The sequence below is a fragment of the Polypterus senegalus genome, chromosome 1 (assembly GCF_016835505.1).
Source record: "Polypterus senegalus isolate Bchr_013 chromosome 1, ASM1683550v1, whole genome shotgun sequence".
NCBI classification, from domain to species: domain Eukaryota; kingdom Metazoa; phylum Chordata; class Cladistia; order Polypteriformes; family Polypteridae; genus Polypterus; species Polypterus senegalus.
The window spans coordinates 70,062,196-70,134,284 of NC_053154.1; the positions used below are offsets into that span (position 1 = coordinate 70,062,196).

General features: G+C 38.2%; 1 protein-coding gene and 1 long non-coding RNA gene across 7 annotated transcripts; one reads left to right on the forward strand and one right to left on the reverse strand.

Moving 5' to 3' along the window:
* Nucleotides 1–5,588: 5,588 nt before the first annotated feature.
* Nucleotides 5,589–6,255, reverse strand: LOC120527304. The gene is made up of 2 exons (XR_005633315.1): nucleotides 6,055–6,255; nucleotides 5,589–5,691 (listed from the first exon to the last, which is right to left on the reverse strand). It is a non-coding gene; the product is annotated as an uncharacterized LOC120527304 (long non-coding RNA).
* Nucleotides 5,667–55,087, forward strand: gabpb2b (GA binding protein transcription factor subunit beta 2b). Of its 6 annotated transcripts, XM_039750522.1 has the most exons (10): nucleotides 5,668–5,830; nucleotides 8,974–9,161; nucleotides 13,216–13,323; nucleotides 15,666–15,833; nucleotides 19,148–19,342; nucleotides 19,562–19,715; nucleotides 24,023–24,112; nucleotides 24,390–24,554; nucleotides 30,746–30,861; nucleotides 53,291–55,087. In XM_039750522.1, the coding sequence occupies exons 3-10, from the start codon at nucleotides 13,216–13,218 to the stop codon at nucleotides 53,615–53,617; spliced, it is 1,323 nt and encodes a 440-aa protein (XP_039606456.1). In that variant the 5' UTR covers nucleotides 5,668–5,830; nucleotides 8,974–9,161; the 3' UTR covers nucleotides 53,618–55,087. The 6 variants fall into 6 exon arrangements, with proteins under 6 accessions (XP_039606483.1, XP_039606456.1, XP_039606448.1 ...); XM_039750514.1 differs by lacking the exon at nucleotides 8,974–9,161 and having other exon boundaries at nucleotides 5,669–5,830; XM_039750531.1 differs by lacking the exons at nucleotides 5,668–5,830; nucleotides 8,974–9,161 and adding an exon at nucleotides 6,271–6,368.
* The last annotated feature ends 17,002 nt before the right edge of the window (nucleotides 55,088–72,089 follow it).

Genomic DNA, 72,089 nt, shown 5'->3' on the forward strand with positions numbered 1-72,089 from the left:
TCCACCTAACCTACATGTCTTTGGATTGTGGGAGGAAACCGGAGCGCCCAGAGGAAAACCACGCAGACACGGGGAGAACATGCAAACTCCACGCAGGGAGGACCCGGGAAGCGAACCCGGGTCTCTTAACTGCGAGGCAGCAGCTCTACCACTGCGCCACCGTGCCGCCCAATGTCAACTTTAATCTTAAAAATTTCCACTTTAATCATGTAGGCTATTTTGTCATTAAAGTAGAACATCATAAACTTCATCTTAAAATCATTTAATTTACTAGTTTCTCAAATCCCATCGTAACTAAAGTATCATGTTTAATGCTTTGTTTTGTATTTGATCTTCTAAGTGCTCTATGTGTGTGAATCACTACGTGATTCCTAAATGGGCTTTCCCTTCATCCGTCAGGACACAGAATCCATTACAGTCATGAAATTATTACTCTCTGAATAACTAAAATACTGAGAAGTATACGTGATATCATTTTCATGATGATAGGAGTTAAAGCAGGTTATTAAACATGGGAACACGGTGGTGCAGTGATTGTTCATGTCTCAACGGAAGATACCTGCTACGCCATGCGTGAAATGCTGTTACAGAAATACTGTCTTTTTAAAACATACTAACCTCCAATTCCTGTCCTTCCTTTTCTTCCTCCAAATACCGAATCGCCACACAATCAGCTCTGTAATGGATGTTAAGCCATCTGTAAGCTTAGAATGCTGATTCTTCAAACCTTTTAAGGAACATTGAAATACCTTTGTAGTACGTTTAATTATTCTATCCATCTATCCTTCCAGTGTTGCGCCAGTCCAAGTAGGAATACAGTGCGAGGCAGGACAAAATCTGTAAACAGAGCGCAAGCTCCTCGCTAGCACTGTGGAACCGTGTCCTCACATGTTTAATTATTAACAATACAGATTATTTAAATTAAGTTAAAGTTTTACCTGTATAATAAACATTTTGCTGCATTTCATCTTAAAAATGATATTGTCATCATATGTAAATACGCGTTTTAAAGTGGCTCAGGTTGTGCAATATTATAACTGTATTGCAAGTTTACAGTGAGGTAATTGTACTTATAAGTACAAAGCATTATACAAGGAGCACTTGATGGACCGATTGAGTGCGTGTATAGTTCTTGGGATGAAACTGTTTTTGGACTGCGAGGTCCAAACAGGAAAGGCTCTGAAGCGTTGGTCGGATGAGACCAGTTCGAATAGCGAATGGCTGAGGCAGCGTGTGCTTGATGCTGTAAACCAATAATTCTCTTTCCGATCAGCTGCTGCTGCGATTCACACTCAGTTACAGTGATATAAATACTCCGAGTGGTGCAGTGAGAGTAATATGGAAAAAGATGATCCACTGTGGCAACTCCTAACAGGAGCAGCTGAAAGAAGAAGGTGCAGTGAGAGTAACAACGCTAAAGCAGCTATTGTATTTAGAATAGTTTGACCATTCTGTGGACCATTACAGTATATTGTTACAGGTTAATTACAATCAGATGCGGCCAGTGTGCAAAACCGAGTGGAGAACTTGCGTACGACAGGGTATGAGGTACCGTGGAAATGTGTGTAGCTTTACACCAAGTTTAGGTTTTATACATCGCGATTTGAACGTGGAAATGTTCTTACGTAACATTTATGTGCGTACGCACCGTTTATACATGAGGCCCCTGGATTCCTGAGCAAATGAAAATCAAAGAATGCTTGTGCAAACAGAAATGTCATAAATAAAAGTATATACAGGTATTCTCATTGTGCTTACTCTCAGGCATATATCTTGCTAAAAATAAAAAATAACTGTGATAGGCATATTCTGCATTGATATATGGAAACATGAAAACAGTATGTTCAGCTTAGAGTCCAAACACAGACAGGAGCTGCCTTCTTGTGAATACATTGGTTGGAAAGAAAACCAAAGGTACAATAGGTCTCCACAACTAAGCTTGAGAAAGGCAGGCCTGAAAATGAGATATAAATGAGGGGACCTGAAAAACATCTAGCACAGGGCCTTAAAAGAGATTTCACTTGAATAAGTGCCAGAAGGCAGGTCCCCTAAATAACAAAAATGGCCACCCTTGAGGTTGTAGTCTAAGTTAAAACAAAATTTAACTGTAGATGGGAGATTCTATACTTTTCTTTTTTCATAACTATGGGAACCACACTATTCAATACAGCATGGAATTGTGAAAGACCAGAACAATGCAATGGCTTCATTCCGACGAGTGAAATATGGAATTTTTACCAAAATAAAAGTATGAAAGTGACATGCTTTATTATTTATGCAGAAACTTAAAAATATTATACTGTTACCTCCTCATGCTATTTGTAGTCTGCTTGGAAGTATTATACCATTACTCACAAAGTGGGTTGATATTGGGTGGAATAAACAACTGGCTATTAGTTTAATCAATTATTATAAGCTCCAGCAGGGTTGCTAGGTACTGCCATTTAAAATCCCCCTATCAGTATGCCAATTTCCCAAAAACATCCCCACCACAAAGTCTGAAAAACTAAATCTTAAGTATCGTTCAGTAATTTACAAACTTAATAAAGCCTGGCTCAACAAAACTGAATACTGATCTATTTTAAATAAAGGTCTTGTCACTTGTAAAAATAAATAATATTGCTCGGCTCTTTAAAACAAATTAGTAAATTCTTAACTAACTAGCTCAGACAGGCAAAGTACTAAAACATTTAATATTACGCAGACAAAAAATTATATGCCACTTGCAAATGAATGCCATGTTTTTGCATTACATGGAGGATATTCACATTGGATGGGCACCATTTTCTATCCAAAACAAGTTAAAATATGTCACTTAATAAACAATCTTGCTAATGAAAAAAACTCAGTAAATGTATTCTTTAGTGCCTATAGATTTCTGATAGGACACAGGCCAAAGTCACGCAGATTAGGTGGATTGCTGTTGCTAAATTGGCCCTAGTGTGTGTGTTTTGTGTATTTTCAGCCTGTCATGGACTGGCACCTTGTCCAAGGATCGTTCCTGCCTTGCACCAAATGATTGCTGGGACAGGCTCCAGAAACCTCCACAACCCCACTCTGGATAAACAGGTTAGGAAGGTAAACAGATGGATAGATAGGTAGGTACAGCATTCTAAAAATTTAAAGGAAGTCTTCTGTGCCCTGATATGAACAGCTTAATTTTACAATGTATAACTCAAGACAGTGTTCATCCCAAAATATGACATGCAGTCACAGTTTCATTTTAAATCCAACAAATTTTAGAAAAGCAAAAGTAATCATTTAAATAAGAAACACTACCAATAAACTTTTGTTCTGAACTGTATTTACTGCTGAACCTCTCTAGCTTGATGCTTTGGGAGTTGTCATTTCAAATGGAAATTGTCATACTGAAATATAGTCAAAAGATTCAATTCTAATATTTTGAAGCTAAGATAATTTCACGAACTCTCTAAGCCCTAGATTTGCTTTCATGCTTAGCAGGAATTGTGAATGTGATTAATAAAGACAGAACAATGAAAACGTACAGAATGGGGCAGGACGAGAAAGCTATTGTTAGATGGCCATTAATCCCAAAGCTATGGAAGATTATTTGTATCAAAATTGAATTCAATCCACTGTGTTAAGTACACTGCAATTTAATTCATGTGATACATGTAATTTTTGCAGTTTTATCGTATTATAATTAAAAACATTACACAAATCATCAATAGCTGTTCTCTACAGCACACAATTTAAGTCAGCTTAAAATGCAATACAAAATTGTATCATCCATGGATTGCATGTCATAACTAAAAGCAAAGAAATTGTATTTTATTTCACTTTGCAGCTGCTCTGAGTGTACTGCATTTCAATTGAAAGCAACACATTCATCTATAATTTAAGAGTAAGCTTTTTCAGCAACACCTAAAACAAACTTCTCACCATTTTGATTAATAATTCCACATTGAGGAAATTTATGCTTACCACCAGAACATAGAAATGGTTAGAAGTGGAATGTCTTACCCTACCTGTTGCTGTTGATTGGTCATATGATTACATCTAGTTTTGGCATGACTAGTGGAGATTTCAGAGTTAAGGATGCTAAGATTTGAATTGGGTGTGACGAGGATGGTCAGGATTAGAAATGAGTACATTATAGGGTTAGCTCAGATTGGGAGACAACGTCAGAGAGGCGAGATTGCATTGGTTTGGACATGTACAGAGGAGAGATGCTGAGTATATTTGGAAAAGGATGCTAAAGATAAAGCTGCAAGGCAAGAGGAAAAAAGGAAGGCCCATGAGGAGGTTTATAGATGTGGTGAGAGAGGACATGCAGGTGATGGGTGTAACAGAACAAGATGCAGAGGACAAAGATATAGAAGATGATCCACTGTGGCAACCCCTAATGGGAGCAGCCGAAAGAAGAAGTGTGTGGTCTTGAATTGAAATGCAATAACCTTGGAACAACTCCTTAGTGAAATGTTTTGCTTTATTACCGCACGAGATCTATGGGCATTAAATAAAATACAATAAGCTTTTGCATTTTAAGCTGACATGTAAATTGTTTGCCACAGTGAAAAATCAATCGATCATTTTATTGACATGTTTTTAATTACGACAATAAATCCATACCAAAATTAAACACACCACATGCATATGCTTTGCAATGTACTTAACAAGCTGAATTGCATTAGCACAAATACACTTCCATAAAAAAAGTACTCTATCCTCTAACCAACTGTACATGCGCTTTGAGATGAGTGGACAGAACAGTGACAGGTGGCTGTTGCCAGGTTCAGTATGTTGGTCATTACTGACTAAACTACTATCATCAATCATTTTGGGGGAGAGGAAAGGTATGAAATCCTTTTTCCACAGAAATGTAATTCACATGAAAAAAATCATACTTTTAGAGGTATCCCTGCCATGTTACGTGTTTGTGCCCCTATAATTCCCACCATGGCCCATATATTCCCCCCAAAATGTGGGGGATTCCCGTGAACTCAAGGTCATGGCATGCATGAAAATGCTCAAATTTCTGGTTGCAAAAGGCACGGATACCAATACACTGCACCAGATCAAGTGAGTCAGCAAAGGACTCAGTTAGATTAAAAACACAAAAAACAATGTTACATCGTAATCGGTTAACGCAACATATGTGTTGTATACTTAACAGTTAAAATTACGTATCTTAATTTTACATTAATGTATACGTTAATAATTTGAACACCTGGTCCAATACATTATAATCTGCTTTGCGCCAATGCCCGTTCAGGGGAAAGACAGTTACAAATTTGTATTATTAAGCTGACAAAGACTTGTCCCCACTGATAAACCTGCCATACAGTCTTGTCGACTTACTAATGACATTTGACTATTTGCCGCCAAATCGTCCCCTTCATCGCACCGGAACTTCTATCCTCAGACTCGGCCAGATCGCTGCGCGTCATCGGGACCGCACACTGCTTTCATTAAATAAAAATACGCAATGATCGCATAGCGCTTTCCGTTTAAATATCGATAGAATTCCCACAATTGTCCGCAGTTTATAATAGCGACTACAAAAAACACACATTCTCATGACTTCACATCACCGTGACAGAACTGAAAACAAAGAGAACGCGATCTGATTGTATTTGTCCATTTATTCGTATCCCTCCGCCATACAGCGTGAGGCTTCGTCTCACTATCCACTTCCGGTGTCGTGTCGGCGCCATCTTTGGGCTTCTGCTGTAATAGAATAATAAATAAATAATAACAGTAAAACAAACAGAAACACAGAAAAGAGAAAAACGAAGTACCCTGGAAAAGCTGGATTACTACCACGGTCTGTTTTCAAGCTGAACGCGTTTTCTTCCATCACGGCACGGTAAGTACAACTTTGTACGCGGTGAAGAAACGGTTAAGTACTTAAAAGTATACTGTGGAAATTAGTTTAGGTTCATGTTTGGAATTGTTCAGTTATAGACAGTTCTTATAAACAAAGAAAACATTAACACGCGAGTTTTTTATTTATTTATAGGAAGACAGCTTAACCCTTTACGCCTTGAACTTTCTTGACAATCGTCTTGGAAACAAAGACAAAAGTTTCACCTTTCCGAAATTTCACTTATTCGTGCAAAGTTATTTCTTCCGAGCTGCCATACGTTCGCGACTTCCATTTTTGTGTGATTCGAGTTCTGTAACTTCTACCTTTGGGACGAAAGGCTGATCCATGTTATTAAAAAGTCGGACTTGGCGCAGTGTATTGGCTTTTTGGCTTAGCAGATAATTATTCCGCACCGGATGTGGAAGTAGTTTTTTTCTTACTGTTTAAATTGAAAATTCAGATCCGACTTCCTCCGGAACATAGGCTAAATAATAAAGGCCATTTCCTGTCATCTTTGAGTTTTAAAGGAGTTATTAAGGTATCGATTGCTGTTGGATCTTTGTTTGCCCACTTTTTGCATGTATAGTATATGTGTGTTTTAAATAAGTTGTACAAAGATGGCTGCTTGTGCCATGCTTCACTGAGAGAGAGATTCTGCTTCAAGGCGGGTTATTTCTCATGCATAAATACATGCAGGCATATTATGTATGCTTTCCAAAAAAAAAAGAAGACCAAAGATAAATCAGAATCTCATTCTGTTCACCTTTTTGTTACCCCTTACTAGGCAATGCCCTGGATTTTATCAATTCCAGCATTCATTAATACAGGCTTCAAGTAACGTCCAGAAGTAGTTTTAATAATACATTTGAGTAGTAATAATAATACAAAATATTTTTTATACCAGATTTGGGACAATAAGTTAGTTTTAAAACCTTTAGAGTGACAATTCCAACAGTTTAACCGCTGATTAAAAACCCTGTTAATACAGGAAATAAGATTTTCTTAAAAGTCTATTTTGTTATCCCGATCTTTTTATCTGTTACTAAGACAATATGCGCGAGTTAAGAATTCCAAAGCTACTTACAGGTGATAAAACTAAAAGGTGGCTTGGTAAACATTATGCGATAATGCAGTTATTTACCATTATTACTGTATGTATCGTTATAATTTTGTTTGGTGAATATAGTGAAATTATATTGAGTTTTTTTTTTCTTAAATTGCTTACTTTTAAACTTGTTTGCCATTACTGTATTATATATGAGTTCTTTATTAACCAAATAAAATTGTAAGAAAACAATTGCAGAATTCCATTTATTGCTTTTGAGTTTTTGGTGAAAATCTAAATGTCAACATTAGTGTTTGTTTAATTGAAACTGTACTTTTGCTATGAAAAGAAACTAGAAACACTTTTTGTCTCTTTTATTTAAAGGAATTATTTACTTACTTTTAAATGATAAACATTTTATCAGTTTTGTAAAGTTTAATTTTAAAGTGCCCTATTTGTCACATAGTGTAGAACCCACTGATAAGAAGATGTAGTGTCCGAAGCACCAGATCACAGAAATAATGACAGACCTAGTAATTTAACCCAATTATATATATTAAAAAATTGTGAATAATTTTATGGTTACTGTGTAAACATAATGCATCTAAAGGTTTTGTTTACTGTGGTAGGGAAATATATAAAATATATATTTTTTGCATTTTGAGGTTGATTGCTTTGTCATTTTCAATCATTCTTTCATCAAATTTCAATTAATTTCATTATTGACAAGATTATTCAATTGTAAACTGTTAATGTTAATAAAAATGAGCTGGTTTCTAATGTTTTAAACATTTTTACAAATAATAAACCACCCATTCACAGTTAAGAATGTATGACCCCATTTGGACTTTTAAAAGGGCTGACTTATGTTTTCACTATAGAGGTCTACTGTGCCTGTCCTTCTATTAACTTGAACTATTTCAAGTTAGTATGAAGTCACCATTTTGGCCAGTTCCTCTCCCTCACTCAAGCATACTGTTCATTTAATTACACTCTTGTTTATCATAGCTCTGGAGTGGCAACTTGCAAGGACAAATTGTACTGTACTCAACATATAATACTAGTATTATTTATAATATTAACTATTTTATCTCTGTGCTTTGATAACGTTTGCTTTTAAAGAAGACCATTTATGATCTTTTGAAAGGCTCAACTTCTTACAGAGTTTTAAAAAAAAAAAGCTAGAGCAATGCATATTCTGAATTTGGTACAAAAGGTAATTGTACACTGATGTGAACTTTCTGAGTCTGCTCAATGATGTCCAAGGCAAACCAATTAAATAAACAAGGAGTAAAGATAAATAAAGACATTGTCCACTGAATAAAGCATTACAATTGATGACATTACAAAGTTTTAGGAGTTCTGATTTCTTTAAATGATACAGTTATCTATACTAAGTACATTTTCTAAGTAAAACAAAATGCAAACCACTTTATTGAAATAAATCTAAATGGTATACTGCTTTGAACAATATATATATATATTAAACATTATCTTAAACAGATAATCGTAGTTTGATTCCTGAATATGTAGCTTGATTCTTGAGTATGTTTCGATGGTGTGTTCATTCATTTAATTTCCTAGCCCATTTATTTTAACCTACTGGCATTTGTGGCAAGGCATGAACCATCCATAGATACACCACCAGTTCTGTTAATTAATAACATGGAAATTTTTACTGTTCTAATACTTTTTGACAAAAGCAGTAATTAATGAAAGTACTATTGAGGTGTGTTTTCAGGAATACAACATGAATTGTCCAGAAAAGTGGTACTGTTTTTCACATAGCTGGTAGTGATTTTTCTTGGAACTATAGTCCCTTCACACTCAAGTCTGGTTATTGATGGGTACATAAACTGCTATAAAGTAGATATACTGGTGTTGATGGAAAAACCAATTTTAATATTAGCCTAGTCTTTTGCCAATAACCAGTACTCTTTTTATATGTATTACTTGAGTTTTAAATAATTTTGTATTTTCCATCATTGCAAGAATTCCTAGCCAGTGCAATTATAATATACCTTTATTTAACTTTCCTTGCGACAACATTTTAACTCTAGGTTTTATTTTTTTGCGCTAATTTTTTTTTCACTTCCAGGTAACATGCCCACCTGGCAAGTCACACATTGATATATTGTTACTTCCTACATTTCAAAATATAAGCAACAGAAAACAGCTAATTAAATATTGAACTAATATCAAAGTTTATGTGATAAGATCGTGCCAACACTCAATATAGTGGGACTGTTGCAGACATGGAATGGAGTGAAGTATATTTATGTAAAGGTATGTAAGAATGATTTTGTAATTGTGTAGATTTCAATGTGTAGTGAGTGGTAGCATAAACATAAAGGGTGAACTTCTCCTTTAACTAATCTAACAAATTTGGTTTTGCCAAAAGAAAAAAATCCTTATGTTTTGCATTTAACAATATATACGCTGGAATAGTCTAATTCTAGAATAAGTTAATTTAAACGTTTTTCAAATGCTGCTGACTCATAAATAAAAGCAAATTAGACTAGTGTTTATTAAACACTATTAAGACTAGTGTTTTATGCGCGGTTGTTTTGTCAAAATGTTAAAGACATTTTAATACTGCCACATATGTAAAGTTAATATACCAGCACAACAAGGTGACTAGGGAAGTTACTTAAGCTGATCACATTCATATACGAAACTATCAACCCAGTTGGAGGAGAAAGTTGTTGGAGGGGTGGATGGATTGAAAACGCATGGAAAAATCTGCATGTGAGAAGTGAATAATGTCATACCACAGTTCATTTGTCTTTTAAAGGTTGTTTTGAGTTCCAGAGTCATTTGGACTGTATCTGAATTGCTTAGAGGGGAAAATGCTATTAACAGATCATAACCAGTTGTATTTTGTTTGTTTCTATATATCATTTTGAGGATACTGCATATCTGAAAGTAACTGTTTTGGAAAGCAAGAGTATGCTTAACAGAGGCCAACTTCTGTTTGTTTTTTTTTAATTTAGTTAAAGGTACTGAAAAATTATCTTTAATATCCTGAGCCACACTGAAAACACAACTGGAAAATACATGTCAATATATTTAAATTTAAAACCTGGTCTTGAAATCCAGTCTTTGATATTAGTCTGAAAAAATGTACTTCTGATAAAATACTTATCACCATTGCATTAGTTTAGTTTTGTAACAAGTAAACATGGTTAAAACTAAACTTCATCATGGAACAAGAATGGTCTCCTCCTCTGGATGTGAAGCATGTTACTAAATACAAACTAATAGAATAAAGTTTCGAAATATTTATGGAGAGAAAATGGTGAAATAAAGTTAATATCCTTACTTGATCGTGTATAATACGAATGTGCCATATCAATTGCTGCATAACTGGTTGAGATTATATTGCTATGTAGCTAAAAATTGAAACATATGAGGGAAAGCTTAATTTACCTTTTCTGAAAAGGCCATTTAAGAATATGATAGAACTTAAAAAAATAATATACAGTACAGGCCAAAAGTTTGGACACACCTCCTCATTCAATGTGTTTTCTTTATTTTCATGTCCATTTACATTGGTAGATTCTCACTGAAGGCATCAAAACTATGAATGAACACATGTGGAGTTATGTACTTAACAAAAAAAGATGAAATAACTGAATTAAACCATTTCAGGTGACTACCTGTTGAAGCTCATCGAGAGAATGCCAAGAGTGTGCAAAGCAGTAATCAGAGCAAAGGGTGGCTATTTTGAAGAAACTAGAATATAAAACATGTTTTCAGTTATTTCACCTTTTTTTGTTAAGTACATAACTCCACATGTGTTCATTCATAGTTTTGATGCCTTCAGTGAGAATCTACCAATGTAAATGGTCATTAAAATAAAGAAAACACATTGAATGACGAGGTGTGTCCAAACTTTTGGCCTGTACTGTATATCGTACAATCTTAATCTCACTTGATTTTTTCATAATAAATAATGCATACTGTTTTATGTTTAAGTGTCATCACAGTCATCTAGCGCAGTGTTTCTTAAACTGTGTACTAGGTACCCTAGGGTTCTGTGAAGCCTTATAGCAGTTCCATGAGCCATTCACCCACACCAGGAAGCACAGGTTCCACTGTCTGTCAGAGTAGTTACTAAACATCTCTGTTGTTTGATGCATATGCAGTGTTGTATTTGTCACCTTTTATCTAGTTGTGTACATTAACTAAGCAAAAAATATTAATATTACTATGTTCTTTTTTTATTTATGTTTTGCCAGTTTGAGTAAACAATTCAAATGAGATTTTTTTAGTGTTATTACCTGTGAATGCTCTCTGGTTTTCCCAAGGTCAAATCATTGTGATTATCTGAGAAGAAGTAATTCTATTCCTATCAAACAAAAACTGTGACCTCATGCAGTTCTTCAGAGACATGGTACCTTGTAAACATATGATGGGGGACTCAGAAATTACTGGAATTATTAAAAAAAAAAAAGAAAAAGATCATGCAACTGACAGCAAATCATGGTTAAAATTCCCCATGAGATGCAATACAGTTGTGCCAGTGCTGCTTCCATTCCTGAAAGTATTTCATATACTCATCTTTTGTTACCGTGTTTTGAGTGTCCTTGGATTATTTTTTCCTGGATTTCTTACATGGCTGCAAATTTCAAATCCCCTCAGCCTCAGTTTTAAATTTGGGATCAAGAAGAAGTCACAGGAAGTGATATCTGGAGAATACAGGAAGTATGGAATAACCACATTTGTGCAGCAAAAACTCACAATGAGGTGTGTACATGTATGCTGTCATGGTGCAGTTCTGTTTGCTCCACTTCCCAAGACATTTTTTTTCTTCCAGATGCTTTCCTGCAGACGCCTCAGCGGTTTAGTCTAATGTTGCTTATTAACAAACCAGTCTTTTCATGTGGAAACTCTTTCCTTACAAGTCCTTTAATGACGAAAAACATGATCAGCATATTCTTGATGTTAGATATGATCCAACATGCTTTTTTTTGGGATTGTGGAAAAAATGCTAAAGTCAAGCACATGGTTGTGGAATAAATGTCAGAAATGGGTACTTGATCAACTGCAGCACAAGACTGTAGGCATGTGATATCTAGCAGTACACTCAACTCCTATGCTGTTGACCAGTTCTTTGGGTTACCCATCCAACTTTGGCTTTTGAAGAAAAAATGATCTAATCATATCAGGAATCGTATAAAAGAATATTTGAGAGTTCTAATAAAGTTGAAACCAAAGTTTAATTTATTTCTTTAGGCATTCTAAGAATTAAAAATTCTAGGATAACTTCAAATCTTAACTGACTAAATGGATGAGGCAGAAAAGACAGATGCAGAAGATACATGTTTAATCAACTAAAACTTATTTCGTCAGTCATTTTACAAAATCTTGTTGCTTAAATTTGTTGACTATTTTGTGGAAAGTCAGGACTGAAGAAAAGGTGTTTTTGTGGATTATAGATCCATTTAATTTCAGTGAACAAGTAAAGAATGACCTATCAACAAATAAAGAATATTTGTTCGATAGGTTAAACAAATCAATACTGATATATCACTATTTAATTCATAAATTTTCATAGGAGTTCTGTGGATCAGGCTTTATTGTGTAAGGTTCTGCAGTCCCAAACAGTTTAAGAAACACTGATCTAGTAGTAAAACACTGTTTTGATCAATCTCGCACATCACAAGAACTTACTGTAGTTTATTTAGGGATGGACCATTTAAAGGGCCTTATGCAAATAACAGTCATCATCTAGTGTTTAAAATTAGTCTTGCTCAGTCTTATGCATCACAAGAACTTGCTTTACATCCACAGATGGAACATTTAGATGGCCTTATGCAAGCACCAATTAAAATTCATTATTTGTTAATAGGAAGTTACAGTTACTTGCTTCTCAGCCTGTGTAGACTTTACAAATTCTTCCTGGGATTGCTTCAATTTTTTTAGTTGCTTTGGTTTCCTTACCATGCCTAACGATATCAATGGTAGCTTAACTACTCTATCTAAATTTGCAAGATTTGGGCAAGTGTGTATAATGTAGATTGTTATGTACTGTATTACATAGTTGCACCACAAGTTGCAGGAATAAACTATAGATTATCATAAGTCCATTCAGAAAATGAATTCATTCATCTATTTATGTTACATATTATAATCAAATTGCCTTTTGAGAAGTTGTTTGTACAGAGGTTTCATTTTTGAATGGTGAATTCTAAACATATTAATTACTTTTGGAACTCATTTTTATAATGTTAATTTGATATAAGAAATATAATGTTATGTACATCAACCACAATAGTGAAAATATAAATGCATATGCGATAAGAAGTGATGATTTTTTTTAAAATTTGATTTATAGATGTCATTAGTGGATCTGGGAAAACGGTTGTTGGAAGCAGCTCGGAAAGGTCAAGATGACGATGTAAGGACATTAATGGCAAATGGTGCACCTTTTACAACAGACTGGGTAGGTATTGATAAAAAAGTAAGTTAAATTAGTAGAGATAATTGCTATTAGAGCTAAGGTAATTGTTTTCACATAAAAGTGTGAGTGTAATAGTGGTTATTTGTGCTTTGCCATTTGCTTAGTTTCGGCAATAAAAAATGCTAAGAAACTCCTCAACATAAAATTGTGAAAATTGCATTTACAATATTTTATTACAGCTTTATTGTATTCTTAATCATTAATCAGTTTTCTTAGTTTTATGGTGGGTTTTCAGAGTTACACTATTTTCAGTATTACTTGTAAATCCAGGAGGTACACTAAAACATCTACATTGTTAAATGTAACCACTTCAGATAATGTGATTTTTGATAATTCCCTTCCCTAAGGAGATTGATGAAAAATTTTCTTAGATTCTTTCCACTTTGATGTACTATGCACTTGGAAAACCACTTAAATTATTTATATTTTTGTAGTGGAATGGGACTGGCAATAAAAATACTGTTAACATGATAATGTTTACCAATTAATGTTTAAGTTTAGTATAGTGGTTGAGGTTTTGGACTTCCCATCTCAAATCCAACTATTGAGACGCATCTGACCATGACCAAGTCACTTCACCTACCTATGCTTTAATTAGAAAAACAATAGGCATGCATGTAATTGTTGCTCTCAAATGTTGTAAATTGCCTTGGATAGAGTTGTCGGCCAAATAAGTAGTAATATTAATAATAAATCAAAATTTTCTTTCCTACACTGTTTATCCACAGGCACATGTGTTATGTGGAGACATAAAAATGTGGCCAACAAATAAAAATGCAGAAATACTCTCTCAGTCCACTTATTTGTTCCATTTTTACTTTCAAAGACAACCTTCTAGGTTACATACATAAAACTTGAATTTATTACTGCTAACATAAACATCTGATATGATCTTGGAAGTGGAAATGGGAGTAATAAACCTGCTGTTAAATTGTAATAATTTACAAAACACTTAAATATATTATCCCTCCTTCTTCTATTAGTATCACTGTATCATTGTGACCATGTCAGGCAATACACAATCAAAGTATTAAATATTAAAGCAGTACATAAAATTAAACTCTAATGCAGCTACATACATCTTATGCTGCTGGATAAACACTGGCTCTCTATGACCCTATATTGGATAATAGACTGGTCTAGAACAGTCTACTTTATGTGTAGTTTCTTCAAATATGTTGGCTGTTTCAAAAAAATTATTTTTTTTGTTTCAGCAGGAACAGCAAACAAGTTGTGTCATAGTTGTGAAAGGTGATTTAAAATGTAGTTGCTCAATTGCTACAATATAAAGGTTTAGTTTTAAGCCAGCAAATTGTAACTTCAGTTCTAAATTTAATACCGTGCCCTCCATAATGTTTGGGACGAAGATATTTTTTTCTTGATTTACCCCACTGCTCCACATATCAAATAATATAGAAAAACTGCTGTAATGTCTACATGGTGTGACCAAAATTTCCCCTAAATTAAAGTCTGCATGTACACTTTAATCGCATTTGAATTGTTTGATTTGTAATTTTAAACTGTGGAGCAGAGGCTGTAAATGTGTCTTTGTCCCAAACCTTATGGAGGGCACTGAATGTTAGGAAATTTGTTAAAGTGTAACCTGGACCTATTTTCTTATTTTCATTCTTTTTGTGCCAGGAGTAAAATTATTGGGTCACTTTTTAGTAGTAAACAGTGGCTTTTATGTTTAAATACTCACTCTGTTCCTTCAGCAGTTCAGTACGAGACATGAAATGTAATGCAATTGAATTTGAAAGTAGAATCCATCAGTTGGATAGTCCTTAACTATTAAGTGGATGGGAGGCCATTATTTTTCATAACTCATACTAAAAAAAATACAACATTATAACCTTGAGATGCAAACTAGTTTTAGGTTTTTTTTTTTGTGTTCCTTTCCGGAATAATTTCTGATGGTACATTTTGATCCAGAGTTTTATGTTTCAGCTTGACTGTCTAGAGGTTCCAGGTATCTGACATGTAGTTGACACCAAACAATGTAAAATAAAAAAAAGAATATTTAAAAAGATAATTAAGCATTTTCTTAAAACCAAATCAAATAAGGATCTTGTGAGCATTACTGATTCCTTGATAGGTTGTTTAATGTTCCACAATTGCGTTTTGCCATACAGCTATATATATTCAATTGAATTAAGTTTGAAAATGGTATTTATAATACATGAAATAAAGTTTACTTTTAAATAAATCTAGTTATAGAAAAACAAGGGTTGTGCTTCACTAATAACTTGTTCACTGTCCATGTGGAAAATGTTCTCTCTTTTTTTTTTTTTTTTTTGTTTGTTTGTTCCCGGAACCTTTTTCAGCTGGGAACATCGCCTCTTCATCTTGCAGCTCAATATGGCCATTTCTCCACGGCAGAAGTTCTTCTTAGAGCAGGTGTCAGTAGGGATGCCCGAACTAAAGTTGATAGAACCCCTCTTCACATGGCTTCAGCAGAAGGCCATACAGTCATTGTAGAGTTGCTAGTAAGGGTAGGTTTATGACTTTTCTTTGTATACTCGTATTACTCATTTTATATGTTTTATTTTGCTTATATTTTTTGTATAATGTACTATTAGAGATGTTTTGTTGATAACTAAATCTGGATGTACTGTCCAGTTCAAACAATAACATTTTCACAATTAATGTTTATTGTAAATTATAATTCAATTTTAAACAGATTTGTTTGTTCTTTATATGTCCTATTAAGAACAGAAGACAAAAGTATTAGAAGTCACTTCCAGATTTGTTTTTTCTAGTACATATCTCTTACCCAGATACTTTATCTAAAATTAACGTTTGTACAAACCTTAATTCAGATAAAGTGAAAAAAAATTGAGACGTACAATTACTTGGGTGGTTGCAGGTGGTTGTTTTCAAATAAAGGATGCCAGTTTAATATTTGTATATTTTCAAATCTAAGTTAAGTTTACCAGTTGTCAGCTTTACCCTCAACTGTTTTGCCACTACCACACAACTTGGCATACCTCTATACATTATACTTCACCTTTCACCTTTTTGGAATTTTTAATTAATGAGAAATTTGAATATTCTTTTTTAAATAAGGAATACAAATTTTATATAAGTATAGTGAAATTAGCACTCCTGGGTGACACGGTGGTCCTTATTCCTAGTGCATAGCTCCAGACATCTGGGTATTGTTTATGTCCCAAGCAGACATTGTGTGAAGATAGATAGAAGTGTGCATTCTCAGACTATTAATGTAACACCAGATCATGTCACTTGCAGAACTTCTTAGATGATTCTACACTTAACCGGGTGTATTGATAAAGTGGATGGGACTGAATGTAGGAGTTAGATGAATAACTTTGTTTCTTGGTGCAAAGAGAATTGTTTGCATCTTAATATCAGCAAAACAAATTGATTAGAAAACAATTATTGATTTTTGCTGCACCAATAAGCCTCTATGACTGGTCAATATGCAAGGAGTGGATGTAGAGGTGGTTCACTGCTATAAGTACTTGGGGGTACACATTAATGACAGATTGGATTGATCTCTGAACACAGGGGAATAATACAGGAAAGAGGAGAGCAGGCTCTTTTTCCGTAGGAGATTGCATTCCTTTAATGTGGAAAGTAACATCTTTCACATCTATAACTCTGTGATGGCCAGTGCAGTTTTGTACTCTGTAATGTGCTGGGCATGTAACATTGCTTCCTGAGAGGCCCACCGAATCAACAAGCTAATTAAAAGGGCAAACTATGTTATTGGATGCACTCCTGTCCCCCTGTAGGTAGCAGCAAAGAATTAAATCAATAATGAATACCATTTAAAAACAATGCTGCAAATCCTCTCTATGACACACTAACACTGACGACTTTCAGCCAATGAATCACTACTGAGAAACACTATTGAGGTGCCTTTATACCAGCAGCAATATGCCTCCATAATGTCACACTGTGATTGTGACAGATGTTTTTTTTTTTTTTTTTTTTCTTGCTTTTAGCCATTCTGTTGTGTGTTCAGTCCATAATGTGGGAGTTTTTGTTTATTTATATATTATTGAAAGACAAACCTCTCCCATTGGATAAATAAACTTCTCTCTCCCTCCCGCTCCCTCTGTAGCCCTTAGTATTGTTTTTAGATACATACTGCAGTTTCCTTCTGCATCCCTAAATTGTGTGTACTAGGTAAATTAGAAATGCTAAATTGCCCTAATGTAAGTTTGGGTATGTGTAAGAATTAAATGGCTTGTGAACGCTTGCTCTGGTATTTGGATAGATAGTACCATTATATCAGGCTGCACTCTGTTTATAGTAATTGCAGTATCACATTTGTATAATTGTTTTTTTTTATAAACTGACCACTCATACCAGTAACACTTACCTGCCTATTAGTATTTTAACCAAAAAAGTAAAAGTATGCATCAGTTCCAGTTTTGTTGGTGTCCTGTTAAAATCATTATGATGCCTCTTTTGTATGAGTTACAAGTGTGTCAAATTGAACAATAATTAACTGTGCTTTAAACTACTGTAGATCAGCATGGTTATTCTAAGTTTGAATATTTGTATGCTTTGCACATATGGAGCTGGAGTGAATACTGTGCATGGTTGCCTTCCCTTTTCTGAAGTATTGAGCAAGAGATCCTTTTCCTACTGTACTCTGGGATCTTTGAAAGGAAAGAACTTTAAAATGTTTTTATATATTATAGAAATGCTTTCTGAATCCTCAAGTAGGTGGGCGGTGAGAGAAATTGGGCAGATTTTGTTTAGCAAAGTTTCTGATTTGGAGGTTGTGGAAGAATTGTGTTGATGTAAAGTTAAATGTGGAGTGTAATTGTTCGTAGGATGCAAAGACGTTATATATGTACAAATCTCTAAGCGATTGAATCCTGTATGTTTTCCAAACAGTAAAAACTGCATACGTTTGAGAGGGTGCAAAAATGTGGTTATTGTGCAGAGAAAGTTTCTGTATCTTGAAGTACTTCGTACATTGGTTCCATATTCTGAATGAGTGAAGCATAATTGGGTTGTTAGTATATTGACGATTATTAGTATTTACTGGGGTACAAAGCAAGGAATATAAAGAAGTACTGTAGGATTTTATTTCTATTGTGGACCAAGCCTTTGTGTGTTTATCTACTGTATTTGTATCAATGTCCAGGTTTTTATAGCATGTATATTTGCCACCCAGTAATAAAATTGAAGGTTAGGTAGAGCCTTCTGCCTTAGTTCTTTGTTGAGTTGCCCTTTGGATGCATGGATATTTTGAATATATCCATAAATCATAAATGAGGTTATGATTGAATCTAACATCTTAAAAAATGATATGTTAATGTGTATGAGAATGCTTTGAAATAGAAAAAGAAGCTTAGGAAGGATAGTCATCTTGACAATGTTAATTGTTCCAGATAAAGTGAGATGAAGGGTAGACAATCTATGTAAGTCTTGTTTAAGTTTTTCCAAGCAGACAGCAAAATTTTGTTGATAAAGAGCTGTATGTTTACTTGTGATGTTTACCCCTAGGTATTTAAACTGATCTGCGATGATAAAAAGGAAGGTGTCTAATCTAATATTGTGTGCTATAGAGTTCACTGGAAAGAGCAGCATGGTTATTCTAACCTCTCCTAGTCAGAAAACCCAATAAACTTAAAAGAAGAGCTTTACATTTCGTAGAGTGAAAACATTTTATTTTATTCATTGTTGATTCTTGGCTGTCATTATATAATTTGCCACAATTCCTTTAAAATGCCATTTCTCAGTTTCAAAACACACTTAATGCATTATATGAATCTGAACTTTTTAGAAATAAGACCATTAAAAACATTTTTGCTTTATTCGACAGAGTGGTGCAGATATTAATGCCAAAGATATGTTGAAAATGACAGCTCTTCATTGGGCAGCAGAACATGGCCACCGAGATGTAGTAGAGTTGTTGGTGAAATATGGTGCTGATGTTCATGCACGGAGTAAATTTGATAAAACTGCTTTTGACATTGCAGTGGACAAACGCAACACAGAAATTATGTTATTACTGCAGGTTGGTACTTGCGTTTTAATTTTAAAATAGGTATTATGTAATGTTTAGTCATTCTGCAAATGTTTCAAGCACTGTGTCATTTATGTACATTATAATTTGAGCCAGCATCAACATTTTTTTTTGCTTTTTTTTATCTGTATGGTTTTATAAATTTACATGTGTTCTTTCTCTTGTATACTGTTTAAAGTCATTGGTGTGAATCTGCCTTCTTTTATTTAGGAAGGGATGCAGAATCAAGTCAACATGAACCCAGACCAGTCTAATTCTGTCAGCAATCCCGTTACCATTTCTTCTCCTCAGTTCATTTTCTCCTCTGGAGGTGTAGTGAACCTTTCTGAACTTGTCTCTACTTCGACCACAAAGACTACCTCTGGTAAGACAGCAAAGACAGTAACATAGTGTGAAAATAGCTAATGTAATAGACTGCTGTCAATGCACTCCTTTGAAAGATAATGGTCAAACAAGGTATTCAACACTTCTGGTTTACATTTAAGCTTGGATTTTTTTTTGTTTCATCCCTCCTTCCACACTGAACAGAGATTTTGACCGCCAGAAACAAATCATCTTAAAAATGCTTCAGAAAGTGACTAAAGTATAAATTTGAAAATACCATGTCCCGCGTGGGAGTGTACATAAAGAAAAAGACAACCTTTGATAATGCTGATGTATGGTTGTCATATGATCAGGCACAGACTTTGTTTTTTTTTTTTTATTATTTTTATAATGACCTTAGTCCTTTCCTTACGTCACTACATTAGCTGACCTGTACTGCCCTCGAAGCACTTGAATATTTTTCCATATTTAGTTTGACAGGACTCTTAGTGTATAAATTGCTCAAAAAATTAAAGGAACACTTTGAAACACATCAGATCTCAATGGGGAAAAAAAATCATTCTGGATATCTATACTGATATGGACTGGGTAATGTGTTAGGAATGAAAGGATGCCACATCATTTGATGGAAATGAAAATTATCAACCTACAGAGGGCTGAATTCAAAGTGAAAAAATGATGCGAAAGGCTAGTCGATTATCTCAATATCGTACTCAGTAGTTTGCATGGCCCCTATGTGCTTGCAAGCATGCCTGATGGACGGTGTCCTGGGGGATCTCCTCACAGATCTGGACCAGGGCATCACTGAGCTCCTGGACAGTCCGAGGTGCAACCTGGTGGCGTTGGATGGACTGAAACATAATATCCCAGAGATGTTCTATTGGATTTAGTTTGACTGGCATTGGGTACTGTCAATGGTATCAATTCCTTCATCCTCCAGGAACTGCCTGCATACTCTCGCCACATGAAGCCAGGCATTGTTGTGCACCAGGTGGAACACAGGACCCACTGCACCAGCATAGGGTTTGACAATGGGTCCAAAGATTTCATTTCAATACCTAATGGCAGTCAAAGTGCCATTGTCTACCCAGACCATCACTGACCCACCACCAAACCGGTCATGTGGAACGATGTTACAGGCAGCATAAAATTCTCCATGGGTTCTTCAGACCCTTTCACGTTTGTCACATGTGCTCAGGGTGAACCTGCTCTCGTTTGTGAAAAGCACAGGGTGCCAATGGTGGACCTGCCAATTCTGGTATTCTATGGCAAATGCCAATAGAGCTCCACGGTACTGGGGAGTGAGGACAGGGCCCACAAGACGAAGTCGGGCCCTCAGGCCACCCTCATGAAGTCTGTTTCTGATTGTTTTGTAAACATTTACACCAGTGGCCTGCTGGAGGTCACTTTGTAGGGCTCTGGCAGTGCTCATCCTGTTCCTCATTGCTCAAAGGAACAGATATCGGTCCTACTGATGGGTTAAGGACCTTCTACGGCCCTGTCCAGCTCTCCTAGAGTAACTGCTTGTCTCCTAGAATCTCCTCCATGCCCTTGAGACTGTGCAGGGAGACACAGCAAACCTTCTGGCAGTGACACGTATTGATGTGCCATCCTGGAGAAGTTGGACTACCTGTGCAACCTCTGTAGGGTCCAGGTATCGCCTCATACTATCAGTAGTGCTACTTTACTGACCAGATCAATATCCCAGAGTTTTCATTGACTTGATGTTATAATCTGATTAAGAAGTGTTCCTTTAATTTTTTAAGCAGTATATTTTCCAGGGCTTTGGCTATCTTATAATCATTGGTAACCTTTAAAAGCAGTTGTACATTGTCTGCCTAAGCAAAGAAGTCTTGGTTAGTGTTTTCTCCAGGTCCATTTTCTTTTCTTGAGCTGTCAGCATTTCAATTTACTTTGTATTTGCTTCGTAAACAAACTTAGCTTTTGGGTGACAAACGCAGCATGCCAAATAGAAAAGATTTATGTGTTTTTAGTGTTTCAGTGACTATCTGAAAACACTATAGGACATTGAAACCTTCTGAATTCCAAAGAGAGCTTTCAAATTTATTCATGTTTGTATGGACCGGCCTAAAGTCTACTTGAGATATTTTTAATATTAATATTAAAATAGTGTCCGTTCATGTATTATACAGTAGTCTGAAGGAGTTAACACATAATGTGTTATTCTTGGATAGTTTTTATTTATCTTCTTGCTTAGAACATAAGCAGGATTGCAAAAAAGATTTTAAGTACATGTTGTGCAAAGATTAATAGTTCAAAGAATATGCTTTGACTGAAAATTGTCTTTGCAATACAGTTAGGTCCATAAATATTTGGACAGAGACAACTTTTTTCTAATTTTGGTTCTGTACATTACCACAATGAATTTTAAATGAAACAACTCAGATGCAGTTGAAGTGCAGACTTTCAGCTTTAATTCAGTGGGTTGAACAAAAAGATTGCATAAAAATGTGAAGCAACTAAAGCATTTTTTTTAACACAATCCCTTTATTTCAGGGGCTCAAAAGTAATTTTTATAAATTAAATAACTGGAAATAAAATGTTCATTTCTAATACTTGGTTGAAAACCCTTTGCTGGCAATGACAGCCTGAAGTCTTGAACTCCTGGACATCACCAGATGCTGGGTTTCGTCCTTTTTAATGCTCTGCCAGGCCTTTACTGCAGCAGTTTTCAGTTGCTGTTTGTTTGTGGGCCTTTCTGTATGAAGTTTAGTCTTCAACAAGTGAAATGCATGCTCAATTGGGTTAAGATCAGGTGACTGACATGGCCATTGAAGAATTTTCCACTTCTTTGCTTTAATAAACTCCTGGTTTGCTTTGGCTGTATGTTTTGGGTCATTGTCCATCTGTATCATGAAACTCCACCCAATCAATTTGACTGCATTTAGCTGGATTTGAGCAGACAGTATGTCTCTGAACACCTCAGAATTCATTCGGCTGCTTCTGTCCTGTGTCACATCATCAATAAACACTAGTGTCCCAGTGCCACTGGCAGCCATGCACGCCCAAGCCATCACACCACCTCCACCGTGTTTTACAGATGATGTGGTATGCTTTGGATAATGAGCTGTTCCACGCTTTCTCCATACTTTTTTTTTTGCCATCATTCTGGTAGAGGTTGATCTTGGTTTCATCTGTCCAAAGAATGTTTTTCCAGAACTGTGCTGGCTTTTTTAGATGTTCTTTAGCAAAGTCCAATCAGGCCTTTCTATTCTTGAGGCTTATGAGTGGCTTGCACCTTGCAGTGCACCCTCTGTATTTACTATCGTGCAGTCGCCTCTTTATGGTAGATTTTGATATCGATACGCCTACCCCCTGGAGAGTGTTGTTCACTTGGTTGGCTGTTGTGAAGGGGTTTCTCTTCACCATGGAAATGATTCTGCAATCATCCACTACTGTTATCTTCCGTGGACGTCCAGGTCTTTTTGCGTTGCTTCTTTGTAGCAATTTCTGGGATGGGTTTTTTTTTTTCAGTTTTCGCAGCTTAAGGATGGTTTGTTTCACCTGCATGGAGCGCTCCTTTGACCACATGTTGTCTGTTCACAGCAAAATCTTCCACATGCAAGCACCACACCTTAAATCAACTGCAGGCCTTTAATCTGTTTAATTGATAATGACATAATGACGGACTTGCCCACACCTGCCCATGAAATAGCCTTTGAGTCAATTGTCCAATTACTTTTGAGCCCCTGAAATGAAGGGATTGTGTTAAAAAAAAGCTTTAGTTGATACACATTTTTATGCAATCTTTTTGTTCAACCCACTGAATTAAAGCTGAAAGTCTGCACTTCAACTGCATCTGAGTTTCATTTAAAATTCATTGTGGTATTCTACATAACCAAAATTAGAAAAAAGTTGTCTCTGTCCAAATATTTATGGACCTAACTGTAAATTGAAGGGGAAGAAATGACAGTTAAGATAATTATTGGTTGATATTTGGCAGCCTTTTAAGCTTTACAACTTTCTTTTGTATAAAGGTTTTGCAAGTTCTATTTTATTGTTGTATTGCTCTTAAATTGCCATAATTTATTAGTATTGAACACAAATAATATACAAGCAGAATGATGGGTATTCACATTTTATGCCATAAGTAGACGTAAAAAGTAAAGCAATTTTCAAAAAATATGAAATACTTTCATTTAATGATCTTTATGGTGGATTCGTCTTATACACAACAAATTTAAGGCTTTTGAAACCTTTAAAACCTAAAATAAAACATCTGGATTAAAAAGCAAGCATTGTACTATGTATTTAGACATTTTAATCATTTATTTTTCATTGTTTAATTGCCCTGATTACATTAATGGGTTTTTAAAACTTGTCTAGGGGAACCAAACGTCTCCACAACTTCAGTGCTTGCAACACTAGCAGCTTTGGCAGAAGCATCAGGGCCACTATCCAGTTCAAACAGAGCAGGTAAAATAAGCAATTACAATAGTTTAAAAAATGAACACTTGTTCAGACAACATTTTAAATCAAGTCTGACATTTTCTTGAATTTTACTGTAGTGGCACTTTATGCTTTTGAATTTCAAAGCAAAATTGAGTAAGCTTTATTCACACAACGAGTGCCTGATGTACACTAATGCAGAAATTCAGGTTTAGTTTCTAGACAGTGAACATGGTTCTATATCTCATTAACAAAATTCTGAAGGTTATAAGTAAAACATGTATTATTGGTTATTTCTTCACAGAAACAGAAGAATTGATTTCAGCTGATACGGTAGATTCAGCGTTACAACATATGGTTGGAAGTGGAGGTCAAAGGGTGATAGCAATAGTAACAGACCAACATGGAAATCTACAAACCAGTAGTCTGGGGCAGCAGTTTATAGTAACGATGCAGGATGGTCAGCAAGGTGAGTTATGTATAGTAAATAGAAGTCATGTATTCGGATGCATGGAACAATACTGTCATTTTTTGTCTTGCCCATAAACATCATCTGTTTTTGTTGCTGTTGTCATCTAGAGGTCTGGTGAAATAGCTTACAATATTTATCATTCTAGCAAGCTACAAGATCTAGGAGTACTGGATTTCAAATTCAATGGTCAACTACATAATTGACTACAATATACCTGGTTTTGTTTACTATTGGAAATTTTCTACTTAATTTATGTGCTTTGACCACCAGTGGCTTTACAGCCTTCCACACTCCCGACAAAAGTGTATACACAAGTCCTGATTAATACAAAGGTTTTAATCTTTTAAATACCTTCACAGTACAGGTTTCAAAAGCCACACAACAACGCTCAGTACAATTCTCAAGGCTTTTTTCTTGATCCTCCAGGCAAACTTGGCTCGCCTGGGTGAAGGAGGCTGCTCCCTTTGTGTAAAACCCGGGAGCACTTCTAGTGTCCTGATACTGTGGCTCAGGTGTACTTTTGGTTATGTCTGGAGTCTGGTGAAGTAGGGCTCATAAATCCACTCGGCGCCCCCTGGTGCACCTACTGGACCCAATAGGGCTGGCCAAAAGAAGTACAACTCCCAGAATGCACTGTGGGTCTCTGTAACAGTACTGAAGTCCAGAAGGGCTGCCTCATAGGTTGTTGGGGGAGACAACATCCTTCCATGCTATTGGCTTCCCTGCTGGTTAAGGATCCCAGTTCTGCTCTGTCCGGGATACCAGTCCCAGCGTGCCATCTCTCACAATGCCCTTTTCTCCTTTTTATTCTCTGTTTACATTTAATTTCAGTATTAATTCCTTTGTCTATCTTGTTCTTTTCTCCTGTGGAATAAAGGTATTTTATTTCACCTGATGTCTCTACTAAGACAAAATAATCACTCCCTGTGAAATTTCTTTTCCATGTAATTTATTTTAAAGAGGTCATATGGTCTACCAACAATTGAAAGCATAGTTAAAGTGATGACCCTGATGAAGAGGAAGACATTACATTTTATATAGAACTTTTTTTTTACTACTCAAAGCACTTTACATAGAGAATGGGGAGCCACTTCAACCACCACCTATGTGCAGCATCCACCTGAATAATGTGGTGAAGGGGTGAGAAAGAGACGTAGCCAATTAGGGACAGAGGATGATTAGGGGGTGAAAATGACCAGGCCATGGTGAACAATTTAGCCATGACATTGGGAAACACCCTACTCTTTATAAAGGATGCCCAGGTATCTTTTATGGCCACAGAGTCAAGACCTCAGTTTTATGTCTCATCAGATGCATAGCACATTTTTTAAGCACAGTGCCCCCATCAACACTTTTTTTGTTTGGCTTTACTTCTGAACTTAATATCATCTGTGTTTTGTGCTGCATGAGATATTTTTAGTTAATTTAATTGCATTTCAGGTCTCACTAAGTACTTCATAATAAATTAGTTTTGCGAGTGTACAGTTACAATTGAGAAAAACTGCATACACCTGTTAGTTATCTTCACTGGCACTAAATCACATTAGCAAGATTTGCAAGCTCTTTATAAGTATGAACTCAAACTAATCCATCCCTTTTACCAGTGAACCATATGAAATTTGGAAAAAATAAATGTGTCCAATGTGCCACTACAGCTGTGCAAGTAAAATTATAGACTATATCTGAAATGATCAACCTAATGGTCTTGGGCTAGATAGTAAAAAGTACTGTATTCAGAATTCTTCATTCATTTGTTACCAATGTACTGTTTATCTTAAAGTACTTTAATGTTTTAGGCTGTGTAGTAATTTACCCTACTAGTTGAGACTCTCAATCATCCAGCATTGTGTTAATTTAAAATTTATATGGTGTGTTTGCCTATTCCAAATGTAGAAGAAATTTACTGTATAAGTTGATAATGTTATAGGAACATATTACATATAAGAAAACAATGTCGTATTTAAAGTATGAGAAAGGCTATGTGTGTGTGTATCTGTAGCTAGAGATCCACAAAGGGGGAAAATGAGTCACATTTTAAAATAGTGAAAGGGGGGCTTAAAGGGGTGGGTGGATTAATACGGTGGGGTTCAGAAGGTGTTGGTCATAAAATCCATCCATCCATCCATTATCCAACCTGCTATATCCTAACTACAGGGTCATGGGGGGTCTGCTGGAGCCAATCCCAGCCAACACAGGGCGCAAGGTAGGAAACGAACCCCGGGCAGGGCGCCAGCCCACCGCAGGACACACACACCCACACAGCAAGCACACACTAGGGACAAATTTAGGATCGCCAGTCCACCTAACCTGCATGTCTTTGGACTGTGGGAGGAAACAGGGTCATAAAATCTTTTTTTATTATTAGGATGTTCTTCTTTTAAAGCCTGTATATGCTAGGTCCAAGTGTTGGTTAATGGCGTTTTTGTTAGAGAGACGCTTTTCAGCCAGCTCTCTGGCACTGTTAGTATTTGCCCTGAAATTTACTTATACAGTGTCCCAGTTAAATGTGTGTCTGGTGGAACTTTTATGTAAATAAGAGACAGTGGGTCTTTCCTTCTGATGGCATTGCGATGTTTCTTTATCCATGTTGCGAGTCTTTTAGATGTTTGTCCCACGTATGCCACTGGGCATGCACTGCATGGAATGGTATAAACTGCTTTTCTTGTTTCTGTGATTGCCTTTTTGCTTTTGGCATTGAAAAGGACAGTCCATAAATATTTTTGTTGAATAAAAGATTGAAAAGCAAATCTTAATTTTTTTTTCTTCTTTAAATTTATCATCTTTATCAGTAGGTACAATTTGCTTGAAGATCTACTTTTTTTTTTGTTCAAAAAGTCAACAATTTCCATGGGATGTACTTACTTTTTCATAATACTGTATATATTTTTTAAGGTGATTAACTGGTAATAATAAGGAAAAATCTTAAAAATTATAAAATGGCAGAATTTTTAAATGTTTAATATGCAAATTATGAGTAAAAATAATTATCTGTAGTTGGGTGATAAATAGAGCTGAGTATTGGCAGCAACTTAATAATATAATATGTATCATGATACAGTATCATACAGTACATTAAAACATACTTGACTAAAACATATACATAATATAAAACTGACATTGTGAACATTTGAAGATATTATACATCATTGTACATTTTTATACATTTATTATACATCATGAAAATATAATGAGTTAATTCATTTAGAGATTTTTTTTTTTTTGGGAAGGACCAATAACTGATTCCCTTATTATGGTGTCAGCCCATTTCTCTGTGAGCCATAATGTCACAAGCTGTGGAGAATACCCTTTCCGCATGCACACTTATGAATTGTTTTGTGCATGTGTTCACAAGACCAATTACCTTGCAACAAAAATGCAGATATCTAGTAATAACTACTTCTTAAGAAAATTAGGTACCACAAAACTTTGATAATTTTTTAAAATATTACGAGGAGAGTGTGTGATGACTATACTGTTGAAGATCTAATGTTACAAACAAAGAACAAGGGGCTTTGTTTTTCAAGGGAGATGTTTGTTTCTGTAATGGCTTATTTTTGAATATTAGTCATCTGTGGCTTTTTATCATACCCTTTTGTCCATGACACACAGAAAGCAAATATACAGTGGGTACGGAAAGTATTCAGACCCCCTTCAATTTTTCACTCTTTGTTATATTGCAGCCATTTGCTAAAATCATTTAAATTAATTTTTTCCCTCATTAATGTACACACAGCACCCCATATTGACAGACAAAAAAATAATTTTTGAACAAGTTTTGGGCAAGTGATGAGCAGTGCCTGGTTGTCTCCACACATACCGCTTAGAATTAAGGCCAAAAAGTTCTATCTTGGAGTTTGCTAAAAGACACCTGAAGGACTCTGAGATGGTGAGAAATAAGATTCTCTGGTCTGATGAGACCAAGATAGAACTTTTTGGCCTTAATTCTAAGCGGTATGTGTGGAGACAACCAGGCACTGCTCATCACTTGTCCAATACAGTCCCCACAGTGAAGCATGGCGGTCATCATGCTGTGGGGTGTTTTTCAGCTGCAGGGACAGGACAACTGGTTGCAATCGAGGGAAAGATGAATGCGGCCAAGTACAGGGATATCCTGAACAAAAAAACCTTCTCCAGAGTGCTAAGGACCTCAGACTGGGCAGAAGGTTTACCTTCCAACAAGACAATGACCCTAAGCACACAGCTAAAATAACGAAGGAGTGGCTTCACAACAACTCTGTGACTGTTCTTGAATGGCCCAGCCAGAGCCCTGACTTAAACCCAATTGAGCATCTCTGAGAGACCTAAAAATGGCTGTCCACCAACGTTTACCATCCAACCTGACAGAACTGGAGAGGATCTGCAAGGAGGAATGGCAGAGGATCCCCAAATCCAGGTGTGAAAAACTTGTTGCCTCTTTCCCAAGAAGACTCATGGCTGTATTAGCTCAAAAGGGTGCTTCTACTAAATATTGAGCAAAGGGTCTGAATACAGTAATCCCTCCTCGATCGCGGGGTTATGCGTTCCAGACCCCCGCGATAGGTGAAAATCCGCGAAGTAGAAACCATATGTTTGTATGGTTATTTTTAGATATTTTAAGCCCTTATAAACTCTCCCACCCTGTTAACATTATTAGAGCCCTCTAGATATGAAATAACACCCTTTAGTCAAATGTTTAAACTGTGTTCCATGACAAGACAGAGATGACAGTTCTTTCTCACAATTAAAAGAAAGCAAACATATCATCTTCAAAGGAGTGCCGTTCTAAAGGAGCGCCGTCAGGAGCAGAGAATGTCAGAGAGAGCGCTCGCAAAGAAAAGCAAACAATCAAAAAATCAATACGTGCTTTTAAGTATACAGAAGCACCGCGATAAAGCGGCATTTTGTAGATGAGCGTCCGTGTCCTCTGTGCAAACAGCCCCTCTGCTCACACCCCCTCCGTCAGGCAGAGAGAGTGAGAAAGATAGAGAGAAGCAAACAAGCACCGCTCGGGAAACATATCTTATAGCATTGAGGAGTTTTAGTTAATATGTAATACATGCTCTGATTGGGTAGCTTCTAAGCCAACCGCCAATAGCATCCCTTGTATGAAATCAACTGGGCAATCAAACTGAGGAAGCATGGAACCTAAATTAAAAGACCCATTGTCCGCAGAAAGCGGCGAACCAGCGAAAAATCTGTGATATATATTTAGATGTGCTTACATTTAAAATCCGCGATAGAGTGAAGCCGCGAAAGTCGAAGCGCGATACAGCGAGGGATTACTGTACTTAGGACCATGTGATATGTCAGTTTTTCTTTAATAAATCTGCAACAATTTCAAAAATTATTTTTTTGTCTGTCAATATGGGGTGCTGTGTGTACATTAATGAGGGAAAAAATTAATTTAAATGATTTTAGCAAATGGCTGCAATATAACAAAGAGTGAAAAATTGAAGGGGTCTGAATACTTTCCCTACCCACTGTAAATCTTTGTGGTAAAACTGTCAAATCACAAGTCTCAACTCTTACATTTTGGCCATTTTTTTATTCATTAAAGATTTATAAATATCAGTAATCACATAGTTTCCAAAGTTATCTAGCCATTAAACTTCGTATAAATTCATCCAGATTTTACAGACGATGTTTACTTCATAGTATTTTTTTGCAAATCAGTTGGAAACTATTATACTCTTAAGTATTTTCATTCCAGATAATGCAACACAAATTTTTCATTTTCTTTTTTCCTTCTGATTGCCTTTTATTCTTGAAACGTATGTTAAACTGATAAAATATTGCCGCTTTGTCACATTCAGTGCTCCCTCATCACTTTCCTCTTTCTACTTTTTACTGTCTTTATTTTTTTATTATAATTTTATTCTCTTTGTTTAAATTACTGAATTGTTAAACTGAATAAAACAAATACTGATTTTCATTGGTTCACTGGTCAGTGAGGTGCTATTCCCATAGCTCAATTATGTGTTACATCATCATCAAGATCTAGTTATATGCAACAATATACCGTCAAGTTTATTGGTTTTAAAATTAATCCATTAAAGGAGTGTGCTTGGAGGTTGTACTGAAGAGTAGGGCAGTATAGTAATGGAAATACTGAGTTTATAGTTTAGGAGATAAACAGAGTTCCATAAGTATTTAGAACTTGAATGGTTGTTTGTATCAGTCTTATTGTTCCTGTTTTTATTATTTTTCAGTAATAGCAGTTCCTGGAAACCAAATGGCAGAAGAAGTTTTGGAAGAGGAACAATCTCTGCCAGCAAAAAAAAGACGAGTTGAAGCTATAATCAATCATATAGACACTGGCGACAAGGTTGGTGTTACTGGGTATTGTCACATTTAAAATAGCAAGTATTAAAACTATTATTCAAAACAAAGTGATATTACATCATTGAGGCTGCTGTGATGATAATTGAAATCAGTGTTTGTAGTCCTATTTATATAACTGGTTATTTCTTGCATATTTTTATTGATCAAGTAGATGGAGAAGTTATGTTGATCAACAGGGTAGCATTCAAAAATTAAAGAATATGAATGTTATAATATTAGTCCAATAAACAGCAGACGTTTGTGTCAAGTTTTTGAAATCCATACTTCAGCTGGATCATGTTCCCCAGCAAGTCTCTACTTTGATTACAGGGCTTTACTGCATTGGCTAATGGGCTTGGAGCATAGAGAATAAGATGTTGAGTAATCACTAAGCTGTCCCAGCTAACTTCAAAAACATGCTCATGTTGTATGTATAGCATGAGAAAGGAGTTTCATTGGAGACTGAGGCATACCGATGTGGTGACATGATCCTTGCTAGTGTTCTGAGGTGTAAGAGTGAATTAGAAAATCAATTTTGCTCCTAAAAACTTTGTTTTTTGTTTGCTGCTAAGCGGTCATGCAGGAATTGGAATTTTTAAAGCATTTCTACCTCTTTAGAAGGGTTTTTTGTTTTTGTCGACACAGGAACAAAAGCAGCTAAGTGTCTTGGGGGAGCATTTAGAAAAGTTACTTGTACTTGTTCCTGTAATGTGTATTCCAACTAACGTTGATGAGGCAGGGCAGTAAAATAACTGACGTTGGAGCGCCAATTAATTTAAAGTAACAGCGATTCCTTAGGAGGATAAAAGATCAAGGCATATAACGAAGAATTGGATATAATGAACACGGCAATCAGGTGTAGAAACGGTGAACCGAATAAGGAAATAACAAGCGGCGGATATTGCGTAAGCGAGGTTTCTTAATAAGAAATGTGTAAAAGGTTTACTGGATTGAACAGTTCTTGGCAGTCAGCAAAGTAGACTAATTAGGAGGGCTGCAGCGTAAGGGTTCATTAATACTATGGAATACAAACGGTGTAAGTGGAGAGCTTTTAAGTAAGTAATAAAAGGGGCACTAAATTTTGGAAACAGACCAAGGAGTAAAATAACTGTAGCAGTTCCTTACTCTTTTTTAGCTTTAGTTTGTTAGCTTTACGAGTCATTTACGGTAAATCATTTAATTTTAATTAAAAAAAAGTTGAGCAGTTTTAATAATTCAAAGTCAAATTTTAACAATGATGCCAGTGCAGTGCCAGTCCTGTTGAATGTTGGACATTTTGGAGCATTGATTGGAGAGGCCATTCTTTCATGAATGCTACATTTGCAGAAGAGTCCAGCTTATTCAGCATCTTGAGCTCAGGATTGCTGAACTGGAGTAGGAGTTGGCTGGCCTGTGTTGTAGTAGAGAATTGGTTGACCTGGCCCGGGTGTCCTTTCGAAAGATAGTATGTACCCCTATCGTTGCTCAAGTCAAGACCGGTGGGTCATGGTTCCATGTAGCAAGGTAAAGGGTGCACAGTGTCCAGGGGCATCAACCTCAGAATTGGAAGCATCAAACTGTTTTCAGGTCCTTGCAGAGCTGGACATTGTCTCTTAAGATTCTGAGGATGAAATGCAAGCATGAGGAGCCCCAATAAGCTACCATAAAACTAGTCCCAAAAAGAGAGAGGTAGTGATAGTTGAGGACTCAGTCAGAAGGAGGATTGAAGCTCAGGTTTGCTCCAGAGATGGTCTTGCACAGTGTTTTGCCTTCTGGGTGGACAGGTGGAAGACCTCCTTGGAAGGGTTAATAGGGTCTTGGTCAGAGCTGGGGTCGATGCAGTCGTAATTGTCTGTGTTGGAATAAATGATATACGTAATTGTAGTCTTTCAGTTTTACAATCTAAATTTTAAGAGTTAGGTGCCAGACTGAGTGCAGAACTGACAAGGTAGTCTTGTTTGATGTTCTGCCTGTGGCAGTCCAGGTGATATTGAGAAGATTAGAATCTAGGGAAAGGAGGTGACAGTGCAGGGCATTGTAGGATAGGGCAGGTTTACAATTAGTGTAAAAATAAATATGCTTAGTAACAAATTCTGACCCAAAGTCTAAGTGCTGTGGCGAGATGAGTAACACTTTGAAAATGGCTAGAGGTTGGGAGCATCCGCTGATAGGGCATTGCCGCAACCACCACATGATGAACCACCTGGATTGGGACCTGAGTGCAGTCGGTGACACCTCCGCTCCACACTGGAACGGTGTGAGATTTTTTTATGGTGGCTGGAGTAGGGCTGGGCGATTTTGCCTAAAATCAAAATCTCGATTAATTAAACATTTTAACTTGATTACGATTAATGAAAGATTATTTATTTTTTTGCCCTCATAGTTCACTGACAAGTTTTGTACAGTAAATATGCTCACATATTACAAGTGAGAGATTTTTGAATGAAGGGTGCATTACTTGATTTTAAAATAATTGAAGGAAACACACTATCTACTATCTGTGATTATTTATTGAACATCAGTGTTGAACAACTGAAATTAAAGCACACATTGCCTAAAACGAACAGTCACTTTGTTCTTATAAAAAAAGTAAAAATAAATAACTTGCACTTTTGGAACCAAAATAAATTATTTTCAATGTTTTTCTTATTAAAAGTAGAAAAATAAGCAGTATCTCTTCTAAATAAAATAACTCTTATATATCCTGTAAGTAATATTTTAAACAGTGCATTTCTTGTATCTTCTGTAAATAAATATTTTAATGTGCAATGTATCAATGTAAACAACAGATTGTTGTAATGAAAATAGAACTCTCTAAACACTGTTGCATGAGGTGATCTTAGCGATCTTGTCATTTCACTATATGAACATGAATTTACTCTAAGTTCTTACTAAGAAACACAAGCATGTTAACCTTTTCAGGTTTCAGGCAGGACCTGAGGCATGTAACAGTGTTTCTGCCCGAACTGAAAACCCGCTCTGATGGGGGGCTAGTAGCTGGTATTCAGAGATACTTTTTTGCCACCTTACTTAGAGTGGGAAAGTGTACATGATGCTTCCTCCACCAGTCCAGTGGATTTACCTCACTATCCAGCATGGGGGACACCAAATAGCTGCTCATCTCTGCACCGTTGTCTGTCGTAATGGCTGAAAGTTTTTCTTCCGTGAGGTCCCATTCAGAAAGCATATCTTTCAGACCTTGCACAATCATATCTGCCGTGTGATCGGCTGAAAAATATGCCGTCTCAAGGCATCTCTGGCGCAGCTTCCAATCGTCATCAATGTAGTGCAAAGTAAGGCTCAAGAATGGGTCCATCGTGCTACTTGACCAGAGATCAGATGTGGCTGGAAAGTGTTGAACATTTTTCAGTTCAGCAGCTACATTTTTACAACATGTCTTGTACATGTCTGGCAGCGCAGTTTTAGAAAAATGTGATCGCGATGGCACAGTGTATCTTCTGTCAGAAGTTTTAACGAGGTGTTTAAACCCGCTTCGCTCCTCTATAGCCAAGGGAGTCCTATCCTTTGCGATTTAATAACAAATAGCGTCAGTTATTTCTTTCCATCTTCTTGAACTCTTCTCATACTGTGTGGCATTTGTGAACGCTTGTGTTATCGACATCTGCTTTGCGGAGGCACTTGTTGCTGGGCGCTTGTCAGTCTTTTTTTGTATTTTTTGAGCCATGCACTGTTCATATTCAGTAACGTGATTGTGCTTCAAGTGTTGAAACAAATTGGTGGTGTTACCTTTGGGCGTCAAAACTGTTTTTCTACAGTGTTTACATCTGACTTCATTTAGTTCGATGTCATCCTTACTGAAGTCAAAATGTGTCCAAATGACGGAGACTGCTTTTTTCTTTGGTACAAGCTGCTCTTGTTGCTCAGTTGTGTCAGTGTTTAAGCTCTCCATGCTCGACATGTCGGCGGAATAACGTAACGTAACGGAGCGGGGTCACGTGACTCCACACGCGGTAGTGTTTTTAAAGGGAAAGTAATCGAAATAATCGACCTGGAAAAATTTGATCGATTATAGGTTCTGAATGTCGATTTCGATTACTTTTCGATTAAACGCCCAGCCCTAGGCTGGAGTGCCAGTCCTGCCACCAACCCCCAAGTTTTCACTTTAAATTGGAGAACCTGCTTGCAGAGCTGGGTACAGGTTAACGTAATACCCAGGACAAAGCATTTGCAGGTTAAGGGCCTTGCTCAAGTGCCAAACAGAGTAGAGTCACTTCTGTCGTTTACAGGATTAATGCTATTTATCAAAAATAAAATACATCAGTTTGAGTTCTATGTACCTAAGTATACCTAAGAGCATGTACAGCACTCTATATTCAGTTGGGGCTCCTTTGGCCTGGATTACTGCAGCAATGCAGTGTGGCATGGAGTTGATCAGTCTGTGGCACTGCTCAGGTGTTATGAGAGCCCATTTTGCTCTGATAGTGGCCTTCAGCTCTTCTGAATTGTTGGATCTGGCGTATTGCATCTTCCTCTTCACAATACCCCATAGATTTTCTATGGGGTTAAGGTCAGGCGAGTTTGCTGGCCAATCAAGAACAGGGATACCATGTTCCTTAAACCAGGTACTGGTAATTTTGGCACTTTGTGCAGGTGCCAGGTCCTGTTGGAAAATGATATCAGCATGTCCATAAAGTTCGTCAGCAGCAGGAAGCATGAAGTGCTCTAAAACTTCCTGGTAGACGGCTGTGTTGATCTTGGACCTCAGAAAACACAATGGACCAACACCAGCAGATGACATGGCACCCCAAACCATCACTGACTGGAAACTTTACACTGGACCTCAAGCAATGTGGATTATGTGCCTCTCCTCTCTTCCTCGAGACTCTGGGACCTTGATTTCCAAAGGAAATGCAAAATTTACTTTCATCAGAGAACATAACTTTGGACCACTCAGCAGCAGTTTTGTCTTTAGCCTAGGCGAGACGCTTCTGACGCTGTCTCTTGTTCAAGAATGGCTTGACACAAGGAATGCGAGAGCTGAAACCCATGTCTTGCATACGTGTGTGCGTGGTGGTTCTTGAAGCAATGACTCCAGCTGCAGTCCACTCTTTGTGAATCTTCCCTACAGTTTTGAATGGGTTTTGTTTCACAATCCTCCCCAGGGTGCGGTTATCCCTATTGCTTGTACACTTTTTTCTACCACATCTTGTCCTTCCCTTCGTCTCTCTATTAATGTGCTTGGACACAGAGCTCTGTGAATAGCCAGCCTCTTTAGCAATGACCTTTTGTGTCTTGCCTTCCTTGTGCAAGGTGTCAATGCTTGTCTTTTGGACAACTGTCAAGTCAGCAGTCTTCCCCATGATTGTGTAACCTACAGAACTAGACTGAGAGACCATTTAAAGGCTTTTGCAGGCGTTTTGAGTTAATTAGCTGATTAGAGTGTGGCACCAGGTGTCTTCAATATTGAATCTTTTCACAATATTCTAATTTTCCGAGATACTGAATTTGGGACTTTCATTAGTTGTCAGTTACAATCATCAAAAATAAAAGAAACATTTGAAATACATCAGTCTGTGTGTAATGAATGAATCAAATATACAAGTTTCACTTTTTGAATGGAATTACTGAAATAAATCAGCTTTGTCATGATATTCTAATTTTATGACCGGAGCTTGTAAATGAGAGTGTAATGATGATTGAACCACTAGGGTTAAGTGACCATAATGTAATACCATTCTCAGTGTTTTGGAAAAGCAATGATGCAAAGACCAAATCTGTTAAGTTTAACTTTGGTGGTGCAGATATTGAGCAGATGTGGCAAAGTCTAAGGAGGATGGACTAGGATAAGCTTTTAAGTGTGGAGACAGTTGAAGTGCAGTGGAACAGGTTTAAATACATTTTACATATAACGCAGGACAGATACATGCTTAAATTTAGAATTGGTATGGTTAAAAAAAAAATCTCTGCAGTGGGTCAATAAAGAGTAGAAAAAAGCTGAAAGGCAGTTAGAGAAGAATATATCAGAATAGGAGAAAGACGACCCAAAGAGATTAGTTCACTATTGTAACAGTAAAATAACAATCGAGGAGGAGGTGAAGTGCATCAGGAATAGTAAAGGTGAATTAAAAATACAGATAGTGAAATAGCAAGCAAGCTTTAAACTTGCATTTTTCTGATGTCATTACATGTGAGAAGATGAATAAACTCCCAGCGTTAAAATGAACTACTAAAGAGGTACTAAGTGATTTAGAAATTGTAGCGGGAGAACTACTGCTTAGAGTAAATAGGCTGAAATCAAACAAATCACCAGGATCAGATAATATTTCTCCTCAAGTTCTTAAGGAGGTTAGTGAATACATATATAAACCCTTAATGGATTACTTAGGAAGTCATTGCACACAGGGAACATTCCAAATGACTGGAAAATAGCAAATATCTTATTACATAAAAAGGGTGATTGGGCAGATGCAAATAACTATAGGCCAGGAAGCTTAACGCGCATCAAAGCTAAATTAATGGAAGGAATTGTTAAGGAAAATATTGAGCAACACATGGCAAGTACAGGAGCTTTACTGAACAGTCGGCATGGGTTCATATAAGGGAGGTTGCATTTTACTAACATGCTGCAATTCTATGAGGAAGGAACAAAAGGATATAATTAAATTAGGGCATATATGATTTATCTTGACTTTCCGAAAGCATTTGATAAGGTGCCACATGAGAGATTGAGCATTATACTAAAATAAGTGGGAATTCAGGATGTAGTGTGTAGATGGGTGCAACATTAAGTTAGACACAGTAGGCAGAGGGTTATGGTGCAAGAAACCCTATCAGAATTTGCTGATGTTAAAAGTGATGTCCTACAAGGGTCAGTGCTAGGGCCAGTGTATTTATAGTATATGTAAATGATGTGGATAGGAATATAAATAACAAGCTGGTTACATTTGCAATTGATACCAAGCTAGGTGGATTGACATATAATCTAACATCCGTTTCATCATTACAAAGAGACTTGGGCAGCATAGGCTTGGGTAGATTTGTGGCAGATGGAATTTAATGTAAGTAAATGTAAAGTATTTGATAGATACGCGGATAGATATAACACATAGGAAGTAAAGTGTTAGGTTTGAATACATGATGGGAGGTCTGAAAATCACCTTATGAGAAGGATTTAAGAGTCATAGTAGACTCCTCACTATCAACTGCTAGTGTTCAGAACCCATTAAGAAGGCTAACTGAATGTTAGGTTGTATAGCACAATGTGAACAGTACAAATCCAAGGAAGTTATACTTAAGCTTTATAACGCACTGGTTAGACCTCATCTGGAATATTGTCTTTGTCCTCAGGCTACAAAGAAAAAAATTCAGAGAAGAGTGACTAGACTGATTACAGGACTGCAAAGGATATGAAGTTATGAAGAAAGATTATAAGCGCTGAACCTTTTGAGTTTAAGCAAAGGGAGATATGATTGAATAGTTTAAAATTATGAAGGGAATTAGTACAGTGGGTCGAGACTGTTACTTTAAAATGAGTTAATTTAAAATTAGTGAATCAAGAACACTGGGACACAGTTGAAAGCTTGTTAAGGGTAAATTTCACAAAAATATTAGAAAGTTCTTCTTTACACAGAGAACCATAGGCACATGGAATAAGTTCCCAATTAGTTTGGTAGACAGTAGGGCGTTAGGGACTTTCAAAACTGTACTTGATGATATTTTGAAAGAATTAGATGGATAGGACTAGTGAGCTTTATTGGGCTGAATGGCCTTTTCTCATCTTGACTGTTCTAATGAAGGAAAACTCGAAAGAGTAATCCCGTTCATGCACATCTCACTCATTTGGTCTGGGGAATGCTGTAGACTATACTTCAACCTAAAATTTTGACCCTGTGGATACCTTTGGGCTGTTTTTTTTTTATTGAAATGTGAATGACAAGTGCCACCTGCCCACTCAGAGCAAGTGAAACACAAGAACAGAATGAAGCCAGACTAGCAGACAGATGGACAAAAGCTTAAAATTACTTGCCTGTGTAATGCCGGCTGCTGCTTATAGTATTAATTAAAATGACTATGGTCTGAGGACAGATTCCTGAAGGACTCCATTGATGTCCTCCTTGCATGTGGGGCGTTATTGTCTTACATTTATTCTTCTACTCTAGTTATCTGTTCCAAAAAGTTTGTTAGATTGGTTTGACATTGTTTTTTCATGAACATACACTGGCTGCATTTAGTAGACTGTTTTCATACAAATAAAATAGCATGTTCTCACCCTAATTAAATTAGGTGAACTTTATTAATCCCAAAGGGAAATTCATATGCATACATAATAGGAAACATAAAAAACAAAGATACAGACTCAGATAACACATAATACAGCCAATGACTCAATAAATAATTAATAAACTTATAGTGTGTTTGTAGAAAACATTGAATTGCCTGATTGCAGTGGGCAGAAAAGATCTCCAGAGGCATTTCTTAGCACACCATGATGAAATGAGCCTGTGGCTAAAAGTACTCCTAAGAGAGCACCTCCTGGAGGGGATTCTTTATGAAGGCATCTAATTTTGCCATCATCCTCTTTTCCATAACAGATTCCAGTATGTCCAGGGTTCGCCCTGTGATGGAACAGGCTTTCCTGATAAGTTTGTTCAGTTTGTTATTAATGCAGCCTATAATGTAGAGCTGGATGGTATGACCAAAATTCTATATAATGGTATTTTTCTAAATTGTCCTGGTTTCACGGTATTCAACGGTATTTTTTTCCCATGCGTGAGTGGATGTTAACCACATTTTCCACTGCAGTTACTGCAGTAGACTGGCTAAGAATAACCTGTTCCACTGTCATGAGCATTGTACATTGTACAAAAAAAAACATTTTAATGTGTACACAAGTATTAATACAGGTTTGCATGGCCCCATAAAGTGATAGTTTCAAGGGTGTGGCACTAATGAAGAGAAGGAATCACACTGCATGACAGATGCAGTCAAAATATAGAACCTTTTTATTGAACAGATTTTGCAAACAACTGAAACTATAATTTTGACAATATATTTTAAACCATCCAAAGAGGCATTTACACTTAGTAAAATATCCAGAGGTGCTTTTCAAAAGTTGTATTGCACTGAACATGTCTTAGAAAAGGAATAAATAGTAAATATTTGTGTAAACCAACTACACTTTCTTTTAATGTTAATCTTTGTCCATTGACACGTTAAAGTGACTTTTTAAGCAATCTTTACCGTCATTAAACTGCATAATATTTAAACTAATAAATAATAAAGATAAAATAAATAATAGTGCAACTTCCTGTAATAATACTATTACTTCAAGATTTCAAGCCCAGGTGCATTACACAGTATTCACCAAATAAAAATAAAATAAAACGAGTGCAACTTGGTGATGACATCTTTACCAAATGAACCACCATTTAGGCAAATTGCATTAATATGAACCTTGCTTCAAGCTAAGCTATACAGTATACATAAATAATAAAACTGCAACTTGCATTTATAGTTCTATTTGTGGTATAGCCCTACGGAATTGTATTAGGGAAACGGTGAAGGAAAAAAAATACAGACACAGGGAAGAAAAAAACTATACATCGAGAACAAAGTCGACATGTTTACTTTATTCTTGACATTTCCACTTTAATTTTGATGCTTATGTCGAGATTAAAGTCGACATTTCCACTTTATTCTCATAGTTCTTTTATAATTAAAGTAAAATGGCGTAAACTAAACTTCATCTTAAAATCAATGTTTAATTTGCTAGATTTTCTGAAACCCCGTCATAAGTTAATGTAGCACATTAAATGTTTTGTGTTAAGTGTTCCCTGACCCAGTTGTTAATCACTACACTTCTTAAACTGACTTCCTCCGCACTAAGAGGAGGCGCCGGCAGCGATCACCGCACAGAATCCATTCACGTCATGTTATTCCTGCTCTCTGAAAATTTAGAATTATATATATAAGATATATACTTGGTATCATTTTCATGATGAAATGCATTAAAGCATGTATTAAACATGCACAGTAGTGTGGCGGTAGTGCTGCTCCCTCACAGTAAGTGGTCGCCAGGTGTATGTTCAGTGTAGAGAACTTTATGACAAGCGTGATGAGGCTCTAAAAAACTGGATATATGAATGTAAAGGTTGGGTTTGTGATCAGGTGGTTGGAGACACAAACACAGAATTCAATGGATGTTGTTCTGAGCGGGCTTTCTTTATTGCTTGTGTGCTGTCTATCTGACGTACCAAACCCTCAGCTCCTATCCTTCCTTTTTTTTTCTCCATCTAACCAATCACCGCACGATGAACATCTTTGTGAAATTAAAACTAGTTAAAAACTTAGCCCACGGAGTATTCAGAACTTTAAAAAAAATCTTCGTTATACATGTTTAATTATGCCATCCATTCAGGGTTGCTCCCATCCCAGCAAGCATCATGTGCGAGGCAGAAACAAATCCTGAACGGGGTGCCAGTTCATCGCAGGGCAAATACGAGCAAAACATACACTAGCCACGTCAATATAGCATAACAAAACCCCACATCCTACATGACTTTGAAAAGAAACTGAAGCATGCCGAGTAAACCCACCAGAAAAACATGCAAATTCAAGGCAGGGTACACCCGGGACCCCTTGCTGCGTGGCAGCAGTGCAACCTCTACGCCACCGTGCCTCCACATGATTAATACATGCTTTAATGCATTTCATCATAAAAATTATATGAAGTATTTATCTTAGCATTCTAAATTTTCAGAGAACAGGAATATCATGAAGTGAATGTATTCTGTGCGACAATCGCTGCCGGCGCCTTCTCAGTACAAGAGAAAGTCAGTTTAAGAAGCACATACCAATTAGAAGAAGCAAATACCAACATCTTGTCTTGCAGTATTATCCAGTAGTACAGAAACAGTATTCACACATTTGAACATAATGGTCCACGTCCAACCTTTTAAAACCAAAGTATCTCCAGGCAACGAATGTGACTCCTTTTTTTTGGCAAAAGTTCTTCTGTGTCATCATGTTCAACTTTATTATCAGCTTCAGTTTCGGAAAGTTCTCTGTCCATTTTCATCCCGCAATACATATACTACCGCATGTACTCCGTTGCATGCCTATTTAGCGGTGTAGAGTGAAAAAGAGCCCCCACGCAACACCTCCACTAAAGCATGTACTTCGTTGTATGTGATTAGCGGTGTAGCAGTGAAAAATGCCCCCCCTTGAACAGTTTCCCACTGTGCCACATTCCGAACATCATTTAAGCAATTTAAACTGGTGTTGCGGTATAAGAAAAATCCATATCATAACAAAAAGAAAAAAACGGTTTTCGATATGAACCGGTATACCGCCCAGCAGTACTGTGATGGAGGAGTCATCTGAAATTTTCTGTAGGTGGCAAGCACTTGTATTGTAATGGAAGTCTGTTGTGTAAAGTGTAAACAGGATGGGAGACAGGACAGTTCCCTGATGTTTTACACATCACCAGCTCTGACACATAGTCACTTAACAAACTGCTGTCTATTGGTTAATTAATCCATGATCCAGGAGATTGTGGGGGCATCAAGATAAAATGCCTTGAGCTTTTCCACCAGTCAGTAAGGCAGAATGGTGTTAAAGGCAGTGCTGTGAGGAGCCCAAGTCTATTCCAGTAGCATTCGAAATAAGCAACTAATGCTTTGCCAGTCCATCACAATGTTTAGGATGTGAGAGAAAAATTGGAGAAAAAGTCACAGACACATGGAGAGAATGTGCAAATTGTACACAACAACAGAAGTTGAACCCAGGATGCTGGACTTAAGCAGCAGTGCTAGCCATGGTCCTACCCTACCGACCTTTATATAGTCTTTCAATTTATTTCTGATAATGCAGTACTTTCATTTTGTTACACAGGACAGAAATGACAGCATGAAGGATTCTTTGCCTATAATTCTTGGGGTCTGTATTGTTGCCCTCCTTATTGAATGGAGTCGCACTGACAAGAGTTACCACTTACTTCTCTAGTTTTAAGTGATAATCACACTATGATTAGTAAAGAGCTATCAATAATATATATTCTTTACAGTACCACTGCTAAACTCCCAACAGACCCATTAGTTTTGTTAGTCCTCAGTGCTTATGTGCCTAAAGAACATCAAATTCTAGTTTTCACTACTCCGTGATGATATACAGTGGAACCTCTGGTCACAACCATAATTCGTTCCAAAACTCTGGTTACAACCCGATTTGGTCATGACCCGAAGTAATTTCCCCCATAGGATTGTATGTAAATACAATGAATCCTTTCCGGACCGAACGAGCTGTATGCAAATATATTTTGTTAAAGATTTTTAAGCTTAAAAATAGTTCATTATACCATAGAATACACAGTGTAATAGTAAACTAAATGTAAAAACATTGAATAACACTGAGAAAACCTTGGAAAAGAGAGTGCTCGAATCAGTCTCTTTAAAAACAAGCCTGGTGCATTCATTAACTGCCTTCTCTGCCTTACGCGGCCAGCCCCACCTCTCTCTCTCTCTCTCTCTCTGCACAGGGAGAGACTGAACACGTGCGTTAATAATCGGCGCATACAAACCGGAAGGGAAACTGGCTTGTTTGTCACCTGACTGTGTGGTCGTGAACAAAAGCAAAAGTTTCGCAAACTTTTTGGTCGTAACCCGATTTGTTCGTGTTCAGAGACATTCGTGAACTGAGGTTCCAGGGTACATTAATTTATTTTTTTTTTATTAAAAAAAAAAAAAACTAAAACTTTTGGTTACCAAAAAGCCACCTTTTCGACTAATTTTTTCCATGTGTTTTCCAGATGATCGCAATCTGACCTTCCTCTCACTTAACTTTTCTTTCTAAAGTTCGTGAGCATGTTATGAGCTGTTAACTCCCTGTTTACATAGAGTTGAATGCTTTTGACTTTGCTTTAACATTTGCTTTGCTTTCATTTAATGACAAGATGACCAATGCCAGTTCTTAAGACTGTTACTTTCAAACATAATGTACATGTTAACATGACATGGGGCAATTCGCTCCTTAAAAAATTTCTTCTTCTATGCTGTGAAAGCTGAAAGTTTTTTGAAAGCATATAAAGCACACGAGAATCAGATTTTTATCAGGACTCTGAATTTGTCATTACACAGCCCCTTGAAGGAGTTTGTTGCCGATGCATACACGCCTACAAAGGTGACCATCTTATGTGTTTTCTGGCGCTTCAGTATAGATAGGGGTTCCTTTTTAAATGATGCAAAAGCACCAGTGTGGATGGAGATTGTTTTCATTGAACAGCTTTATTTTTCAATTAAATTGTGGTAGAGTGGACATAGCCTCAAAGAAATCAACTGACAGAGATGGTTGCAAGATTCACAAGAATCCAGGAGAAACTGTGCATTACTTAAAAGCTGCCTGCTAGAGGTAGAGAAATGGAGGCAAGCAGTAGATGTTCAGAGCTGCTGTAGCAACTGTCTGCAACAAGAAGGCTGGCAGCAACGACTAATGAATGCTGAGATATTTTTTTTACTGGTTGTAGCCAGATATCTCCACTAATGCCGGAGCATTCTGTTGTACACAAAAAGCCTTTCATTTGGCAATGTTCAGGGTCAGGCTGAGAGAGGAAGCACCTCATGGCACACAATGGCAAATTTTGTGAGAAGTGTGTAACATAAATTCCATGATTTGATTTTTGTTGAAATGGTCTTGTCTTGTAAAAGCTGCTTTGTGAATGATGAGGAAAATAGAAGAAATCAAAAAGTTGAATGCAGTGTCTACATGAAATCAAATGACATTTGAAAGCAACTTGCCAATATGTGTTTTCTTCATTCTTGGCTGGCTAAACCCTTTACAACAGAAGAGAAGTTTGTTTTTTTGAATATTGTATTTATGTGCAGTTTTGCTTCGTGTCAAATTCTGATATGTTAACAGTGATGCCAGATTCGAAGAAAGGCTTATTGATGGAGAGGCACTCTCACTTGGGTAGGTCACTGGAAGTACTTCTAGAGTTTTCCATGGATGCACCTTGTACAATTAAAAAAACATTGCAGTGGTTAGATTTTGAAACAGAAACAGGCAGAAAGTAACAGGAAATGTTTTGTTGTGTGTTTTGGGAGGTGAGAAAAGGGTGCGTGTCACTTTAAATTTAGGAAAATTGTGTTTTTTAACAGTTTACTTTCTACTGAAAATAATGAATTTCGGTGGAATATGTGGAAGAGAGAAAGTGGAAACCTCTCTTCTCTGATCTAATTTATCCAAAATGAAGAAGTCATAGGGGAAGAGGATCATATACAAGTCTATAAATATTTAGACAGAGACAACTTTTTTCTAATTTTGGTTCTGTACATTACCACAATGAATTTTAAATTAAACAACTCAGATTCAGTTGAAGTGCAGACTTTCAGCTTTAATTCAGTGGGTTGAACAAAAAGATTGCATAAAAATGTGAGGGAACTAAAACATTTTTTTAACACAATTCCTTTATTTCAGGGGCTCAAAAGTAATTGGACAAATTAAATAACTGACAGTCTGAAGTCTTGAACTCCTGGACATCACCAGATGCTGGGTTTCCTCCTTTTTAATGCTCTGCCAGGCCTTTACTGCAGCGGCTTTCAGTTGCTGTTTGTTTGTGGGCCTTTCTGTCTGAAGTTTAGTCTTCAACAAGTGAAATGCATGCTCAATTGGGTTAAGATCAGGTGACTGACTTGGCCATTGAAGAATTTTCCACTTCTTTGCTTTAATAAACTCCTGGGTTGCTTTGGCTGTATGTTTTTGGTCATTGTCCATCTGTATCATGAAATGCCGCCCAATCAATTTGACTGCATTTAGCTGGATTTGAGCAGACAGTATGTCTCTGAACACCTCAGAATTCATTCGGCTGCTTCTGTCCTGTGTCACTTCTATACTAATAAAAGGCAAAGCCCTCACTGACCGACTCACTCACTCACTCATCACTAATTCTCCAACTTCCAGTGTAGGTAGAAGGCGGAAATTTGGCAGGCTTATTCCTTACAGCTTACTTACAAAGTTAAGCAGGTTTCGTTTCGAAATTCTACACGTAACGGTCATAAACGGTTGACAACGTCCGCCATGTTGAACTTTCTTATTTATGGCCCCATCTTCACGAAATTTGGTAGGCGGCTTCCCTGCGCTAACTGAAACCGATGTACGTACTTATTTCAATGGTATGACACCACTGTTGGCCGCCATATTGAACTTTCCAACGTCACTAATTTTCCAACTTCCCGTGTAGGTAGAAGGCTGACCCCATCTTCATGAAATTTGGTAGGTGGCTTCCCTGCGCTAACCGAAACCAATGTAATGCGTACTTATTTGGTGGTATGATGCCACTGTCAGCCGCCATATTGAACTTTCCAACGTGACTAATTCTCCAACTTCCCGTGTAGGTAGAAGGCTGAAATTTGGTACTTATTTCGGTGGTATGATGCTACTGTCGGTCGCCATATTGAACTTTTCAACGGTCTTTGTTACTTATGGGCCCATCTTCAAGAAATTTGGTACGCGGGTTCCCAACGCTAACTGAATCCTACTTACGTACATATATATTGTCACGCTTGGGTCACAGATTTGCACAGAGACACAGAAGGTCGTAGAAAAAAAGAAGGATTTTTATTCAGACACCGCAAACACATGAGCTTAAACGTGCTCCATGACAAGTCAGATATAACAGTTCCGCTAGAAGCAGAGAGAGATAAAAGCAAACAATCAATTCCCAAACTGACAGGCGCCGCGCAAGGCTTATAAGTCGGCGGAGTACCTCGCGAGGCTTGTATTACGCGTTATAGTGCAAGGATAAGGAGCAATGTGTAGTCAGTGTTTCAGGGTTTGTGGTTTTCCCAGGGGCGTCTGTCTCTATTTGGGGTGCGATCAGCCCTCCAGCTCACACCCTCCCCCTCAGCTTTATTCACATTCCTGTGAATCAAGCGACTCTCTGTACTAGCTTCATTTAGTCGTGATAACACGTCTGCGTTGGCGTGTTCAGAACCTGGTCGGTGCTTTACTGTGAAACTGTAAGGTTGTAAACCCAGAAACCATCTCATTAGACGAGTTTGTATCTTTCTGTCGGTACAACCACTGGAGTGGAGCATGATCAGTTACCAAAGTGAAGTTTCGTCCCCACAAGTAATAGCGAAGCGCTTCCACAGCCCACTTAATTGCCAAGCATTCTTTCTCAATTGTAGAATAATTGCGTTCCCTAGGAAGTAATTTCCTACTCAAATATGTGATTGGATGTTCTTCTCCATCAAAAATTTGTGACAGGACTGCCCACACCAAATGCACTTGCGTCTGTTTGCAAGATAAAATCTTTTGTGAAATCCGGGTTCCTTAGAACCGGGTAAGAAGACAATGCTTTTTTAAATCGTTGAAAGAACGTTAGCAATTTTCTGTCCACATGACAGGTCGGTTTTTACTGCCTCTAGTAAGTTCTGTAAGAGGAGCAGCTCTATGTGCAAAATTTGGAATGAATTTTCTGTAGTAACCAGCGAGTCCCAGAAAGGCGCGTACTTGTTTCTGTGTCTCAGGTCTCGGGTAAACAAGCATTTCTTCTATTTTCCTTAATTGTGGCCTAAGTAAACCCTTGCCCATAGAATAGCCTAAGTAATGAGTCTCGGACATGCCTAGTTTACATTTCTTAGGGTTAGCAGTAAGGCCAGCCTGTCTCAAGCTTTCAAGAACGGCTTGAAGCCGCTCTAAGTGTGTTTTCCAATCATTGCTAAAAATCACGACATCGTCAAGGTATGCCCCAGCATATTCAGAGTGAGGACGTAGGATCTGATCCATCATACGCTGAAAAGTTAGAGGTGCCCGTGAAGACCAAACGGAGTCTTGTAAATTCATAGAGTCCGTCAGGAGTCGCAAATGCCGTTTTCTCACAACTGCTAGCCTCTAAAGGCACCTGCCAATAGCCTTTCGTGAGATCTAGCGTGGAGATATAGCTCGCCTGACCCAGTTTTTCCAACAGTTCATCGACACGGGGCATGGGATAAGCATCAATTTAGAGACCTTATTCAAGCGTCTGAAATCGATACAGAACCGAACCGAACCGTCTTGCTTTGGGACTAATACGACTGGGCTGCACCAGTCACTTTTACTTTCACGAATTACACCCAGTGTCAGCATCTTTTTTACCTCTTCAAGACAATATTTCGCGCTTCGGTATCCGGAACGGCCGCATCTGTACGCGAACATCAGGTGCAGTGGTAATTTTATGTTTTGTAATGTTAGTCTTGCCTGGTAAATCTGAAAAGACATCAGTGTTCCGTTCTATCAAAGATAACAGTTCTGTCTTTTGCGTGTCAGTAAGATCGTTACCAATGGTAACATCGGACTGAGAAACAGCAGCCAAGGAAGTGTTAACCTCTTGTCGGTCGTGCCATTCCTTCAAGAGGTTAATGTGTAAAATCTGGAATGGTTTGCGCCGCCGGTATTCTAACCTTGTAATTTACGGACTCATACGCTCCTCAATAATGGCGGGCCCTGCCATTTAGCTAAGAATTTGTGTGGATCCGAGGGAACCAGTACCAAAACACGATCGCCAGGTTTGAACTCACGGAGCTTGCTGCCTATCGTAAAGACGCTTCTGAGTTTCCTGTTCTCGTTGTTGGTGTTCCACAGCAATAGAGGAAAGCATAGAAATTCTGTCTTGCAACGAAATTAGTCGATCTGCAAAGCTTGGACCCTTAGCTGCTCTCTCGTTTCCTATCCATTCCTCACGCATACCACATCCAGGATGCCTCGCGGCCGCCTGCCGAATAACAACTCGAAGGGACTCAAGCCAGTGGACGCCTGTGGTGATTCTCGCACCGCATACAAAACAAACGGTAGGACAGTGTTCCATGTTGTGGGATCATTATGAGCAACTCGCCTGATCATCTGTTTCAATGTTTTGTTAAATCGCCGGTTAAACCATTCGTTTGAGGATGGTAAACAGTAGTACTCAATTTCTTAATAGCAAAGCTGTCACACAATTGTTTCATCACGCGAGAAGTGAAAGGTGTGCCCTGATCAGTTAAGATTTCTCTAGGGATACCAATACGAGTAAAAGTTTCACATAGTGCTTTGGCTACAGCCGAAGAGTTGGCCTTTTCAGCGATCATTTCTGGTTATCGTGTCGCATAATCAACCAACACCAGCAAATATTGGTACCCATCCTTAGTCTTAGGTAATGGTCCCACAATATCTAATCCCACACGCTGAAGGAACTTCCAATATGGGCATAGGACAAAGGGGAGCCGAGGAGGCTTATAAGCAGAGACGATCTGGCAGTCTGGACATGAAGTACAAAATCGTTCAACATCTTTTCCCATATTAAGCCAATAAAATCGTTTTGATAACCGGTCTCTAGTTTTGTCGGCACCGAGGTGCCCCCCCAAGATGTGTGAATGTGCCAGATGCAAAACAGTTTCCCTATGTGCTTCAGGTACCACCAGTTGTTCAATAAATTCCCCCTCCAAATGATCTGAGATCACTCTGAAAAGGCAACCGTCCTTTTCTATAAAGTGTGGGGTTTTCACACCCCCGGAATTACGCTCTTGGTAATAAGAGTCATTAGCAGGGCGAGCCTGTTTAAATGCATATTCTAATGAGCTATCAGTATGCTGCAAACGCACAAAATCTGATTGTTCGTTAACACTCGGTTTGTGTTCGGGGCGTTTGCAATCTGGGAAGATGTAGAAGGAGCAGCCCATTCTGGAAGATTGTCGGGGGTGACCTCCTCCGTCTCGCTGGAGAGATCGGGTTCAATATCTAAGTTGGGCTCTAGATTTTCCCGCCGCTACCAGTTCTTCGTCTTGGATTTCTTCTTCTTCTCCCCCCCCACCAAGTTCATTAGTGGACTGGACTACTGGTCCCTTACATTTATTAATCAGTTTCGAAAAAGGGCATTTCTCCGTCCTATGAGTAATGGCCAAGGGCACGAGTCGAAACGGCAGACCAAACCTTAAAGTGGCCCCTATAAGTTAAAGGAAGAAGTAAAGTCTGATAATCTTTAACATCACCATGTACACAGCGTATTTTTACAGTCTCACAGTCTCTAAGGCATTGTTCATTAAGACAGTCTCGTCTCACAATACAAAGGTCACTTCCGAATCTAACAATGCTGAGATTTCTCTGTCCCCCAATTTCACCGGGATCAACAAGCCATCTTTTCCATCCGGATATGTAATAGTTGAGCAACAAATCTCGGCCAGTCCAATCTCCATTGAATGAGCTGGAGACAAGCGACAATCTCTTGCCAAATGGCCGAGCTGATCACATCGGAAACATCTATGGTCGGCTCCTTTTTCCGAAATATCCTCTGCGACGTCCACGTCGGCGTGCTCTGTAGCCTCCACGGTCTGTCGACCGCTGTTGCCGCTGTCTCCCCAGAAACAGGCGTCCCATCTACGACTGGATTTCCGGGTCCTACCTGACCCCATTAGATTTTCAGGTCCTGCAGCTTGTCGATCGAGCGGCGAGAATGTCCTGGACGTTCGTTCACAGGTTGCGAAGCAGCACGAAATCCACCGCTCTTTCTCCAAGTGGACTGTGAACCCTCTAATCGTCTGGACATAATCGTTAATGATTTAATATCATGGCGTAGAAATTCATCTCGAAGAACTTCAGGTATGCCGCCAGTAATATATTCACGACAACTGTTTCCATCACGTCTCCTTCAAACCAACAGTGCACTTTATGTATCAAATCTTGAATTTGCGCACGGATTGGGTCATCCATGTTTAGTTTCCAGTCTTTAAGTGCAAATGTTTTAGACTTCTGAAATAAGTCTTCGACGGCATCCATCTGTGCAACCACTCCTGGTACCACTTGTCACGCTTGGGTCACAGATTTGCACAGAGACACAGAAGGTCGTAGAAAAAAAGAAGGATTTTTATTCAGACACCGCAAACACATGAGCTTAAACGTGCTCCATGACAAGTCAGATATAACAGTTCCGCTAGGAGCAGAGAGAGATAAAAGCAAACAATCGATTCCCAAACTGACAGGCGCGCAAGGCTTATAAGTCGGCGGAGTACCGCGCGAGGCTTGTATTACACGTTATAGTGCAAGGATAAGGAGCAATGTGTAGTCAGTGTTTCAGGGTTTGTGGTTTTCCCGGGGGCGTCTGTCTCTATTTGGGGTGCGATCAGCCCTCCAGCTCACAATACGTCCATAGCTTGCAGCTCGGTCACCGTGTGAGGTGGCGTTGGGTCCCCCATCCCAACGCCTCCCCGTTGTTGGCTGCCTGCCTATATAAGGCCGTCCGTCGCTCCAGTCTCTACATTCCCTTCCTTGCTTCGCCACGGGATTCACGTCTCCCTGCTGATAACTACAGCCTTTTTATTTAATCCACGGCTTCTCCGCTGTTTTATTGTTCATTTATTACGATTATAGTTATTGTTTAGGTATTTTAGACTTACTTTACATTGTTCAGGTACCCATTTCCTTTATCATTCCAACCGTACCCCCATTAACATGTCTATCGAGGTGATCACCATCGATCAAAGAACTGTCACTTACCGAGTGGTTTCCATGCCCAAAGATGGCACCTGCCTTTTCCATTCTCTTTGTTACATATTGCACGGCCATATCAGGCTCACTCTTGATATCCGGAGGAACATCGTGTCTTGTGTATTGAATGACTGGGACAGGTTCAAGGTGTAGACTGATTACGGTACAGGACATAATTATACTACATAGGAGCACTAGAAGAGTGAAATGCTTAAGCCCTTTACCTATTCATCTGCATGTGAGTTGATGGCTGCCGCTGAATTGTTCGGTTGTCGCTTTCAAGTGTACCGAAATGGCCAAATATTTTACACCTTTCAACAACCGCTAATGCCTCTTCAACATCTTAGATTGACAGGTGACGATTTCAGTAGTGGACACTTTGATGTTTATGAATGTTTAAACTCTCAAAAGCTGGATGTGAAGTTATCGATGAAACCGGTTGTATACTTACAACGCTTGACAGATGCCGAATGTCTCTTCAACACAAGTTCTACAAATAGTGTCGTAATTGAAACAGACCATGAAATTCAAACCGATTATGACAGCAGTAATCCAAGCTGTGAGATTTGAAACAAGATTACTGTTCACATGGCCAACTGTACGTTGCATGCTCAAGAGTAAGCTCAGCACACAGCTTGGTCATATTACAACCGGAGGGCCGAACTCACAATGTGGTATACAAAGAGATCCTTAACAAATAATTATTAGTATATTTTCCCTAAGTTTAAAAAGGTTTAATTTTCTTAATAAAAATTTTAAGGCAGTACTTCACTGCTGTGAAGCGCGGGTATTTTACTAGTCATCAATAAACACTAGTGTCCCAGTGCCACTGGCAGCCATGCACGCCCAAGCCATCACACTGCCTCCACCGTGTTTTACAGATGATGTGGTATGCTTTGGATAATGAGATGTTACAAATCTTCTCCTTACTTTTTTCTTGCCATCATTCTGGTAGAGGTTGATCTTGGTTTCATCAGTCCAAAGAATGTTTTTCCAGAACTGTGCTGGGTTTTTTAGATGTTCTTTAGCAAAGTCCAGTCTAGCCTTTCTATTCTTGAGGCTTATGAGTGGCTTGCACCTTGCAAGTATTTACTTTCATGCAAGTCTTCTCTTTATGGTAGACTTGGATATCAATACGCCTACCTCCTGGAGAGTGTTGTTCATTTGGTTGGCTATTGTGAAGGGGTTTCTCTTCACCATGGAAATAATTCTGCGATCATCCAGCACTGTTGTCTTCTGTGGACTTCCAGGTCTTTTTGCATTGCTGAGTTCACCAGTGCTTGCTTTCTTTCTCAGGATATACCAAACTGTAGATTTTGCCACTTATAATATTGTAGTAATTTCTCAGATGGGTTTTTTCTGTTTTCGCAGCTTAAGGATGGCTTTTTTCACCTGCATGGAGAGCTCCTTTGATTACATGTTGTCTGTTCACAGCAAAATCTTCCACATGCAAACACCACACCTCAAATCAACTGCAGGCCTTTTATCTGCTTAATTGATAATGACATAACGACGGACTTGCCCACACCTGCCCATGAGATAGCCTTTGAGTCAATTGTCCAGTTACTCTTCAGCCCCTGAAATGAAGGCATTGTATTAAAAAAATGCTTTAGTTGCCTCACATTTTTATGCAATCTTTTTGTTCAACCCACTGAATTAAAGCTGAAAGTCTGCACTTAAACTGCATCTGAGTTGTTTCATTCAAAATCCATTGTGGTAATGTACAGAACCAAAATTAGAAAAAAGTTGTCTCTGTCCAAATATTTATGGACCTAACTGTATAAACAGTTTAAGAAGGCATCTAGAATAATGCTTCCATCAGCATTGATACTCTTCATTTCATAATATGCCTCTTGCTGTTTTGTGGCCAATCTTGAATAACTGTGTTCTCCACATAAATGAATAGAAAAACATTGTATAACTACTATGAAAAATAACACAATAAAAATTAGGATTGAAATAATAGTGTTGCCTTTAATGTGACTTCTTTATTCCTTTTTTAGGAGAAAGAGAGTTTGGAAAGAGAAATGCTTCAAAAACAACTGATGGAAGCAAACCGCAAAGCTCAAGAGTTTCGGCAACAACTGCTTAAGAAGGAACAGGAGGCAGAACAGTGTCGGCTAAAGCTAGCAGCCATGGCACATATACATGCCAATGGGAATATTCAAGAAGTAGACCTTTCAGTTGAAGAGGAAGGAGAAGAAGTTGTCACTGAACTTCCTGAAGGAGCGATCATCATCAAGGCTGAAGATCTGGACCAAACAGAAGAAGAAGTAACGTTGGTGGAAACAACGCAGATTCATGCAGACCTTAAGGCAGCTACATCATAATGATTTGTTCCTTGCTTTTTTATATCTTCTGGAAGCCATGGGGCAGTTATCAGTAAGTGCCCAAACTAAACATTCATGGTTCATTGGAAGTATTACAGAAATGTGGATTACAATGTTGTTCTGTGCCCCACGCCCCTAAAGCTGCACTGTACATTTGACTGCTATGCAGCCATCATTTTTCAAAGCCTCTAGATGCCTTCAAGACAACAGAAAAGAATAAAGTTTTGAAAAGTGTTTGGCTTCCAGTCTTTTATAGACTCTCATTAAGACATTGCTCTAAGAGTTGCTGTTCCTCAAGAATTTTTTTTTTCATCAGGGAGTTTCTATTTAGTAATGTATTTTCCTGGAAGCATCAGACACTTCACACATAAATACACCTTGAATTGATTGTAAACAGTGTCACTAGCAAGTTTAGATGCACCCCATGCATTTTAAATGCAGAAATGTAACATCCATTGGGATAATCTTCTACTCCTAATACCTCATCGGTGTATATCCCTGGTTTAGATCTGAAAAGTCTTTAAATAATTACACTACAAATATCTTTTGCATACAGTAAAAATAATTAAATACCAATATTTGGATTTGATGACACCTTTTTTTTGGAGATTCACTCTACCTACTTTCCACACAGATATTTCTTAAAACTAAGGGCTAAATGCACAAAGCATGTTGTAGTGACCAGTATTTTTTTTTTTTAGCCCTGTGAGGCTAAACAGAGACTTTATGCTAGCACTAATAGTGCTGAATTGTGTAATAAGTGACATATTTTCCTTTCACTGTTAACTTCCATGGGCCATTTCAGTTTTAATTTTTATTTTAATTAGTAACACAAAAGTTAAGAGTAAAGTGAAGAGAATACTTGTTTTGTTATCATATATGTAATTTAAATATATTTGAAGCATTTGGAAATTAGCCTTAATATGAAAATTTAAAGAACCGGTCAGAAGCCCAGCACAGCATGTTTTCATGGTAAATCAACATATTTAACACTGTATTGCCATCAGCGAATATTTGTGTTGTTGATTTTTAGGTTCTCTGGTTGGGATTTCCCATTGGAGATCTGGTACACACTATACTGGTATTTAATTGAAAATTAAAATAGCTTGACATGTGGGGTTTTGGTGCAGTATCTTTAAGTGAGCAGCAGGTGGCATTATACATTCAACTATATTCCTCAGGCAGTGTGTATGTAAAAAGCATATGCAAGAGTCCGGACCACTTCTTTCCCCAATAAAAAGGAGGTGGAAGAAGAAAAAGGGTATTTGCCATAGTTTTAATACCAAGGACTTTTTCTAATTTACATACAGGAATTTAAACATTTTTGAAGGTGATCAAACACTATCAGGTATTGTCTTGTAGGCATTTTGAAAAGAAAAAAAAATGAAACGTGTAAAATAGCAGTTTTGTAAGAAATATGTATCTTTTTTTATATTTTTAGAGTTCAATAAATGTTCATATACTTGTGTAGGTTTTTTCTTTAATTTTATGTTAGCATTCATATTGTTCTTGTTTTTTTCCCTTTTTGTAAATGTATCTTTTATTCTAACCTGCTTTAGATCTCAAACACAGCAAATTATAATGTGATCTGAGATGTCATGCATTGTATGTACATATTAGTATTCATGCAAGGATTATGAATCTTTTGTTCTCTGCTTTTTAGTTGTAATTGTTGTTAGCCCACTTAGAGAAGTTTTTTTTTCATTAGCTTGTCTGGTTACTTTAGTATTTTGCATAAACAGTGAGTAAGAAATTCCACTAGTCCATAGATCTTTTATGGAAGGTAAATGTCTATGCAGAAGGCAGAATTGCTTCTGTTGAACAAGCAAGTACTTAATTTATGTTTATGTTTAATGTGTATCGATTGAGGAAATCAACCAAACTTTTTGAATTAAGAATCTGCAGAACATGGAGTTTCATAGGTATGAGAGATTTTTTTAAGCATTGAAGATGAACTGGTAACAGTTCAGCAATGGGATTTTAATCTTCGTCATGATATTCAAAGCTAAATGCTTTTGAACTGACATGATTTTAGTTGAGACTAAGCAAGACATCGCAAGTCAACTAACACTTAAATAGTGTTTTTAAAAGAGCGGATTATGTCAAGTAACATAAGGTAAGTAATATTTAGGGTATTACTTAGAGACAGAGGGAATAGGCTACAGACACTAAGGAACAATATTAAAGCAGTAAAATGTATGTGTGTGAATAGTGATTTGGTTCATCGAGTTCATTCAACCCAGCAGAGTATGTGCCAATATAGAAAATCAGATATAAATGCATGAAACAAAAGGAATGATGGAAAAATACAATGGTGAAAATGTGTGCACTTCAAGATTAGTAAATGACATTCCAAAGAGGATTAGCTGCAAAGGTGTTCAAAGTGATGGTGGAATACCACAGACACTTGTCATTGGAATAGAGTTGTCTTAATATGGGGTAAAAGGAATTGATAGATTATAAATTATAAATGAAAGACCTGTGTGTTTGTGAGTTGGTGTGAATTCTATGGTAGGTGTAGAAGCTTGTACAAGTGTGACTTGCACTTGGTGAGTTGGCGCAATCATACACTTTTTTTATGTTTTGTCTGCACTTGCATGCACCTCATTTCTTATTTAATCCATGCAGACAAAATAAGCTTTGTAGTACACATAACAAGCTACCTTACATTTGTCTGAGGTCCCAGCCTGTTCTGCTCAATTTGTCCCATGGCTGCACTTGACTATACATTCGTCTTGGACAAGATATGACCTGTCCCGGCCCACTTAGCTGATGCATCTGCAAGTTCACCAATATAGTAAAACTGCTATGGAGTCTTTAGGTTGTTTTTGGTACTGAAGACCACACACAGCTAGTATTTCATATTGCTACTATTTAAAGTTTTCCAAGCTAGTTGCAGAATGCTTAAAAAGATACAACACTGGAAATGCAGCATTGATTTTCAACCTTTAGTGATCTACAGGAAGACCACTAAAATAACGTTTCAAAAATGGAGAGGTGGAAGTTGAACTTGCAAGTGCTTCATAGATGATAGAAAAAAATTTTGATTGTAAGCCTGATGTGTTTAGGGTTGTGCCCAGTGTTGATGGGATAAGTTGGGAGGTTCTGTGTGTAGTGAAAAAGTCAAAACATCTTTCATTGAGCTCAAGTTTGCACAAAGAACAGTTTAGTTTTATTATTGCTAATCTGTCACTGTGATGTGCAGTGATGCTTTAGAAAAGGTTGATGTTTGTCATAAACTAATACTGTATATGGTACATTGAGTCATATTGCCAAATCAGATATTAAAAAAGGAATTACACAATTTGAAAAGATGTTGGCAACACATCAATAGAATACAAAGAACTAATATAACAAATAACACTGAAAGGGTACGCTTGGAAATGACCGCATAAATGTATATTGCAGGGAAAAAAACACGCAATTTAATGGTTTAGAAAAATCTGATGTACCCACCACCTCTGAACCCACTGTTTCCCACTTTGGTTAGAGGAATATTTTTGTATTTATATGAGGTCAGTTCATGCATGTACAGTGCCACTTCAATTTGCACTGCAGTAGAGCTTCTCAGATTTGATCCTGGGATGCCCACTGTATCTGCTGTTTTCCTTCCGACCAATTTCACAAATGAGTCAGTCCTACTTCCTTTTAATGTTATTGTTTAATTAGCTAGAATTTTTTGTGTTTTAAATTCAGAAATATGTACAGGGTGGACCATTTATATGGATATACCTTAATAAAATGGGAATGGTTGGTGATATTAACTTCCTGTTTGTGGCACATAGTATATGTGAGGGGGGGAAACTTTTCAAGATGGGTGGTGACCATGGTGGCCATTTGGAAGTCGGCCATTTTGGATCCAACTTTTGTTTTTTCAATGGGAAGAGGGTCATGTGACACATCAAACTTATTGGGAATTTCACAAGAAAAACAATGGTAACTTTATTCTTTCATGAGTTATTTACAAGTTTCTCATCACTTATAAAATGTGTTCAATGTGCTGCCCATTCTGTTGGATTATCAATGCAACCCTCTTCTCCCACTCTTCACACACTGATAGCAACACCGCAGATGAAATGCTAGCACAGGCTTCCAGTATCCGTAGTTTCAGGTGCTGCACATCTCGTATCTTCACAGCATAGACAATTGTCTTCAGATGACCCCAAAGATAAAAGTCTAAGGGGGTCAGATCGGGAGACCTTGGGGGCCATTCAACTGGCCCACGACGACCAATCCACTTTCCAGGAAACTGTTCATCTAGGAATGCTCGGACCTGACACCCATAATGTGGTGGTGCACCATCTTGCTGGAAAAACTCAGGGAACGTGCCAGCTTCAGTGCATAAAGCGGGAAACACATCATCATGTAGCAATTTTGCATATCCAGTGGCCTTAAGGTTTCCATTGATGAAGAATGGCCCCACTATCTTTGTACCCCATATACCACATTATACCATCAATTTTTTTGTTCCAACAGTCTTGGAGGGATCTATCCAATGTGGGTTAGTGTCAGACCAATAGCGGTGGTTTTGTTTGTTAACTTCACCATTCACATAAAAGTTTGCCTGATCACTGAACAAAATCTGCGTCCTATTCCAATTTTTGTTTTTCCCATTCTGCAAATTCAGTGCGCCGATCTGGGTCATCCTCGTTGAGATGCTGCAGTAGCTGTAGTTTGTAAGGGTGCCGTTTGTGAGTAGCTAATATCCGCCGAAGGGATGTTCGACTAATGCCACTCTCCAGTGACATGCGGCGAGTGCTACGCTGTGGGCTCTTGCTGAATGAAGCTAGGACAGCCACTGATGTTTCTTGATTAGTGACAGTTTTCATGCGTCCACATTTTGGCAAATCCAACACTGAACCAGTTTCACGAAACTTAGCAAGCAGTTTGCTAACTGTAGCATGGGAGATGGGTGGTCTCGTAGGGTGTCTTGCATTGAAATCTGCTGCAATGACCTGGTTACTGCGTTCACCAGACATCAACACAATTTCTATCCGCTCCTCACGTTAACCTCTGTGACATGTCAATGGCTGTAAACAAAGAGAAACTTGTAAATAACTCATGAAAGAATAAAGTTACGTTAAAACCAAGCACACCATTGTTTTTCTTGTGAAATTCCCAATACGTTTGATGTCTCACATGACCCTCTTCCTATTGAAAAAACAAAAGTTGGATCAAAAATGGCCACCATGGTCACCGCCCATCTTGAAAAGTTTCCCCCCTCACATATACTAATGTGCCACAAACAGGAAGTTAATATCACCAACCATTCCCATTTTATTAAGGTGTATCCATATAAATGGCCCACCCTGTATATTGCCATAACTTTAAATTACTAACTTTATTCTTTTTAATGAATTTTTTGTGTGGTATTTGTTCCTTTAATTGTATCCAAATACAGTAGGTGACAATGCAACAACAACAATATTTTTTATATAGCATATTTTTTTATACAAATGATGTAGCTCAAATTGCTTTACAGGATAAAGAATGAGAAAAAAAGACAACATATAAAAATAAAATGAGGCAATACTAATTAACAAAGATTAAAAGTAAGGTCTGATGGCCAGGAAGGACAGAAAAAACAAAAAACACTTCCAGATGGCTGGAGAAAAAACAAGATCTGCAGGGGTTCCAGGCCACGAGATCGCCCACCCCCCTCTAGGCATTCTACCTAACATGAATAATCTTAATCAGGCCTCATGGTTTTCAGGCGTTACATGGACAAACTTGATGATGATGGCCATATGGATATCTGGCCTTCAATCCATCAATGTAGGGACTGCATCAGGTTGTGGTGGCAGCACAGATTGGCACCACAGAAAACTGGAAAAAGAACAGCAGAGAAAGTAGGGGTTAGTATGGATTTCGGAGCCACCATGAATGATAATGATAATTAAATGCAAATACAGAATATCAGGATTAAACTAAAATTAAGCTATGAGAAAGCCATATTAAAGAAATGTTTTTAGCAGTTTTTTAAAATGCTCCACTGTATTAACCTGGTGAATTTCTATTGGTAAGCTATTCCATGTTTTTATTGCATAACAGCAAAAGGCTGCCTCACCACTTCTTTTAAATTTAGCTCTTGGAATTATAAGCAGACACTCATTTGAAGATCTAAGGGTACAGTTTGGAGTGTTAGGTGAGAGACATTCTGAAATATAGGATTGAGTGAGCTTATTTAAGGCTTTGTAAACCATAAGCAGTATTTTAAAGTCAATTCTAAATGGCACAAGTAACCAGTGTAGTGACATCAGAACTGGAGAAATGTGCTCAGATTTTCTTGTCCTAGTTAAGATTCTAGCAGCTGCATTCTGCACTCGTCTTTTTTTAGGTAGTCCTGAGAGGAGTGTGTTACAGTAATCTAGCCGATTGAAAACAAAAGCGTGAACTAATTTGTCAGTATCTTGCAAAGTTACATATATATAATTCACTATGGGCACGCAAGACCGTGAGCACAAGCAAGACAAAGCCCCACCCGCCAACTCTAAGACCATGGGATACGCTCGACAGAGCCCCACCCGCCAACTCTAACCCTCCTACTGCGTCATGGGATACGCACGACAGACCCACGCACGCCAACTGTAACCATCCCCCCGAGTCCAGCGTCGCTCTCGAGGCACGCAACAACTCACCAAACACAGCCTCAGTCGCTTGCCTGTGCAAAAGTCAACATGCACCTCTGAGCCTCGTTGACTTTACACCGCATGCAAGACAGAGAGCCACGATCGTCAACTCACAGAGGCCCGCCTGCCAACTCTAAGGGCAAGCAAGACACAGAGCGCACGCAAGACAGAGAGCCGTGCCCGCCCAAGCCTGCCCGCCAACTCTAACTAAGGGAAAGCAAGACCGAGAGCCACGCCTGCCAACTCACAGAGCCCAGCCCACCAACTCTAATCCTACTTCCGCGTACACCGTCACTTTCGATCAAACAAACAAAGGTAACTGGCAGTAACAGTGCAAAATTCGCAATTGGTATGCCAGTTTGAAAAGATAAGTTTTGAGGGTAGTTTTAAAATGTGTTATTGAATCGAGCTGATGTATATGAGAAGGAAGAGAATGCCCGAGTTGATAAGAACTATGAGAGACGCTCGAGCTCCCATAGCACAGAGTTTGATGTGTGGTACAGAAAGTACAGCTGCAGATGAGAATCAGATTGAGCGAGACAAGTGTCAATCTGTAGGAGATCAGTGAGTTTGTGGAGAGCTTTAAATGTTAAGAGCGGTATTTAGTATTGTATTCTGTAGTTAACAGGGAGCCAGTGAAGTTGAGAGAGAATAGGTGTAATATGTTCAGTGGATTTAGAACAGCAGGTTATTATCCTGGCAGCAGAATTTTGAATAAATTGTTAGCGATGGATACGTTTTTGTGAGATGACAGATAGAATATCATTACAGTAATCTATACGTGAGGTGACTCGGGCATTAATCAATACTTTAGTACTGTGTTGCGTAAGAACAGGATAAAGTTTAGAAATGTTTCGGAGATGGAAGAAAGCAGTCGAGAAATGTTACTTATACGGGAGGAATTATTTAATAATAACTATTATTATTATTATTTAATAATTGCCATTATTAGTGTATAAATGGATATAAATAATTGCATGTAAACGATTTGCCAAAATCTGTTGTATGTAAATGATACTGTTTAAAACGTTATTGTTTTTTCATCAGAAAACCCGGTTTCCATGTCTACCTGTATTAGTTTAAATGGCACATGACTTATCTTGTCGACTAGGCAACACAGTGAATGCGGTGTCTATCTATATATGTCTATGTTTAGTTGAATGGGATGGGCACTTGAGGTTATGATGGTCAACAGGAATGAACTCGAGAAATCTACTGATTTAGGCGTTTTCTTACTAATTAACCCACATGTGATTGTGGCATTGAAGTAGCTGCTCCATTTTAGCATTCACTGTCACTTGCATTTGTGTCTGCACTGCTCCTCACAAACTGTCAGTATTTGGATATAATTAATCGAGCAAACTTCTCAGAAAATGATTTAATATATAATTAAAGAAATTATAACATTTGAAGTTTTGCTTTAGCTTTAAATGTTTAACTTAAATTTTGCGGTTTTCTTTTTAAGTATCATCCTGGATAAATGTATGATAAAAGCAAAATAATAAAGTAACAGGACAATTATGCCTTTCATTCAATTATATTTATGAGCAACTCAATGATTTGTGAAACTGTAACTTTAGTGATAACTCAGGACTGAACTTTAAATCTACAACACTGTGGAAGTTCAGTAGGATTTAGACATGACCTTTGACTTGTACATTTCTTTTTTTGAGCCATTCTGGTTTTGATAGTGTTTTGTATCTTGTCTTATATACCATATTTACGCGTGTACCACGCGCACATTTTTTTTCGAACAATAGCATTAGAAAATCAGGTGTGCGTCATACACAAGGAAATATAATTATGTAATGTTTACTTCTTCTGCTTGGGCTCACTCGCTCTCTCTCTCGCTCTCTCTCTGTCTCGCTCGCTTGCTTGCGCTCTCTCTCTCTAAACGCTTCTTATACAATCACAATGTGCGTCGTACACGGGGCAAAATGATTTTCGTGATTTTCTTTGTAAAAATTAGGGTGCCCGTCTTATACAAGGGAGCGTGGAACACGAGTAAAAACTGTATTCTGTTCTTTCTGTTTTAAGTGGCTTCAAGTTCTATTTTCTGATTAATTGTGGAATGCATTGATGAGGAATTGTTAGCAAAGCTACTGCAAACCTCAATGGTCTAACACCATGCTTTATGTATGAGACGTGTTTCTTCAGCTCGGAGGCAGATTTGTTTACACCAAACGTGACCTCTGGCATTGAGGCAAAATAACACCAAATTTGATTTGACTGTCTGAAACTAATCAATCCAGTAATGTTAAGACTAATTCTACTAAATTTTATCTGCACACTTACACTATATGGCCAAAAGTATGTGGATAGCAGTGTGAATTACTGAGTTTTTCAGCCACACCAGTTGTCAGCTGGTACGTAAAATCAAGCAAATGGCTATGCGGTCTCCATTGACAAACATTGGCAGTAGTTTGGGTTGTATGGAAGAGCTGTGACTTTAACCAAGAAACTGGTATAGGATGCTACCACTCAGTATGTGAAACTTCTGCTGTTCTAGCTCTGCCTCAGTCAACTTTTAAGTGCTATTATAAAGATGTGGAAGCGACTAGAAATGGTAACAGCTCAGCTATGAGGTGGTAGACCACCCAAGCTCACAGCAGATGGCTGTTGAGTGCTAAACGACATAATGTAGAAATCACCAATCCTATTTTGTTTCACCACAGAGTGCTAAACTGCCTCTGGAAGCAACGTCTGCACAAGAACTGTGTCTGGAGCTTCATAAAATTGTTTTCCATGGCCGAGTAGCTGCATGCAAGCCTGAGATCAATTGGTGAAATGCCAAGTGTTGGCTGTAGTGGTGTAAAGCATGCTGCCATTGGAATCTTGAAAAAATGCTATCTAGAGTGATGAATCTTGCTTAACTGTCTGGATGGGTAAATGCCAAGAGAATTAATGCTATGTTCCAAACTGTGTAGTGCCTCCTTTTCAAAGTTTGGGCAAGGAGCTTTGGTTCCAGTTAAAGGTGCTGTTAATGCTATTGCGTATAATGACATGTTAGACATTTGTGCACATCTAACTTTGTGGCAACACTTTGGGGAAGGCTCTTTTCTGTCCCATTATATCTGTGCCCTGTAAAAAAGCCGGGTCCATTACATAGGGTTTGCTGAGTTTTGTGTGGAGGAACTCAATTGGCCTGCACAGATCCATGACCTCAACATTATTGAACAACGTTTTGATTAATTGTACCACCAATTGCAAGCTAGGTATTCTTGTCCAACATCAGTGCCTGACCTCACAAATGCTGGTTTGGCTGAATCTTGTGGAAAGCCTTCCTAGAAGAGTGGAGGCTGTTATAGCCATAAAGAGGAATCCATCTCCTTAGTAATACCTGCGGTTTTGAAATGGGATATCCAAGAACCTCATATAGGTGTGATGGTGAGGTGACCGCAAACGTTTGGCCATATATTGTTAGTGTTTGTTCTTTTTGAGAACAGTGACTTTTTCTTTCCTGATTTTATATCTCATTTGTATATTCTGTTTATGACAGTTGATTCATGAATCTTGGCATTGTGTGTTGCAAGCATAGCATAACAATTCCAAAATCGCACATTTTAGTCTGGAATGTCTGTCCTTGCAACACCGGACACTAGACTGGATTCAACCCTGGATATGTTATACATCCACTGCAGCACCCAGTCACACACACAGTCACTCACAGGGATGACTTTAAATTCTTTGGTTGCTCCATGCGCCCCTTGGAGACTTCTTTGAGTGTCTTTCAGCCATGCCTTGGACTGAATTTGATGGGATGTCCTGGAAGCTGTTTTGATCTTGGTGTTACGTGGTGGTGTTACCACTGCCATGTACAGTTAACACCACATTAGGCTACCGTTCACATTATTATGTAATGCTGGACCTGTAATGCTTCCTTCCAGTGAGTTATCATTTGCACTTAACTATAGTTTGGTTTCATGTACTGTAATCATATTTCAAGTTACTATCCTTAAATGCCATTTTGTTAGGCCACTTTGTTCATTTTTATAGCAGTGAAATAAGGATCAGATTTCTCTGTTTACTTGCTTGAAAACATTAAACAGTTTGCATGGGGTGAACTAAAACTAATGACTCCAACTCTGCAACTCCAGCATATTAACATGGATTTGGCTTTATGTTTGACATCTTGTTGGTACACAAATAGTTTCCCAAGGTAGAGGTTTCTTGCAGAATGCATCAGCTTTTATTTCAGGATTTCTGTATTTTCCTGCATTCCTTTTACTCTCTACTGTACACTCACATGTTTTCCAGCATCTGCTGCAGAGAAGCATTCCTACAGTCTAATGCTGTCACCATCCAGCATGTTTAACGGTGGGGATGGTGTGTCTTTGATAATGTGCAGTGTTCGGCTTATGTCAGTTTTGGCCTCATCAGACCATAGAAACTTCTTCCAGCTGACTTTGGAGTCTCCTGTGTGCCTTCTGGCAAACTGTAGCTGAGATGTCATGTGTTTTTTGTTTTTATTTTTTTTAATGGTGGCTTTCTCTTTACTGCCCTCCTATAAAGCTGCGACTGGTGAAGCACCAGGGCAACAGTTGCTGTCTGCACAGTCTCACCAGTCTCAGCAACTGCAGCTTGTAAATCCTTCAGTTCTCATAGGCCACTTTGTGGCCTCCCTCATTGTTGTCTTCTTGCATGATCATTTAGTTTTTGTGGATGGACTACTCTAGACACATTTCCATGATGCTCTTGATGGTCTTCGTCATGTGCAGGCCTTTAATACCTAGGTACTTGAGGGTCCAGTGTAAGAACTGACCATCAAAGCTTCTGAAGCATAAGTTGATTGGTTCACATTGATCATGACAACTGTTTTCCTGCTCCATTTGGCCCTCCCAGGGGACAGTCAGTTCCAACAAGACCACTTGCCTTGTTGAAGACATCAAAACAATGTTTGGCTTGAGGACGGTTACTATGATGGCAACTGGTAACCAGAGCTGCGCTCCCAGGTAATCCACGTAAATTACTTTGCTGTGATGGTGGCTTCTCCACTCCCTTCACAAACCCAATGATCTACTTGATTGGCTGGATCGCTTTACTGTTTGAAAAATCTTGTGCATATGGCATCCATAACTGCCTTGGGCAACTAGTCGTGGCACCAGAGGTGACACCCTTCTCCCAGGGTCTTTGGGCAACAGTTTAGAATGTGCTCCAGGGATCCTCTTTTTTGGCATAGATAGGGCAGGCAGCCTGTTGTTTTCTGTGATACCCCAACAGTAGAGGTTGATGGTGCAGGATAGAATGTCATAGACCAACTGGACCTGGAATCATTTTCACTGTAAAAGCCCCACAAGACTTCTCTTTTTTCATATTTTCTCAGTAGTTTTCATCTTCAAAACAGCTTAAGTTTAAACAACTTTTTCCATCCCCTGGTAAATTGGCTTCATCACCTTTTTACCTTACACTGTGGATGTTAGTCTGACTTAACTAAATCTTTTATTTATTGATGTTACTAGATACTTTATCCTTATCATGGCTGGCCAGTACACTGGTACTGTGAGTGCTGTTGAGCCTGGAAGCAGAACCTCTGCATTTTTCCTAGTTGATTCTGTGGTTCATCAGGGGTGTGTTCTTGTTCCTACTCTGCTCAGTGTTTGCATGGATTGGGTGCTGGGCAGAGTTGTGGGGTCTAGAGGCTTTGGGACATCTGTTGGTGAATAAGGATTCACTTATCTTGACTTTGCCGATGATGCTGTGATCTTTGCTGAGTCAATAGAGGGACTCCATTAGGGACTCCCGAGTGATTGTCTGGGCTTGTGTGTGTCCTGGATAAAAACTAAGATCCAGGCCTTTAATAACCTCTTGGCTACGGCCAACAGCAGTGTATCTGTCTGTAGAGGAGAATGTCAACCTTGTTGAGATGTTTCCTTACCTTGGCAGTGACTTTCATGTCTCTGGTGACTCTCTTCCTATGAAGTCAGTAGATGGATTTGCAGATCATTGGAGGTGAAGGGTCATGAGGTTGTTGGAAATAGGTGTGTGGCATCTTTAGAGTCCTAGTGCTTCCTGTTTTGTTATATGGTTGTGAGTTATGACTGCTATCGAGTGACCTGAGACAAAGGCTTAACTCTTCGGTACTCTGTCTCTTTGGAGAATCCTTGGGTACCACTGGATTGACTTTGTGTCGAACAAGCAGTTACTCATGGAGTCCCAAATGAGGCACATTACTTGCATTGTGAGGGAGGATCAGTTACAGCACTATGGCCATGTGGTGCAGTTTCCTGAGGGTAATCCAGTTTGCAGGATCCTCATTGTTGAAGACCCGAGTGGTTGGACCAGGCCAAGGGGATGCCCATTTAACACCTGTCTGCAGCAGATAGATGGTCATTTTCATAGGGTAGGACTGCACTGCATGTCAACCTTTATTGCCAACTAGAATCCCGAGCTTTCTAATTGTGTGGAGGGTGCAGGAACGCCCTATACCAGTACATACTCCCCAACCTGACCTGACCTGACCTTAGTCCTTACGCAACATAACATAGCATTCTCAAACCCGTGTAATGTAATTCACAATTTCTGGAGGCAGCACTCAAAACTACAACAATACACTCACACTCACTTTCACACTCACACAGGGGGAAACTTGGAATTTCCCATAAACCTAATACACCTGGGTGATGCAACAGTGGCCATTGGGGCGCTAGCACGGTAACCGTACATTAGTGATTTGGTGGTGAAGGAGTACAAAAAATAGATATCCAATTAGGGGACAAGGGATGATTGGGGGGGACGGTCGTGATGGGCAATTTAGCCAGGGCAGTGGGATACACTCAACTGTTTACAGAAATGCTCAGAGATCTTTTATGACCATTAAGAGTCAGGGCCAGAGTTTTATGTCTCATCCAAAGGAAGTGTTTTTAGCTTTCATTTTAAATTAGGTTATTAGGTTGTGAAGGAGTCAGAGGTAGAGAACAGTCAGTGATGGGATGATTGGAGTGCCAGAGTGGATGGGACCATGATGAATAATAGAGAGAGAACACTGGGGTACACTGTAGGTTTTTCAAAGATGCCTAGTGAACTTTTATGACCACATAGAGTCAGGACCTCAATTTTATATCACATCCAAACAACAGTGCCAACTGGGGTATTTTTAAGAAATTTTTTCAGTTGTAGACAATTTACTGTCATAAGACGCTTGCTCTCTGTCACACCAGAATTCACACTAAAACATGGCGTATGGACAAAAAAAATCAGATGTATAAAACTGTGTTGGAAAGTTGTATGCACTTTGCCTTTGTAAATTCCAATCAACGTGAATTTTAATGCACATGCATGAGCCTACACCCTACCCTGACTTCTCCCAGAATCTTGCCTATTTGAATATGCAAATCTATATAATTAGCCCCTTCTGTTCATTGTTTTGTTAAAAGACAATGGCAAAGCACGTGTGAAAAAGAAGAATTTCAGTGAATGCAAATTGGAGGTCCTGCTCAGTGAAGTGAAGTCCAGGAAAATCATACTATTTGGTGGCTTAAGCAGTGGTATAAGCAAGAAAAGGAAACTGATGGAGTGGTACAGCACGGTGGAAGCTCTCAAAATTTCAAGTTCACAAAGTGCCCAAAATAAAAAAGAAGTGGTCAGATATCAAAGTCGACATGAAAAGGTGGGTCAAAGCCCACCGCCTGAGTGTCAACATTACATTTAGAAAACTGGATGTTGCTGCAAATTGTGCTTTGATGCTTGCTTGTTCAACCACAGTGTAAGGAAAGTTTATATATCTGGATGACAAGTGGATAATTCCATCCCATACAGCCGGGATTGCACAACTCAGTAATGACTGAGGAATACAAAATCGATCTGCCAGTTCACGTTGAAAAGCTCCCGTGGCTAAAAACCCAAGAGTGGACAGAACTTGCAAAGGAGCAGGTAGAGCACAATTCCTCAAAGTCTGCCTGTGTAAGGCCAGCCCCAGTTCAGCACAGAGCTCCAAGAGGATAGCTTTTGGAAATCGAAATTGATTTAGAAGCTAGTCATCATCATGGGACAAGAAATCAGTATGATCTCTAAAAACCCGCTCTCTTCTAATTTGCGATGCCTTCTAACAACGCTACAACAGCCATGGTAGTTGGAATAGTTTGGATATTTCATGGACCATTATATCTTCACAGACTGATTACAATCAAGTGCCTTAAATTTGTAAACAATATATGATTAATTTTGGTGTATTTGATAAAGCTGTGTCATGGATGCGAATCTATAAGAGAAAGGGAAACCACACAGAAAGAGTTGCACTGCTTTGACACAGGGTGGCACCCATTTACAGAACCAAGCAAAAGAATTTTCTGAGGCTGCCATGAAAATGTGCGTAGCGTTACGGCAAGTTTAATTTTATACATTTTGATGTGAGTGTGGAAACGGGCATACACAACATTTTTTTGAGTGTATGCACCGTTTATACATGAGAGCACCACTGCCTAACCCTACTTTAAGTACTTACCCTCATGAGGCACTGGATAGGTTTAGAAGTGTGACACTCAGTGAGCCGTGTAATAGTTCCACTCACCCTCAAGCAAAATTCACTCATTGTTGTCTCCAGGCATATATATTATACAGTACATTTCTCTCTGTGAGAGAAAGACAGCAAAAGAACAAATTATATACATATAAGTCCAGTTTGATCAAGGATCAAATAAGAAAGTTTTGCTCCTATAGCTGGACAAGTGCCTTCTTCAGATGTGGGTTCAAGTGTGAACTGTGATTTCCATCCATTATCCAACCCACTATATCCTAATTACAGAGTCACGGGGGGTCTGCTGGAGCCAATCCCAGACAACAAAGGGCGCAAAGCAGGAAGCAAACCCCAGACAGGGCGCCAGCCCACCACAGGGACTGTGATTTTCGCTCTCTTTAATTCTTAAATATGGTGTGAGGTGGATGGTGCAGGCCATTCAGTATGGGAATGGAAGGGACATCGTTGCTATTGTGAAGGTTCTGCTTCTGCTCTGCAGGTAAAGAGGGAGAAGCTGGGAAATTGTGTTTCCCTGCTCACCATTTGTTTTGATATCATGCTCCCCAAGTGTGCATGTCTGTCAATGAATTTATTATTTTAAGAAGTGACTAATTTATTTCAATTGGTTTTAACTTGTTAGTTTATATCTATTATAAAAGGAAATCTTGGGATGAGACTTTCTCAGAGATAAATTCAACTCCCGTGAGAGATAATTTCAGGTCACGCGAGATGAGACTTTTTGCTAAGAGATTTTGACAAGTCCCGCCCTCCTCTCAAACATTTACAACCACGGCCACAGTCCAATTACTTCTCATTCATGTAAATGCTATTGTCAGACACAGTTCCTGTGTTCTCAGCTCCAAGCGGGGTCGGAAATAAAAGACAAAGAGTAGAAGACAAAGTAGAACGTCGTAAAGAGGTTCAATAACGCTGGCGCGATACACATGCAGAGCAGGTTAGAGATTATGAAAGTACTAAAATTAAAAACTCTCAAAAAACTGATAGTAAAGATGGCATTAGCGCTAACAAACAGAAATTATTAGTCAATGAAATAACGGAACAGCGAAAAGAGATTGAATATATGGACATAGGTGATATGACAGAAGTATGTAGATATTGTTTGGGTTTAAACTTTAGGTCGGAGACTTGTAGATTGTCTAATTCTTGTTGCCATCAGGGAAAAGTAGTGTTTCTTCCCAATGAAGAGGCCTATCCGTGAGAATTAAAAGATTTGTTGTTTGGTGAAAGTGAAACCCACATACGCGAGTGGCAGAGACATGAAGTGGCTGCCATGTAGTGCAGGCCGGGGGGGCTGGTGGGCGAAACGAGCAGGAGGCAAGCCCCCTAGTATTTCAAAAAAAAATTGAAAGCTTATTTTTTCACTTACTGTATAGATCAGGGGTCCTTAATCACGGTCCTGGAGAGCCGCAGTGGCTGCAGGTTTTTGCTCCAACCCAGTTGCTTAATAAAAAGCACTTATTGCTAAAGTAACACTTCTGCTTCACTTTAGTGATTTTGAGCCCTTATTGCTTAATTTTGTCTTAAACAGCTATTTTAATTGATCCTTATTATCAATAACATGCAAATGACAAGAGAGAGCAGCATTTCTCCATTTAGCTTATTTACATTTACACCTGTATGTATTTATCTGCACTATTAGGTTTAATTAAATACTTGGAAGAAAAATGAAGAGAAAAAGGTGAAGGACTGAGAATTACTCGTCCATTTTAGCCTTCAAATCATTTGCATGATAGAAAGGGAAAGAAAATCTAGGATATGAGAATGACCAGACATAGCAGAGTTAATTTAATTTCATAGCTTGTTAGTGTTTATTTGGCAAGAATTGCTTTCTAATTAAGCAACCAGGTCAGAACAAAAACCTGCAGCCACTGCGGCTCTCCAGGACTGGGATTGAGGACCCCTGGTATAGATTAATTAATTAAGGTATTCATTCATTTATCTGTATCTGCTTATTCCAGTGAAGGATCTTGCAGAGTGAAAGCCCAACCTAGTAGCACCAGCTAGCTTCACGGTAAGAGCTATTCCCAGAGTCAAATTACTTTGTCCATCCATCAGTTATTGAAGCCACTTAATCAATTTCAGGGTCGCATAGATATGAGCTTGTCCTGTTAGCACTGATCATAAGGCAGAAACCAACCCTGGATGAAAAATGAATTAAATTATGTTTCTTCATTAATTTTGAAACCCTAAGTGCTGCTGTTGTTGATGGCAGACTGTTACCTTAACCCCTGCACTGAGAAGAAGATGCTTCTATGGTCATTCAGCTGCCAGTTTTGTTCCTAGTAAAAGTAATTAATATACTGTAGCACCATTCCTAGTAATCACTCCCTTAGAGCACTTTGTAAAGGGAATAACTTTGTTACAACTGAAACAAATGATGAATTGAACAAATCTCATCAATCCTCTCAGGAGTGAATGGTGTATTGATCGCGGTGAGTCAGACTCTTCTGTTAGGTGAATCATTTCAAGCTGTGGTCTCTGGGGCAGGATGCTTTAAACAAACCAAACAATGCCAATGACAGCCCTTAGGAAGAAAAAGGAAATTTCAAAGGACATAGCAAAGAGTGTTCATCTAAGAGCATACAGCAAAAACATGTTTGGATTATGGTCCCACAACTGGCCAGGCCAGGCAGAGTCATGCTGTGTGGATTTAATAAAATGGAATGATAATATGCTTGTTTTAGACAACTACAATAGAAGGGGATGAATATCTTTCTAAATTTTATTTCCATCCATACATTTCCCAGACCTCCTCAAAGCAGATTTACTTGTTGCAGCAAGGCAGAGCTTATACTGCCAGCACTGGGCACAAGAAAGGACCCAAAACTGAATGGCATGCAGTCTTTTGTGGGGCACAGTGATGCACATATATGGCCAAATTAGACTCACCAAAGACCCCCTATTAAATTTAGGACTCTAGAGCTGTGAAACAGTGGTGCTAACATGGCCACCGTGTTGTCTGTGTAAGTGTACGCTATGGGCAACACAACTAGTCATCCTCAGTTCTTGAAGGATTCTAAAGAAAAGCCAAGCAAAATGACACCTTTTATTGGCTAACTAAAAAGATTACAATATGCAAGCTTTCGAGGCAACTCAGGCCCCTTCTTCAGGCAAGATGTAAATTCTTGATTCTTGATCTTGAAGAGATTCTAAGAAACACTTCTCTGCACGGTCCTTTTGTAAATACACTGTGGCAGATGGCCGGCTGCTCAACCTGGCTGGGATGCCCAAAGAACAGAAGGATGGGGAAAGGCAGTTACTGTGAGACACTGCCTCCCCCAAGACACCAGATGGCAAGTTCCCTGCAGCCTAGCGGTGCCCCAGATTCCTGCAGGGCACCATGGGATTTCAGCTTCTCAGCCCTGCTGGA

Coding starts and splice junctions, on each gene's coding strand:
- gabpb2b (XM_039750522.1), top strand. CDS start 13,216: ATGTCATTAGTGGATCTGGGAAAACGGTTGTTGGAAGCAGCTCGGAAA. Junction 15,834..19,147: donor TTGTAGAGTTGCTAGTAAGG/GTAGGTTTATGA, acceptor TTTATTCGACAG/AGTGGTGCAGATATTAATGC. Junction 19,343..19,561: donor AAATTATGTTATTACTGCAG/GTTGGTACTTGC, acceptor TCTTTTATTTAG/GAAGGGATGCAGAATCAAGT.